We start from the raw sequence: 71,928 nt of genomic DNA, 5'->3' as shown, positions 1-71,928 counted from the left end.
ACCTCTACCTCCCAGGTTTAAGCAATTCTCCTGCCTCAGCCTCCTGAGTAGCTGAGACTGCAGGTGTGCACCACCACACCTGGCTAATTTTTGTATTTTTAGTAGAGACAGGGTTTCACTATGTTGACCAGGCTGGTCTCGAACTCCTGACCTCAGGTGCAGCCCACCTCGGCCTCTCAAAGTGCTGGGATTGCAGGTATGAGCCACTGCACCCAGCAGAGCCATGATCTTTCAATCCAAGTAATGTGGGATCCTGCCATCTGATTCCACCCAACTCACCGCCACTGAAGCTTCCAGCCTCTGCATTGCCCTGACATTTCCTCCACATTCCTCCATTCATTTCTACTTCTGTGCTTTGTTTATGCTATTCCTCTCTGTTTCCTTAAAAAAAAAATCTCCTTTTATGATTGTAAATGTGATGCTTTTTCATTGTAGAAACTTACAAATCCACAGAAAGTTTGAAGAAGAAAGTGAAAAAACTTCCTAACCCCATTCAACTAAAGATATTCACTGTGGGTGTGTTGGTGGACTCCTGGCTGACATCCCAGCTTTTCAATGCCTGGGAGCGCAGGGACAGACCTGTAAGGCATTGTCGTTTGATTTGCTGAGGAGGGAGGGAGCCTGGGGCAGGTGTGCGAGGAGCCCCTTGGCTGAGGCAGGAACTGCTTGCTATTTGGCGTGGGTGCCTTGATGCGGCTCTGCTGGGCTTCACGCCCCTTCCTCTGCGCACTCTCTGGAGGGGAAAGGCTTTCTTTCCTGTGCGAAGTGGCCTCCGAGTGGGAGATCAAACTTTAGAGAGGGCTGAAAAAGCAATTAACTTCACTCAAAGTGAAGGATATTGTTTTGTGCCACTAGATGATTTTCTTTTCCCCAGAAAAATTACACCCTCAAAATCAACATTTGATTTAGTCTTTGTTCATTTTAAGAATGATGTGAGGATATGCCCAGACAACATGGGACTTTATAAAAAAATATGATGCAGTTGAAATGATTTTAAGACTGGATATAATTTTGCATTTCCTTTCTGGAAAGCCGGTACCAATTTACACCCTACCAGCGGTGTACAAAGAAGGCCTAGTTCCTCATAACCTTAGCAGCATTGAGAATTATAATTTAGAAATCATTCATTTGATGGCAAAAATATTGCTTTCTTATATGTTTCTTTGCTTACAGTGAAGCTATTAATAATTATTCTTCCCATCTTTCATTTTCTATCTTGTTTTTCAGAAAAGATTTCTGTTTCTGCCCATTTTTTCCTCATTGCTTTCTATGAGCTCTTTACATATTGTGGATAGCATCCCTTGATTTTATACAGAGGTCCTTGGTTCTCACATTACTACAGTCTGAGTTCCTGAAGTTATAATAATATTGCAACACAAAAATACGGTGCAGTGGCTTACACATATCATCTCAGCACTTTGGGAGGCTGAGGTGGGAGGGTCACTTGAGGTCAGGAGTTTGAGACCAGCCTGGCCAACATGGGGAAACCCCATCTCTAGTAAAAATACAAAAATTAGCCGGGCATGGTGGCAGGCCTGTAATTCCAGCTACTTGGGAGGCTGAGGCAGGAGAATCGCTTGAACCCGGGAGGCAGAGCTTGCAGTGAGCTGACATTGTGCCATTGCACTCCAGCCTGGGTGACAGAGCGAGACTCCGTCTCAAAAAAAAAACACAAAAAACAATTCATTGTTGGGCTGATCTCTTATAAACCTTCCCCTCTTCCTGCATCCCTTAAACTTAACGCCAGCATGTTTCCCCACCCTGTATTATCATATTTATAGGTCTGCCTGTTCCTGTTAGCCATATGTTGCCAACACTCTGAAGGATAATGCAAGACAATTTCAAATTTTGCAAAAGATGCAGAATTTCCTGAGGTTGATCACAGTTATTATGGAGAATCATGTTCATCGCGTGCAAAGCTCCTGGCCAATGAGGATACGGCAGAGTTCTTAGCCGGTTAACAATTACAGAAGAGAAAATCTACAAGGCTGATGAAATGACAGGCACTTCAAAAGAGAGATATTTGAATTTTAGAGGATTAAGACAGGCCGTTGGGAAAATTGATGATGCCTTCCAATATTTTTTTTGCAAAAAATGTCCTTTTTGTAAAAATGTCCTTTTTGGGATTGTGCTGCGAAAGTCAAACGTAAGATCAAGGCTATTGGATGGTATGTGCTATCAGACAATCTCATCAGGAAAAGCATGTCCCCACAAATCAGCATCTTGTTCTTTTTTCATCTGAAGAATTAAAAAGTTGCATTAATAGCCTACTTTGTCAAATGTAAGTCAAAAGAAACTGTTTCATAATTTGTCTTTTTTTCTAAATATAAAATAACAATAAAACATTTATTTCTTTCCCTTTTTTTTTTTTTTTTTAGATGGAGTCTCACTCTGTTGCCAGACTGGAGTGCAGTGGCACGATCTTGGCTCACTGCAACCTCCACCCCCAGGTTCAAATGATTCTCCTGCCACAGCCTCCTGAGTGGCTGGGACTATAGGTGCGTGCCAGCACGCCCAGCTAATTTTTGTAGTTTCAGTAGAGAGGAGATTTCACCATGTTGGCCAGGATGGTCTCGATCTCTTGACCTCATGATCCACCCGCCTCGGCCTACCAAAGTGCTGGGATTACAGGTGTGAGCCACCGCACCTGGCCTCTTTCTATCTTTTAAAGTGGATTCACTTTGTGGTCTTTCTTTACCCGCAGTCCTAATTTTTCTTGACTGATGAGGACCTTCAATATTTTAATTTGGGTCTTTGTAACAAGGATGTGCACTTCCGTCAGTTGCCAGTTTGAGGCACTACAGGGTCTCCTGGCCCATGCCTAAAGTTCTGGTGCAGGTGTCTTCCCTCGGTTGATCCTCCTAGTGCCTGGGGTTCCCCTTAGAGTACACAGGGAACCCAGGACATGAAGCATTTCTCCTGGAAGCCAATTTGTGGTGCACAGGCTCAGAGCCCTGGCTGTGCAAGCTCCCATCGATACTATGGCTGGACCCTGCTGGACTTGGCTCTGCAACAAAAGCCTGTCACAGTTACTACTCAAACACAGGACAGCCGTTGCCAGGCTTGTCGCCCCTGGAAATGCTTCTGTGTCAAACAGCTCCTGGATGGACAAAGGGCATCCTTGCTGTAGTTCTGGGCTGACCACATGCAAGGGTGGCTTCACGTGTCCTAAACTTGGATGAGGACTTCTTTTCCTGGTTCTCTCCTTAGGACTGTATTCCTCTCTCTCCTTGACCCTAGACCTCTAGAAAGAAGCTATTTCTTTTTCCCTGACATCCTTTTAGCATTGTGTATTTCAAAACCTCTTCTCACCCCTCTGCCAAGGGAGGCTACCCTAGATCCTTATACACCTCTCCTCCATGGGTGCTAGCTTTAGTGTCTTAAGGAAATGGGACTAAAACTTTTTAAGCTTAATCTTTGGCACATATTACGTTACGTTTTCAATTGGCTTATAATGCTTTGTGATGCAGAGTCGTTTAATAGTTCTGCAGTTAAATCCATCCGTCTTGTTTCTTCATAAGATTTCATTGCTTTTTAGCTTTGAGAGTCTTTTTCAAACTTATTTACTCTTTTGATTTTTTTCCTTTAGTTTTACATGCATCTGGAATGTGTTTCTGTATGCAGGGTGAGGTGCACTGTGCGAGCGAGTTGTGGCCACGTAGAGTCCTGTAGAACAGCCGTATAATCTTGCTGGCGCACACCAGTGAGCCTCTGTTCTGGTGCTCATTAATTCTCGGCAGGTCGGCTAGGGCTCAGCTCATCCAGCCCAACCCCTGCTGAGCCTGACTCCAGGTTGGGGCTGAAATCAGATCTTGCTCCATGAGTCTCTCATCTTCTTTGGACCAGCAGGCTACCAGAGTACATTCTTTTTGTGGGGGTGGCTCAAATCTGAGGGGGCAAGGCCAGTCCTGGAGCTCACATTGAGCTTTTGTTTCCTTAGCATCTGCTCCTAGGCCACTAGCAGAAGCATTGTGTGCAGCCTGAAGTCAGGGGTGGGGAGGTTCTCTCTGCCCGCCTTGGAGGCCCAGCCAAGGGCCACAGGGAGTGAAGGACCGAGACCCAAATTCTGTCTCCCACACTAGCCAATTTCACCAGTATCCGCTTGAATAAGCCACCCTTTTCCCTTAAATGATGGACCTACAAAAGTGAGAGGAAGGAATAACTCTCCAGTGATCCTCAAACCCTCATATAACATGAAGAGAGGACATATATGTAAAAGACAGGACAGACAGGGGCCACTAAGGCCTGAGATGGCTCAGTTGCTGGAGCTCTGGACCCTGCGGGCAGTTCTCCATCCAAACAAGACCACAGACAGCAGATCTGAGTCCCCACCCCTGGTCCTTTGGGTGGGTAACTGGCCGATCCAGGTCACTAGTTAGCCAGTGTGGATGTATGTGGATGTATGCATGTGTACACACATGTGTGTGCATGCACACATGATTATGTGTATATGTGAGTGAGATTGTACCTTCCAGGTAATGACAAGAATAGTAATAAAGGCAACTGATCTTTTTGCACACTCCCTGAGTTCTAGGCACTGTTTGAGCCTGAACATCAGGAGGCGTGGTGGGAGAGGCTGAGCATTGATTACTTTCCACAAAGAGGCCGTTGTCCTAACCTTTTCCTTCTCGGTGATCAGCTGCTCCTCTCCTCTCCTCTCATTTAATAAAGATGGGGCAGGCAAGAGAGGATGATGTAAAATCCAATTAACTCAGGCTTCAAAAGGCATGATCTCCATGTGGTGCCAGTTCCCACCTCCATAACAGTCAGGCCCGGCTGCCTTGCTGGCTTCCTAGAGGCTGGTGCTGGGGAGCAGGGCTGCTGTGAGCATCCATTCCCCAGACAGAGCAGCAGAGGTGAAGGTCGCTCCCTCCCCCTCAAGGCAGGGGTGGGGGTGGAAAGGATGGGGAGTGCATTGCAGTGCGTGGGCCCTCAGCTTCCTGCTGCTGCCCAGTGCCCCCACTTCTCGGCCCCTCTGTTTTGAGCAAACTCTCTGCTCCCCGAAAGTCACCACATGTTTCTCCTGGCCTGAGAGTGAGCCTCTTCTGAGGTTTGCAGAGACAGTCCCAGGCCCTGTGCAGGCAGCCAAAACCCATCTTGGGCAGAGGTGGGAGAGGGGGCTTTGCTGCAGGCAGATGCTGCTGTTCTCCAGCGGAGACGGGGGAATGCAGAGACTCGGTGTGTGCAGATGGGTGGGAGTGGAGAAGGAGCCTGGGGGACTGTGAGCAGGATCAATGCAGATGGTGTCAGTCGAATGCAATCTTGGTGACAGACGCCGATTTTGACAAAGCGCAGTGTGAGCTGTGCATGGCACATGAGCGCTTCTGATGTTTCCTGATGGCTACCACACCCTCGGTGCTGTCTCTCCTCCCTCTTCCACAGTGGTTTCCTCTGCAACCTACCATCTCCAGTGACTTCAGCACTAGCCCCTCCTGGTCCTCCTCACACACAGAGCTCATGATTCCCAAATCTCCCCCAACCTCCCCAAGCTTCAGCTCCACTCCTGCCAACTTCTCCAACCTCCTTCGTCGTCATCAGAAATTTTCTACCTCCACAGTCTCACCGTGAGCCCCTCCCTCACCGCAAGTTCCTTCCACTTCCTCCAGCTCCACTGGTTGTAAAACAAGCCCACAGGTTCTTTGGCACTCTTGCCGTGGAGAAGGTGCATCTGTTCACCCTTCTTGAATCTGGTGGACTTGTGGCTGCTTCTCCTACCAATAGATCATGGCGGAAGTAACACGATGGGGCTTCTGAGGCTAGGTTGGAAAAGCCAGATGACATTTGCTTGGGTCTGTTGGGACACTCACCTTTGCAGCCCTGAGCCACCAAGAAGTTCAACTACCCAGAGGCTGCCATGATGTAAGGAAGCTCAGGTCACACGAAGAGGCCACGTGCACATGCTCCTGTAGAGAGCCCAGCCGAGGTCCCAGCCCACAGTCAGCACCAACCGCCAGACAGGTGATGACCATGCCTCCAGGAGTTATCTCCAGCAATTGAGTCTTCCCAGCTGAAGCTCCAGACATTGTGGAGCAGAGATAAGTCATTCCTGCAGTGCCCTGTAGGGTAGTTTGTTATGCAGCAATAGTTACTGGGGCCACATCCTTCTTTATATCTCTCCAAGGCTGGCACAGAAACACAGTTCAGGATCTCGAACAATTATCTTTCCTACCCCACCCCCTGCAGTTGTAAGGAACAGGAGAGGGTAGAAAGGATGTGTTATAGAGGGAAATCATCAGAGGATTGCCGGATAAAATGCAGGACAACAAGTTTAAGTGAAAGTTCAGATAAACAATGACTCATTTTTAGTATAAGTGTGTCCTATAGGATAGTTGGGATATATTTATATTAAATAAGCTATTTGCTATTTATCTGAAATGCAAATATTTTCTGGGTGTTCTCAGTTTTATTGGCAAAATCCAGAAACATTAAAAAGTAGAGGCCTAAGGTCCTAAACACCCTTCCCAATGTCATGATGTCCAGGGAGGTCATGTTGCTTTGGAGGTCCAGTCTCTGAGTGGCCACAACCAGTGCCCCTGCAGTGAGGATGACCATAGACATTTTCTGTAGATAAGATGCATTTGTTCTCCCCGGTTCAATCTGGTGGACTTGTGGCTGCTTCTCCTACCAAAGATCATGGTAGAAGTAACATGATGGGGCTTCTGAGGCTAGGTCAGAAAAGCCAGACAACGTCTGCCTGGGTCTCTTGGGACACTCACCTTTGTAGCCCTGAGCTACCAAGTAAGAAGTACTACAGGTCAGGCTGGGTGGTGTTATGATGGGATTGATCCTGGGGTCCTCCTTCCCCAGGCAGGCCATGCCCCCTTGGACTGAGGGAACCTTCATCTGAGGAAATAGGGCTTCTCCTTTTGCATTGGTTTCCACAGAGGGCAGTAGGGGCTCTGCCTGTCCCCAAGACTTGGTTGCTCCTGGTGCAGGTTCCAGAAACTGTCACTCTCTGTGGTTGGCAAGCATTCTGATACTTCAAGAAGTCATCTGCAGGGGCCAGATGATGGCTGCAACCAGAGGCAGAAGCTGGTTCTGCCCACAGGTTGATTTCCCCGTTCCTAGGGTGAGGATGTCTTCATTCTCTCCAGAGCAAAACAGAGAGATGCCCATTCAGATTCTTCTCCTCCTCCCAGCCAGGTGTACCCCTAACTTCCTCGGCTCTTGCCTGACAAAGGAGAATGGGAAAAGGCTCTCATCCCCTTTTTCCAGCCAGCTTGCCCCTTTCTTAGATCATTTGAGTTCATTAGCCAGGAATGAAAACCAGCTTACTCTCAACTTGCCGCTGTGTCTTCCAAATAATAGTGGGCAGAAAACAGTCTAGTCTGCCTTTCAGTCCCATAGTTCTCTCATTTAACTTCTCAGTCCCAGCTCATTAGGCCAAGTGATAATAATGAGTCGTTCTGTCTCTTCCTTCTGCCTCCCACCCTTCGCTGAGCCCTGATTGCAAGGGAGAGGGCTAGTGAGGAGAGCTTGGCTAAGTACCCCCTGAGCAGCATCAGTGGAGGCCTGGGTTGTTGATTCATTCATTCAACAAATATTTATGAAGTTCCTAGTACAGGCCAGGTGCAGTTCCAGAAGCTAGGGCCAAGCAGTACCTTGGAAAGTCAAATGACAAAGAAAGACAAAAGAAAAGTCATCAAAGAAGTGAAGGCTCCTCTCCTCAAACAAAGGGGAGGCACCAGAGGGGAGTTGGAATTGGGTGCAAAGAGCAGCTACTACAAATTAAGGGGTACAGTATCCTTATTACAATACAGGTATTACCAGACACACCACCCATTTTTTTTTTTTTTCCAACAAATGTTTGAAACACAGAATCAGGGTTTGGGGTAAAATGCAGCCTTGTGGATGAGTGCAAAGATACATAATCTAGCACATGCATTTTTCCCCTATCTTCTCACTGTATTATCTCACACTGCATAACAAATTATCCCAAAATGTAGTGGCTTAAAACTTGTTTATTTTCTCCCAGTTTAGTCTGTGAGTCAGGAATCTGGATCAACTCAGCTGGATAGTTGTGGTTTAGGGTCTTTCCAGAGGTTGCAGCCAAAATGCTGGCTGGAGCTGCAGTCATCCGAAGGCTCAAATGGGGCTGGAGCAACCACATCCAAAATGGTGGTTGGTAGGAGGCTTTGGTTTCTTGCTTCTCTCTATGTGGTCCTCTCCATAGGGCTGCTCATGACCTAACAGCTGGCTTCCCCACATCTGCTATATCTCGTATAACCTAATCTAATAAGTAACATGCTATCACTTTTGCTATATTCTCTTGGTCACAGAGACCAACCCTGGCACAGCATGGGAGGGCACTGCACAGAGAGGTGAATACCAGGAGGTAGGGTCACTGGGATCATTCTAGAGGCTGGCCACCACACTTACCTATTCCTACTTCAAATCTCCTCTGATACTGTGTCTTTGGTCTATTCATTTAATAAATATTCATGGAGCACTTGCTATGTTCTGAGCACTGTTCCTCCCTCTGAGGATTCATAAGTGACTGAAAAAGAGCCAAACTGCTGCCTTCACACAGATGATATCCTCCTTGGGCTTGGGCCCATGCTAATCTACAAGGCTGAATAAGTGACTGGTTTAATGGAGGCAGATGACTGGGGCCAATCTCTAAAGCTGTGCCCTAACTTTACGTGTGTGTGTGTGCTCTTTCAAGAGATTATGATCTCTTTCCTCTTTTGTAGTGACCACTCTATAATGCCACAGTCGTGCTCAGATGTCCTGCTATAGCTGAAATCATTTCTGCAGCAACCTCTTGGAATTACCTTGAAGAAGAAGCCCAGTCAGATCCTCTGAACATTCTCAAAGGTAAGAAAGCTGTTTTCTTTGGGGTCAGATTAGTTTTAGGGGTGGTGGTGGTCAGTCAATTACCATTTGGAAACTGCTCCAGCCCAAACAATGTCAGAATTCTAGCACCAGAACCACCCTCACCCCCACCTTCGCCTTCACCCCCTTCCCCTACACACACAGCCAAGGTTACGGCTTTGTGCTATAAAATATTTCTCACGAAGTCACTCTAAAGGGAGTTTCAAAAGGAAAATTTCAAAATAAGGTGTTTTGAGTAATGGCTACATTCCAGAAATAAAGCTACACCTCCCAGAGGGACAATTTGGATTTGAACTCCTCCTCTGATGGAGGAGTTCTTGAATGTTCTTTCCAAAAAGTTTGTTACTTTCTACTTAGACCATATGATTCCCACAATTGGAGATGACAAGAGCATATCTCTGGTCTCCTTTTCTTTTCTTTTCTTCTTTTTTCTCTTTCTCTCTTTCTCTCTCTTTCTCTCTCTCTTTCTTTCTTTCTTCCTTCTCTTGCTTTCTTCTCTTCCTCCTTCCCCTTCTTCCTTCCTCCTGCTCCTCCTGCTGCTGGCCCTGCTTCTTCTTCGTCCTCTCTCTTTCTCTCTCTTTCTCTCTCTTTCTCTTTCTTTCTCTTTCTCTCTCTCTCTCTCTCTCTCTCTCTGTGTCTCCCCCGCTCTCTCTCTTTTTCTTTTTTGTGTTATGTCTGGTTATCCTAGATTTGGTTGGGAGGGCACCTTTTCCTGGCGAAGTTGCAGTGGGTAAGGACTGGCCATTCCTCTTGTCATCACTACCTTTTAGCCCCCTCCTCCTCTTTCTTCCTGGCCTGCCAGCCGGACGCTCAGGCCTGGGGCTCCTTGGGGGCCGGCAGTCCCATCCTACTGGCTCTGCAGTGCAGCTGTCCTCAAGGGCTCCCTTGCCACTTTCTTTTGGGGAGGAAGCAGATGGAAACACACAGACTTGCTCAACTCTGTCTCTGGCACTTTGCCAACATCCTCCCTCACCCCGTTTCTCTGTCATGTCACCTAAGGATGTCCTCATCGCTTGGTAAATAATCACTGCATTTGATCTGTGTTCAGTCTGCCCTCTTTTCCTGCCAGTATGAATAATTTGGCGACATAAATACGGTCATCGGTGACCGTTTGAAAGCTCCTTTCCATCAAGTATGCCTTATTTATTTACTTATTTTTTATTTTTTTTTAAAAGGGAAAGAAACTGGAAAATATCAGAGGAGGTTGTGTTTCTTCTGTCTGTAGAATTTCAGGATATTTGATTAAAAAAATGTTCTGACAGCTGGTAAGCTGAGGCTACTTTTAAGTGAGGGCTAATAAATATCCTGTGGGATTTGGGGTTGGTGTCTAAGGAAGGGGACTGCCCCTTCCCTGGGTTGTGGTTCTTGTGTCACATGCAAAGCCCGGCTCAGCTGAGCAGGCTGGAGTGGTGTTGAAACGAATCCAATACTTCACCATCTGGCCCTGATTGTAAACATGTGTATACAAAGTGAGTGTCACTTCAGCTAATTCACCGGAGCCAGGCTGCTTTTGTGGTGGCTGCAGCTGTCCCTGGGTGGAGGGCAGAATGGTGGCCCCAGAAGACAGCGGGTACAGGTGGCCAGCCTGTCTTCCAGCAGGGCCCGTGGCCGGCAGAGGGAGGCGGCAAAGCTTCGGTCCGCTGGGCCTGGGCATCACGCGTCCACATTTCCTTAGAGCTGATGGCGGCCTCATACCCAGCTGCCTGGTGATCATTGCTTTGAGAGCTAATAATTTTCCTTCCGCACTGTAAACATCTCAAAGGCAGGTGGTATTACTCACCTGTTTCACCATGTCCGGAGACTTGGACTTGAGAAGTTATCATTGAGCTAGCAGCTACTTCTTCAAGTAGCTTTTCTGTTCTCTCTTTATTATTATTTTTTATGTTATTTTCCTTTTTCTTAAGACAGAGTCTTGCTCTGTCACCCATGCTGGAGTGCAATGGCATGATCTCGGCTCACTGCAACTGCTGCCTCCCAGGTTCAAGTGATTCTCCTGCCTCCTCAGCAGAAGCTGGGACTACAGTTGTGCGCCACCGCGCCTGGCTAATTTTTGTATTTTTAGTAGAGACAGGATTTTGCCATGTTGGTCAGGCAGGTCTCAAACTCCCTGACCTCAGGTGATCCACCTGCCTTGGTCTCCCAAAGTGCTGAGATTACAGGCGTGAGCCACTGTGCCCGGTCTTTGTTTTCTTTTGCATTGATTTCTTCTACTTCTGCCTCTGCTGGGCAGAGAGAGGAGTGGAGCCCTTATCCTTCTCGGGGCGGAGAGATCTATTAATTAACAAGTTCTCTTTGTCTCTTGAGCAGGAAGCAGTGAGCTCTTAGTTCTCACTCTCCCCTAGGCCTCGGTGTTATCATCTTTCCAGTGGGTCACCAGCCCCACACCTTCACATGCATCCTCACCGTCCTCCAAACCCTGGTCCTTGTGGGAGGAGAAGGAGGCTGCAGAGTGACCTCGGATGGACAAGTGCTGCAGGGGGCTGGGTCCACTTCACAGTGACAAGTCACCAACTTCCATTTGCTGCAGCCCAGCCTCATTCTTCCTGCACCCCCTGCAGCCTGTCTTGGAAAGTTTGGATGTCACCGGGTAGGCGGGTAGGCGTAGCTGTTGCTTTGTTCTAGGAAACAAAGAGTTGCTCCATAGGTTTGTTGTCTGCATAAATATCTTCTTTTGAGAAGTGTCTGTTCATATCCTTTGCCCAGTTTTTGATGGGATTGTTTGTTTTTTTTTTCTCGTAAATTTTTTCTTGTAAATTACAAGTTCCTTGTAGATTCTGGATATCAGACCTTTTGTCAGATGGGTAGATTACAAAATTTTTCTCTCAGTCTGTAGGTTGCCTGTTCACTCTGATGATAGTTTCTTTTGCTGGGCAGAGCTCTTTAGTTTAATTTGATCCTATTGGTCAATTTTGGCTTTTGTTGCAATTGCTTTTGGTGTTTGGTGAAATCTTTGCCCATGTCTATGTCCTGAATGGTATTGCCTAGGTTTTCTTCCAGAGTTTTTATGGTTTTGGGTTTTACATTTAAATCTTTAGTCCCTCTTAAATTAATTTTTGTATAAGGTGTGAGGAAGGGGTCCAGTTTTAGTTTTCCGCATGTGGCTAGCCAGTTTTCCCAGCACTATTTATTAAATAGGGAATCCTTTCCCCATTGCTTGCTTTTGTCGGGGTTGTTGAAGATCAGATGGTTGTAGATGTGTGGTATTATTTCTGAGGTCTCTGTACTGTTCCATTGGTCTATATATCTGTTTTGGTACCAGTACCATGCTGTTTTGGTTACTGTAGCACACGTATCCCAGAGCTTAAAGTAAAAAAAAAAAAAAAAAAAAGAGTTGCTTCAAGGAGGAGGCTGCTTCAAGAGGACCAAGAGGCCAAGTCTGCAGCCTGGCTCAGCTGGCACCTCCCAGCCTGACCCCCACAAGGTATTCAGAAGACTGGAGCTTCCCCCCTCCTACTCTCCACCCCCGACACCTAGTCTGCTCAAAACAGTGAGTGACATTTCCCCCAACTCGCCCCTCCCATGCTCCTCAAAAACACAACAGATTTAATTTTCTTTTTTTTTTTTTTTTTTTTTTGAGACGGAGTCTCGCTCTGTCGCCCAGGCTGGAGTGCAGTGGCCGGATCTCAGCTCACTGCAAGCTCCGCCTCCCGGGTTCACGCCATTCTCCGGCCTCAGCCTCCCGAGTGGCTGGGACTACAGGCGCCCGCCACCTCGTCCGGCTAGTTTTTTTGTATTTCTTAATAGAGACGGGGTTTCACCCTGTTAGCCAGGATGGTCTCGATCTCCTGACCTCGTGATCCGCCCGTCTCGGCCTCCCAAAGTGCTGGGATTACAGGCTTGAACAGATTTAATTTTCTACACACGTGAAGAAAATGTACTTTTCCAAACAGCCCCAGGGATCTGCGAAGAGGGAGAAAGTGAATCATCTTTCCTATTTTCTTCTATGGGGGAGCACAGCAGTAGGGATGGGAGAGAAGACATTGGCAGGACTGAGAGCAGCTCCCAAGACAGCCTCCTGGGCACCAGAGCTGGGGGGCTGCACTGCTGGCACTCAGGAATGGGGGGTGAGGGGGCCACAGGGAGCCTGTGCTTTCTGTCCCCAGAGCCTGGCATCTGGAGGGTGTGGGCAGGACGCCACTGCCACCAGGCAGTCCCACAGTGGGGCTCTGCCAGGGTCAAGTCCCCTGGTGAGCCGGTACTGTAGGGAGGCCACCAAAATGGGACTGCTTGGGGACAAGCCCCTCCTCCTTCCTCCGGGCCCCAAACAGCAGGCAGGAGGTGAGTGTGGTGGGGAGAAGAGCCCAGGGGAGACGGAGCTGTGATTCTCAGGAAAAAGGGGTAGGTGTGGGGATCTGGCAACCCAACATCCCAAGCCTAAAGAATCAAAATGAGACAATTCCACTGCGTGACGCCCTCCTCGTGACAGACGCCTAATTAAAACTGGACGGAAACAGGCAAGAAAACCACTTCATCTAGACTCTATTTGCCTTGCTAATTTAGGTGCCTGTGAATGTGTGTGTGTGTGTGTTTTCCTGTTGGGTGAGTGTTTATAAAATCTTAATTAGGTTGTGCGTATTGGAACAGAGATGGAAATGCGTCTTTTTTTTTTCCTTCCCTGTAATGGTCTCTTCCCCAGGGGACATTAAAGCTCCATACACAACATTCTCTGAGTAGGGAAAGTAGTAATGGCCTTTGACGATGGGTTTCAGGGAGGAGGGAGAAGAGGCTCTCTGATTCAAACACAGATGGATGGCTGATAGCTTACATTTAAAAAAAATCAAAACCTCAAATTGGACTCAAAGAAGCTATTTATAACCTGTCAGGAGAAGCTCATATTTGAATATCAAACTCATTGAATACATTTTTTAACAACCTCTAATGTGGGAGTTCAGCAGGGGCAGAAGGGACTCACTGTGCTGAGTGATTAGTAGGCGTTCAAGTGTTCCTTGAAGTGAACGGAAGGGAGCCTGTGAGGGAGGAGTCAGGGAAATCCCACAATATCCTCTTCTCTCCCTTCTCTGTCTCTGTCGCCTGGCCTGAGTCCCACTCCCGGAACTGAGGTCCGACGCCGCTCTTCTCGGTGCGTTTGAGGGGAGCATGCTCAGGGAAGGCTGAAAGGGGCAAGATTGCAGGAGAGAGGACGAGGGAGCAGGAGGCTTGGCTTAGATGACAACCTTGGGGCAATTCAGACTGTCACTCCTCAGGGTGGCCCTTATAGAAGAAGCCGAGCTCCCTGGGCAGTTGCAGTGGGTGCTGTTCAGCACTGGCCCATGTTCACGGATGGTGCTAGAATGTGGTCAGCTGGGATGCAATCCCCTCAGAGACACATCTTCCACTTGATCTTAGGCAGCGATAAGGGGCTATGCCGTTTGTTTCTCGGATAACCTTTCTGGAATCTCTCTGTAGGCTCCCAGCACCTGCAGCTTGTGATCAAGGCTGAGATCTCCTAGAACGGAGTGGGGGATGGGGACATGGCCCTTGCGATGGGGGGTGATGATGCCTGCCAGCCCTTCCCTTTTCAGGGAGTCCATTGTGGCATTCCCTGAAGAGGGCAGTGCTTCTCACACCTTCCCCAGCAGGCACACCCCCGTACATCCTGTTAAAATGCAGATTCTGGCTGTTGCGGTGGCTGGTACCTGTAATCCCAGCACTTTGGGAGGCCGAGGCGGGCACATCACTTGAGGCCAGGAGTTCAAGACCAGCCTGGCCAACATGGCAAAACCCTGTTTCTACTAAAAATACAAACATTAGAAGGCGTGGTAGTACACACCTGTAGTCCTAGCTATTCGGGAGGCTGAGGCAGGAGAATCGCTTGAACCTAGGAGGTGGGGGTTGCAGTAAGCCGACATTGTGCCACTGCACTCCAACCTGGGTGACAGAGCAAGACTTCTCAAAAAAAAAAAAATATGAATGAATAAATAGATTCTGATTTGATAGGTCTGGGATGGGGCTTGAGATTCTGCACATCTAACCAGTTCCCAGGTGAGACCGAAACCGCTGGTCCAGGGACCACTCTTTGAGAATCCCGGTCTAGAAACCACCACAGTGACTCTGGAACAGGAACTCTCAGCAGCCTCACCCAGGGGGCTAGTGAAGACCCAGATGGCTGGGCCCCACCCCCAGGGTTTCCAACTGAGTAGGTGTGGGGTAGAGACTGAGAATTTGTCTCTCTAACATTTTTGAGAGTGGTTGGTCTCTAGGAGTGCAGGGCCTGTCAGGGGAATGAGATAGCGAGAGGAAACAGGAGACAATGAATGGGGCACACCCCGTCCTGGGATCAGAGGAAGATGAACTGAAATCGGGCTTTGAAGAGTCAGTCGAATGCAGGTAAGCGAAGAGGAAGGGTGCATTCCAGATGGGGGACCATTTTGTGTAAAGCTGCAGAAATAATAATTTTTAAAAAACACAATTTTCAGCATTGAACTACCTTCTGCCTCCCAGCCCTTCTTTCCTTTTCAGGATCACAAAGGGGAAGGGCCATCCTCCCTCTGCTGGGACCAGAAGCAGATCCACTGTGACTGCACATTCCAACATTCCCAGAGTACCTGGAGAGATTTTGTATTTTTTTTTTGCTCTTGTTGTCCAGGTTGGAGTGCAATGATGCGATCTCAGCTCACTGCAACCTCTGCCTCCCAGGTTTAAGTGATTCTCTTGCCTAAGCCTCCCTAGTCGCTGGGATTACAGGTATGTGCCACCACGCCTGGCTAATTTTTTATGTTTTTGGTAAAGATGGGGTTTCTCCATCTTGGTCAGGCTGGTCTTGAACTCCCAACCTCAGGTGACCCGCCTGCCTTGGCCTCCCAAAGTGCTGGGATTACAGGCATAAGCCACTGTGCCTGACCCCTGGAGAGCTTTTAAATATCATTGATGCTTCAGTCTCTTCCTTCCAGGAGATTTTGAATTAACTGGTTTTCGGTGGGGCTCAGACATTTGTGTTTTAGGATTTTTTTTTTTTTTTTTCCCTCAAATGAAGCTCCTTCCAAAATCAGGGCTAAGAACCGCTGGCCTAGACCCAAGTATACTGACTGCCATGCGCCAGCTGCTGGTTAGTTGGGGAATCAGGCAGAGTATTGCCCCTTCCCTTATTCTCTGCATCCTTACCACGCCCCCTGCCCCCAAAACAGCTGAGTATCTGGTAAACACCTGCCCTGTTCCACCCAGCATGGGGTGACCTACTTTTTTGCCTGTGGCTTCTCTTGCACATGGGGACTCTGGGGACCGAGGGGCAGATGGAAATGTCAGCATGTCTGTTGATGCTGCATTTGGGTGTCACCCAAGCGCTTGTTTCCCTGTCAGATTCCAGATGCGGTGTTTAGAAAGTAAACCACTGCTGCCAGGCACTTGCCAGGGAGATCAGAGCACCCGGCAGCATCCTGAGACATCCTGGGCTCTGGCTGCCAAGCGCTGGCAGCTTGGGGTTCAGGGCAGAAGGAGGCCCATGCGTGGACTGCTGCTTGAATGTGGACTCTTGAGTGGACAGCAGCACGCCTGGGGCAATCTTCGCTCCCTGCAGGGCCTCCGTCACCTCCACACTGGCTTTCCCAGCTACCAGAGAGCACATGGGGGCACACCTGTCCACATCCAAGTTTGTCTGGGACACTGACTGGGGTGCTGTGATGCTGAGGGCTGCTTGCAGGTGTCCCCACTCAGCAGCCTTCATTGTGAGGGGATGCAGGGCCATGCAGGGCAAGACAGCCAGCCCTGAGGGTCCATCTCGAATGGTTCCAGCGTGGGACCAGATCCCTGGAAGTTGGCCCAGAGGCTCAGGACATGACACTTTTCTCCTTCTGCCTCTTCCTTTTAAGGAAAGATAAAGAGAGGCTGGATTCCATCCTTTCTGTGGACCCAGTGAGGGGGTGTGGGCAGGACATTGCACAGCCTTCTGACTTAGAAAGTCTTGCATGTCCGTCTCTGCCCTTGGGTGCCTCAGAGGTGTCTTCTGGGGCTAGCAGACCAGAGGCAGGAGTAGGAGGAGCTGAGCTTGTGAGATGCACCAGCCCTGGGCGTAAACTCAGGCACGAGCTTCCTTCTGGGAAGTGTTTCTGCTCACCGCGAGTCCCCAGCCACTGCCCTGTGTCACACGTGTTTATTAACCTTTGTACACGCAGCAAAGAATATCGTGCCTCTCCACACAGCTCTCAAGAATTTCAATTATTTAGTGTTTACCTCCCCATCCCCACTTTTCAGTAGGATCTGCTGTGAACATCTCCTGGGCTGGGTTTCTGGAAGAATTGTTTGTCTCATTTTGACAAGAGAGTTTGAGAGAAGTGTGTGGACGTGGATGTACCTGGCTCAGGGCGGCTTTGGCCTCTCCTCCCCAGCCTTCCATTTCTCCCACTGATGAGGAGAAAGTGAGGTTCCCCCCATCCTCTCCCTAAACGCTGCTGCCAGTTCCAGAGCCGCCAGCTCTGGCCTCTCATTGGAATCACCGCTCCCCAGAAGTTTGGTCCTGGAAGGTTTGGGACATTTTTCTAGCCCACAGCCACTTCTCTCCCTGCTTAAAGAGGCAGGATGGGAGAGGAGGTGAACAGAAAAAAGGCTGTTCTGGACTCACTGGAGAATACACTGACAGGAAAGGGGGCGGGGAGGGTTCCCCTCCCAGCAAAAGGTGCTGCTCAGGTTCAGCATCTTCTCCCTCCCTCCAGTTGGTCCCCAGAGAGCGTGCAGGTGTGTGTGTGAACAGGAAGTCATCCCTTGCACTGGGCTTGAGAGGGTGGGTGGGTTTGTGGCCATGGAAGGGATGCCCCACCTGCCCCTGCGGGACTGTGCTGCTGGGCTGCAGGGGAGGGAACCACAGGTGCTGGAGCAGGAGGGGCTCCGGCCTTAGGTGGAGGCAACTGTCTTGAACATCCCTTCCAGCCGCAAAAGCCAGGGCTTCTAAGGCTCTCAGAATAAGGAACAATGGAGAGGACCTCCCAGTCCTCACCTTTGAACACTTAAACATATATTGTTTTCCCTTCAGTGCAGAATGAGGGAACAGCAGTGGTGGTGTAAACCTATGGAACCAGACCAGGCTCCAGCCTAACTCAGTCCCCATACCTGCCTTCATCTCAGCCACACCCAGCACCCTCCTCCTCCCCAGCCTGCTCACTCAGGCATGCCACCAGGATGCCTCCAGCCTTGATCTCTTTCAAGGTTCCAGCTCAAACACCTTCATTCGGTGTTGCCTTGATGTCTTCGGCCTCCTCTCCTGCCCCTCCCACCCTCTCAAGCAGGAAGCACTCCTCCTTGAAATTCTCGGAACGCTTTCTCTACACTTTGTCAGGGTGCACATCAATTTCTCCTTTTTATCCTAGTTTCCTACCTGCATATCTTATATCATCTCCGAGTTGGCAAGCTTCTTAACGACAGGAGTCATAGCTCATCCACCTTTATGGCCGCACTGCACCCAGCCCTGCAAATGTTGACTGAATGAACAGAAACTCAACCTCATGACATTCTGGTATGTGTGTCATCGTGAGGTCGTTCATCTCTGCTTTGCTGTTGAAGTCGGGGGCATCTCCTGGTCTAGGGGAGGTGGAGGAGAGAGACTCATTCTTCTGAGTTGTCAATTTATAGCTGTTTCCTGGGCGCTTACAGTGTGGTGGTGTTAGGTGCTGAGGGGCTACAGGCATGGACAGGACTCAGCTGGATGTCACTCTCTACCTCCCAGCCTCCCCCTCATGGATTAACAACTCCCTAGTCTAAGCTGATCCCCCATCTAGTCCAGCCACAGCCAGTGATGGGGATCCTACTGTGAAGGCTTCTTGGTTCTCCTGGTACCTCCGCTAACCTTACCTCTTGACCCTCTTAGATCTGCCTTTCTTCTTTGTTTTGCATGTCTTTAATAAGAATCATTTATTTTCACTCTTAGTCATTCCGTTTGTCCGTCCTCTGCACGTTGTTTCACACATGAGTGTCTGTTGTACTTGTGAACTTTAGAGGTTAAGGCCATACACCCCTCGCAAGCAACCTTTTGAGATTTACCTGGTAAAACATGCTGCTGCTTCCCCCAAGGTGTCCCACATCCATTGGTTTATTTGCCTTGTAGTATAGTTATTGTATTAGGTATTGTGTTAGTATTGATAAAAGACTAAGCTACTATAATACAATTGTTTAAGCAATAACACATAGTGGTTTAAATAACAAAGTGCCTTTCTCTCTTACCCAATACTTGAGGGGTGAGTGGTTTGGATTGCTGGGGCCTCTCTACTCTTCATGGACATGGGAGAACAGTTTGCTCTGCTCTGTTGTTCTGTCTTCCCCTAGGTACTGTTGTCATAGACGTGGCTCAAGCTGGGTTGAAGTAGGATCGATCCAGTAGGAAGGAAAAAGAAAGCTTGGAGAAGCCTCTTACTGAGGCATTACTTCTCAGTGAGGCCTATCTTGGCCATTGTGAGAGCCAGGTTTCTGTAGTGATAGCACCATGTAAAAAACAGTTCCAGGAACCCCACATTGTAGATTGTGGTAGACAGAATCCTAAAAACATCTCCAAGATTCCCATCCCTTTGTTATTCAGTCAAACACTAATGTCTGAGCAAGAGCCTTCTCCAAGGTTCCTTTTTTCTTCCTACTGGTTTGAACCTACTTCAACCCCACTTGAGCCATGTCTATGACAACAGTGCCTGCGGAAGGCAAAGCAATAGAGCAGAGGAAGCTGTTCTCCCATAGCCAAGAAGAGCAGAGAGGCCCCACCAATCCAAACCACTCATCCCTCAAGTATTGGGTAAGAGAGAAAGACTGTTATTTAAACCACTGCACTATTACTTAAACAATTGCTTAAAGTCCCTGCTGTGAAGGGACTTTGCAGATGTAATTAAGGTCACTAATCAGCTGACCTTAAGATAGATTATCTTGGTGATATGGTTTGGCTGTGTCCCCACCCAAATCTTATCTTGAATTGTAGCTCCCCTAGTCCCCATGTGTTGTGGGAGGGACCTGGTGGGAGGTAATTGAATCCCAGGGGTGGGTTTTTCACATGCTGTTCTCATGATAGTGAATAAGCCTCATGAGATACGATGGTTTTATAAAGGGCAGTTCCTCTACACACACTCTGTTGCCTGCTGCCATGTAAGACATGCCTTTACTCCTCCTTCACCTTCTCCCATGATTATGAGACCTCCCTAGCCATGTGGAACTGTGTGTCCATTAAACCTTTTCCCTTCATAAATTACCCAGTCTTGAGTGTGTCCTTATAGCGGCAGGAGAATAGACTTATACAGTAAATTGGCACCAGTAGAGTGGGGTGCTGCTGTAAACATACCTGAAAATGTGGAAGTAACTTTAGAACTGGGTAATGGGTAGAAGTTGGAACAGTTTGGAGGGCTCAGAAGATAGGAAAATGAGACTTGGAAGACTCAGAAGACAGGAAGATGTGGGGAAGTTCAGAACTTCCTAAAGACTTATTGAATGGCTTTACCAAAATGCTAATAGTGATATGAACAGTAAAGTCCAGGCTGAGTTGGTCTCAGATGGACATGAGGAGCTTCTTGGAAACTGGAGCAAAGGTGACTCTTGTTGTGCTTTAGCAAAAAGACTGGCAGCATTTTGCCCCTGCCCTAGAGATCTGTGGAACTTTGAACTTGGGAGAGATGATTTAGGGAATCTGGTAGAAGAAATTTCTAAGCAGCAAAGCATTTGAGAAGTGACACAGCATAAAAGTTTGGAAAATTTGCAACCTGACAACGTGGTGGAAAAGAAATATCCATTTTCTAAGGAGAAATTCAAGCCAGCTGCAGAAATTTGCATAACTAATGAGAAGCCACATGTTAATTGACAAGACAATGGGGAAAATGTCTCCAGGGCATGTCAGAGACCTTTGAGGCAGCCCCCTCCCATCACAGGCCTGGGGGCCTAGAAGGGAAAAATGCTTTGTGGACTGGGTCCAGGGACCCCTGCTCTGTGCAGCCTTGGAAGATGGTGCCCTGCATTCCAGCTGCCTTCAGCTCCAGCCATGACTAAAAGGGGCCAAGGTACAACTCAGGCTATTGCTTCAGAGGGTACCAGCCCCAAGCCTTGGCAACTTCCACATGGTGTTGGCACTGCAGGTGCACAGAAGTCAAGAATTGAGGTTTGGGAATCTCCACCTAGATTTCAGAGGATGTATGGAAACACCTGGATGTTGAGGCAGAGGTGTGCTCCAGGGATGGAGCCCTCATGGAGAACCTCTGCTAGGACAGTGGGGAAGGGAAATGTGGGGCTGGAGCCCCCACACAGAGTCCCCACTGGGGTACTGCCTAGTGGAGCTGTGGGAAGAGGCCACTGTCCTTCAGACCCCATAATGGTAGATCCACTAACGGTTTGTACTGTGCACCTGGAAAAGCCACAGACACTCAATGCCAGCCTGTGAAAGCAGCCAGGAGGGGTCTGTACCCTGCAAAGTCACAGGGATGGAGCTGCCCAAGGCCATGGGAGCCTACCTCTTGCATCAGCATAATCTGGATGCGAGACATGGAGTCAAAGGAGATCATTTTTGAACTTTAAGGTTTAATGACTCCCCTATTGGATTTTGGACTTGATCAGGCCTCTAACCCCTTTGTTTTGGCCAATTTCTCCCATTTGGAATGAGTGTATTTACCCAATGCCTGTACTTCCATTGTATCTAAGAAGTAACTAACTTGCTTTTGATTTTACAGGCTCATAGGTGGAAGGGATTTGCCTTGTCTGAGATGAGACTTTGGACTGTGGACTTTTGAGTTAATGCTGAAATTAGTTAAGACTTTGAGGGACCATTGGGAACACATGATTGGTTGAAATGTAAGGACACGAAATTTGGGAGGGGGCAGGGGCAGAATTACATGGTTTGGCTGTGTCCCCACCCAAATCTCATCTCTAATTGTAGCTTCCATAACCCCCACATGTCGTGGGAGGGACCTGGTGGCAGGTAATTGAATCATTGGGATGGGTTTTTCCCATGCTGTTCTTGTGATGCTGAATGAGTCTCATGAGATCTGATGGTTTTATAAAGGACAGTTCCCCTGCACATGCTCTCTTGCCTGCCACCATGTAAGACAAATCTTTGCTCCTCCTTCACCTTCTGCCATGATTGTGAGGCCTCCCTAGCCATGTGGAACTGTGAGTCCATTAAACCTCTTTCCTTTATAAATTACTCAGTCTCAGGTATGTTCTAATAGCAGATGAGAATGGACTAATACACTTGGGTTATCTAGGTAGACCCTGTGTAATCAAACAAGCCCTTGATAGCAGATGGAAAAGCAGAAGAAACGAGAGATTCCAAGTATGAGAAGGCTTCAGTGTGCCATTGCTGCCTCTGAGATATCAGAACTAGAGAGAGAGGTCTCTGGATGCTGAGAACAGCTCCCAACCAACAGCAAGTAAAAAAAAAAAAAAAAATGGGAATCTTAGCTTTGCATCCACAAGGAACTGAATTTAACCAATGACCTGAATGAGCTTGGAAGAAAATTCTTCCCACAGCCTCCCAATAAAAGCCCAACCAGCAGACACCTTGATTTTGTCCTTCTGAAGCCTGGAGCCAAACTGGACTTCTGATTCACAGAGCTATTGGAATCACAGATTTGTGTTGTTTTAAGTGGCTATGTTTGTGGTAATTTATTATGGTATCAATAGAAAACCAGTACAGACGTCTTAAGTCATATTGTATTTCATGTGAGTGGTTGACAAGTTGGCTGTGATTGGGCTGAGTGGGCTGGGTGTGGCTGAGCCAGGCTGACTGCAGGCTTCATGCACCTGGGTGTGCTCTTCACATAGCAATGACAGAGGCACAGGAGGCCAAACCAAGGCTCACAAGTACACGTGAGGCCTCTGATGCATCACAGCAGCTGACATCCCATTGGCCCAAGCAAGTCACATGGCAAAGCCCAGCATCATGGAGTGGGAAAGGTATTACACCTGCTCTGGGTGGGAAGGGCACTGCTAAGTCACCCACCAAGAGCCAGGATATCAGATTCTGTTACCAGGAGGGTGTGGAAAACTGGGGACAACAATCCACTCTATCCACACTCCCTCCTGAAAATTCAAGCCAGGTTTGGTTCCTCATGCCTGTGCCTGTGGTTCCAGCTACCCAGGAGGCTGAGGTGGGAGGGCTGCTTGAGCCCAGGAGAACAAGGCTGCAGTGAGCTGTGATCATGCCACTGCATGCCAGCCTGGGCAACAGAGAAAGATCCCATTTCTTAAAAATAACAAAAAAGAAAAAGAATATTCAGTGTTCTCCCTCTTTCTGCTCTATTTTATCCTAGTACTCCCACCTTCCAACATGCAATTCACCTACTTCTTGTTCTTGTGCTTGTGTGTGTGTGTGTGTGTGTGTGTGTCTCCACACTAGAACATAGTAAGCCCCATGAAGGTGGGAAGTATTGTCTGTTTTGTTTTCTGATGTATCCTAAGCACTTAGATCAGGCTTGGAACATAAACTGAAGTCAATACATATTTGTTGAACGAATGAATGATCCTAGTTGTGGTACCACGACCAAGGTCCTCATCATGGTCTGTGGTTCATTTTGTGTAGAAAAAGCAGCTCCTACCCCCTATACCCTAGTGAGGTGGACAGAAGCCTCATCACACTGCAGAAACAAACTCAATTCCCGGCCCTGGTTTGGAACTTCCAATGGTCTCAAGGGGTTGTAGGAAATTCTAAAAACAACCCTCCAAAAAATCCACTGTGATAGCAAACCTTTTCCTCCCTCTGACTGGTGACTGGAGGGGCCCCTGTCTATAAATTCAAACAATAGGGCATGCCAAGTCCCCAAAGGCTTCACTCCTGGAGCTAAAATAATAATCTCTTGTTTTTGGCAGGATTTTCTGGACACCACTTAGCTTCTCTTGGGCATGAAAGGATGGGCAGTCCCTGCCAAATGTAACCACCACACCGAGAAGTTGGCCAAGGTTGTTAGCGCCTTTCTTTCCGAGTCAGCTAATTGGTGGATTTAACTGGTGTTGTGTGCCAGGCGTGGGCTTCTGTTAACCCTTTCAGTCCTCAGAAGCACAGATGTTGTTACTCCTTGTATAGATAGGAAATGGACTCATTTTCCAAAGATGAGCAGACAGAAGTGATGGCGCAGAGCTTCGAGGTCAAGCCTGTGACTCCAAGGCCAGTGCTCTTTCTACCACTTCCTTTGGCTGGAAGATTCTGTAATTTCTAAAACTGGACTTGCACGGGGGATGAGCAGAACAGTTCTGGGCCCTGCGGGCTGGTGGTGATGTGTACATATCTATGTGATCTTCCATAACCCATGACTTGACTTTTTGTGTACCCTTAACCTTGTGTGCTCTGAACTTTCCAGGACTCCCAGGCTCTGAATATAAAGGCAGTGCTAAGGCCCTGAAGGTGGTGGTGGGGGTGTGTGCAAGAGCACAGGGGAGGGAGAGGCTGGCTTGATAACACGGCCTTGACTGGGAACCACTGCCCTGTGGACCTGGACCCATCATCGTCATCACCACCTGTGATATTAGAGCATCATCTATGCTATGTTGGCTTTTGTCCATGGTTCCTCGCTCATGACTCCTATAGCCCTTATTATACTGTTGGGGGGCTTTAGGCCTCAAAAGCAGGCTTCAAAAAACAGAATCTCTCTCTCTGAACTTTTCCTGCCCTCCTTTTACCTGGCCAAGGCAGGACTCCAGTCTTCCCCAGCTTTCCGTCTTGGAGCTGGCCATAAAGAAATTCTCTGACCTTCCTTGTCTGATTATAAGTCAGTAGAGGCCCCCATTTCAGAAGAGGTCCTGCCCTGTACCCTGGAGGAAGGAAGGCTACAGAGAGAGGCCAAGAAGAATCTGAACAGACAGGCCTGGCTGGGTTTCCCTGCTCAGCCTATTAGTATTGAGATCAATACTAATTGTTTAGTCACTTTTTGTTTAGTCACATTTCTACATGGTTGTCAATCATGTCTATCCAATGAAGTCTCCATAGAGAGCCCAAGAGGACAGAGTTTGGGAGCTTCTGGATAGCTGAGCATGTGGAGATCTCAGGACGGTGTCTACCCACAGAGGGTGTGGAAGCTCCACGCTCCTTCCCCCATACCTCGACCTGTGCATCTCTTCATCTCTATCCTTCGTCTATCCTTTAGAATATAGCAGTGAATGTAGGAAGTGTTTTCCTGAGTTCTGTGAGCTGCTCTAGCAGATAATTGAACCCTAGAAGAGAGGTATGGGAACCCAAGTTTACATCCAGCAGGTCAGAAGCCCAGGTGAAGCAAACTGGGGCTTGTGATGGGCATTGGAAATGTGGGGGTCACTCTTGTAGGACCAAGCCCCCCAACCTGTGATCTGACACTATTTCCAGGTAGATGGTGTTGGGATTGAATTGGGGTGGGAGGATACCCAGCTGATGTTCCCTGCAGAACTGATGACTTGCTTGGCATGTGGGGAAAAAACCCACAAGTTTGGGCACAGAAGTCTTCTGTGTTGATTGTGATAGGAGGAGAGAGGAAAAGCAGCTTGAGTTTTTTCCACACAGACCATCATGACACGATGACTAATAATATTTATTGAGCATTTGCTGCACACCAGGCATCCAAAGAAAAACCCATAGTGTAGAGAGTAGAATGATCCTCGTTTTGCAGAAAAGGAAACTGAGGCACAGTTCAGGATCCTAACAATAGCCACTCAGTCAGTGTCAGAGCTGGGGTAGGGCTCAGCTGGCAGATTCCAGGGCCCTGAATCCTAATCTCTATGCTACATAATATCTGGAGAAAACAGATATTATGCTTTCATTGAAAATGCTACATTTATTGAGTGCTCCAGACTCACTCACTCAGAGTTAGAGAAGGGAAAAGGAGGGCAGGGTGCCAGATGACCCAGGATCAGAGAGGCCCTGATCTCCCTGGGATGGGGGGTGGGGGGAGTGATACCAGCAGTTGTATTAAAATGCAAATTTCTGCCTTGCTTGCTGGTTTATCATCTGACTCGTTATACAATTTGCCAGTTATAGAAGAAAAATTACCATAATATGGCCCCAGGGAATGGTTGTAAAAAGGAGACCAAACGTTACTTATCGGCCGTTCCACTACCATTATCTTCCGCGTTTGTTCTTTTTCTCCCTAGAAAAATGAAACCATCAATGCCAGCGACAGGGTGCTGACCAGGCGGAGGGAGCACGCGGGAGCACAGAGGCTGTGTGTGTACTTAGCTTCCTCCCTCTGTACTCTCTCCACTCGGCCCCCAGGCCCGCCACTGTTCTCTTCCTGGGGCAGCTCCCTCTGCTGAGCAGGCTGGATGGAGATTTTCCAACCAGAAAGAGGAGTGGAGCCTCGGCAGATTAAGTTCAGCTGTCTCCTTCATTGTACTGGCTCAGGGCTGGCCGGGATCCTCTCTGCTGGGAGCTTGAGGCGGAGGTAGGACGACTCAGGAGGACCCGGGGAGGATCATTCCGCAGTCTCTGCAGGTGCTGATCAGGCTGTCAGCGCTCAGGCTGCAGGTAGCTGGGCTTCCACAAGAGGGCAGGTGCTCTGTGGGGTGCACCCCTGGATCACCCCTGCCCTGGCAATAATTCATGCTCCTGAGATACCTTTCCAGTCGGTATCTTCCAGCGTTCCCCTGCTCCCAGGCTCCGTGTGGGTAGGGGCTGAGTCTTCTTCAACTTGATTCTCTCTGCATCTAGTCCAGTGCTGGGAACAACATAAACAGGAAATAAATATTGGATGAATGAATGAAAGTGTCTGCAAGCACGTGTCTGTGTATTTTCACGTTATTCTAAAGTTGTCCTCCCCATGGGCTGCCTTCTTTTAGCTCCAGCCAAATCTTCGCCAAGCCCTACAGCCTCCGGTGGTTTCTCAGGCTTCTCTACCCAGCATATTAAAACAGGGGATCAGATAATGATGCTCTCCAGGCTGCCCTTGCATACCATTGCGATATGTACGGTTTTCACAAACCTTGGGTTTCCCTATCATTCTTGTGCACTCCACCACGGACTGAGAACTCCTCTGTCTTCATTCCTGGGGTACCTGCTCCCCAATCATTTATGCCACAATATGAAAGGCAAACTTTCTGTGCTCCTCCGAGTTAAATTTACAAAGGACAAATTCTAAGCAGTGCACCAGGCACTCTGTGACTATGTCTAGCAGTGAGGCCTCCAACATCCAGTGTCCTGGACTCTCTGCAAAGAGAGTCGAGGCATGGATTATTTGTTTTCACACTTTTTTTTTTTTTTCTTTTGAGACCGAGTCTTGCTCTATCACCCAGGCTGGAGTTTGGTGGCTTGATCTCAGCTCACTGCAACCTTTGCTTCCCAGGTTCAAGTGATTCCTCTGTCTCAGTCTCCTGAGTAAATGGGATTACAGGTGACCGTCACCACACCTGGCTAATTTTTGTATTTTTAGTAGAGATGGGGTTTTGCCATGTTGACCAGGCTGGTCTCGAACTTCTGAGCTCAGGTGATCCACCCGCCTCAGCCTCCCAAAGTGCTGGGATTACAGGCGTGGCCACCGTGCCTGGCTGCTTTCATGCAACTTCTTAGCTCAAGCTGGAGGAGCCAAGTGCTGGCATCTGGGGGTTAGATGGCTTAGAACACACATTTCTAGTTTGATTTCTGGCTGTCCACCCCCATTAGGAGCTAAAAATGTTGGTATTCACATTCTCGGGTGGCAAGCGGATCTAGAAGCCTCGTAGAGAGAGCAGTGCCTTGTTTGTACCTCTAAGTCTTTTGTCTGAGGGAACAGGCACCTCCCCATGGCCAGAAGTTTCTTTTTCCAAGAGGAAGATGAGAATATGGAGTAAGAGGATGCATGCCATCTGGTGATCATCTCACAAGTGCTTAGAGCCAGGGTCAGCAAACACAGCCCACCAGCCAAAGCCAGCCTGCCATCTTGTTTTTATAGCCTGCATGATAAGAATAATTTTTTTTTTTTTTTTACTTTTTCAAATGGTTGAGAAGCCATCAAAAGATATTATTCTATGACATGCGAAAATGATATCAAATTCATATTTCAGTGTCCATAAATAAAGTTTTATTGGAACACTGCCACGCTCATTCATGTACATATTGTTGAGGGCTGCTTTGGCACTACCACAGCACAGCTGAGAAGCTGTGACAAAGATGGTGGGCCTGCAGAGCCTGTACAATTTACCATCTGGTCCTTTACAGAAAACATTTGCTGACCCCTGCTTTGGAGACCAAGTCATCCCTCTGCCCTCACCCCGTCTCCCGATGTGTCACCTGAACAAGCTGAGCATCATGGGAAATTTTCTTGCCTCTTGGGTGGATTTTTCAAAATAAAGAGAAAGAGCGATATTGAAGGATGAAGCTGGGAACTAGTAATTCTTGGAATATCATATTTCTTGTGACCTGGCTCAAGTCATCTTAATTTCTCTCTAGGCCTCATCCTTCTCCCCCTGAAAAATAGGGCTGCCGGGAGTGAGGGGGCAGCCAGACGCATAGCCTTGTCAGTGTTCATCTTGGAGCCAGACCTCTGAGGACTGGCCTTACTTAAAGTGCTTCATCTGTGCCTGCCTTGGGTGTCCTTGTCCTAGTCAGACATGTCTCGATTTTTGTTTCTGAAGATATATATCATAACAACATGCGTGTGCTTTTAAATATCCCATTAAAAAACATTTATGGCTGGGCGTGGTGGCTCATGCCTGAAATCTCAGCACTTTGGGAGGCGGAGGTGGGTGGATCACGAGGTCAGGAGTTCAAGACCAGCCTGGCCAACATGGTGAAACCTCATCTCTACTAAAAATACAAAAATTAGCCGGGTGTGGTGGTGGGTGCCTGTAATCCCAGCTACTTGGGAGGCTGAGGCGGTTGGATCACGAGGTCAGGGGTTCAAAACCAGCCTGGCCAACATGGTGAAACCTCATCTCTACTAAAAATACCAAAAATTAGGTGAGCATGGTGGTGGGTGCCTGTAGCCCCAGCTACTTGGGAGGCTGATGCAGGAGAATTGCTTGAACCCGAGAGGCGGAGGTTGCAGTAAACCGAGATCGTGCCACTGCACTCCAGCCTGGGCGACAGAGCGAGACTCCGTCTCAAAAACAACAACAACAAAAACCTACCATGGGCAAACACTGTACTATACACTAAGGCGATGCAGGGAAATCAGTAATACAAGGGCCCTGTGCTCGGAAAGCTTTAACACGCATGATGCTATTATGTGCACACTCGTCACAGGACGAAGACTCAGACGGCTGAACACCCATTGCGGTGTGCCCACCACTTTGCGTTCACGATTCTCACACCCACCCCCTGCAGGAAGACAAAATTAGCTCCCTTTACAGAAGAGGTAACCAAGGCTCAGTACCCAAGCTTCCCTCATCTAGTGGGTGGTCTCCAGATCTGTTGGGTCCAAAGCCCAAGCCTGTCCCACTGCCGATAGAGCGCGCAGCTTCTGCCTCAGAGAAAGAAAGATGGCGCTGCTGTTGTTCCCTAGACTCAGCTCCGCGGAAAGGAAAAAGGAAGGGTGAGCTGGTTTATTTTGGGGAAATCTCCCCATTAATTCTTAGGGTTCACTGAAGAAAGAAATTTTCTATACTTAGGTCCCCAGGGAGCTCTGCTTCACTTTCAGATTAGCAGCTGAGACCAAAGAAACACCAGGAAATGTACTTATTTCATTCCGCCTTGAATTACTCCCTGGCACGTCTGACTTCCTTGCTGGATTACAAAATCCTTGGCTGCAGGGATAGTCTCTCAGTCACCCTTAGATCTCCCAAACATGCCAGGTGTGGTGGCTCACGCCTATAATCCTAGCACTTTGGGAGGCTGAGGCAGGCAGATCACCTGAGGTCAGGAGTTCGAGACCAGCCTGGCCAAAATGACGAAACCCCGTCTCTACTAAAAATACAAAAATTAGCTGGGCGTGGTGGCACATGCCTATAATCCCAGGTATTAGGGAGGCTGAGGCAGGAGAATCGCTTGAACCTAGGAGGCAGAGGTTTCAGTGAGCTGAGATCACGCCACTGCACTCCAGTCTGGGCTACAGAGCAAGACTCCATCTCAAAAACAAATCTCCTAAACAGACAAATACTAAATACTTACTGTATGCCAGAACTTATGCTGGCTGTGGGACACGTGCTTTGTATACAGTAAGTGTTCACAGAATGCTTATTATGTAAATGAGTCTCTGCTGATTAAGTTCACACCAATGCCAGACTTTTTCTAGGAGTTTCCAGGAGATACTGGAGTCCTTGAAAAAAGAGGGAGGACACAGATATTCAGGGAATCTGTATTTCTCCCTTCACCGATTCCATCCTGCATCTCTGCTCTGAAAGGGATGTTCTCTCCATCGCTGGGTGGGGCCAGCAGGTTCGTTCTCAGAGTTGCTGCTTCTTCCAAAGGCCAGTTCTGAAAAGCCACAAAGAGGTGAGGTTTCTCCTCCAGTCCCTTTTTCTTGATCTTTTAGCCTGTCCTGGAATCTCGCTTTCACTGTAACCTCATTACCATTTTCAGTCCTCATGGACTCTTCTATTATTATTATTATTATTATTATTATTATTATTATTATTATTATTTGAGTCAGAATCTCGCTCTGTCACCCAGGCTGGAGTGCAGTGGTGCCATCTCGGCTCACTGCAAGCTCCGCCTCCTGGGTTCATGCCATTCTCCTGCTTCAGCCTCCCGAGTAGCTGGGACTACAGGCGCCCGCTGCCACGCCTGGCTAATTTGCTGTATTTTTAGTAGAGATGGGGTTTCACCATGTTAGCCAGGATGGTTTCTATTTCCTGACCTCGTGATACACCCACCTCGGCCTCCCAAAGTGCTGGGATTACAGATATGAGCCACCGTGCCTGGCCCATGGACTCTTATTTTTAAGAGTCAAAAATCAAATGATCCCAAATAACAAAGACTTCAAGTATTACTAGGAGAGGACCCACCATTTCCCTTCATGCGTTGGCAATAGAGGCATGGTGTGTCCAGAGAGAAGTCAGGTTTCCTTCCCCTCCAGCCTCGGAGAGCCTCCTTCCGTGCTGGGTCTATTGTTAAAGTCTCCAGGCTGGCTGTCCCTCCTGAACCTTCTAGGTCATGCATGGACACTTGGACGCTGAACATTTTGTCAAAACAGTACTCAGTGTCAGGGGAACCCAAAGGAAAGAAAAATGGCTGCCAGAGTCAGGTGACCCAGCTTGCAAGTGATGACTTGCTCTCTGAAGCTCTTGGGCCCTCTTCCATCTTCCTCCCAGCATGATCCAGGTAGTGATATCACCTTGGCATCTGCCATCAGGAGTCCAAACCTGCCATCAGGTGTCCAAACCAGGGAATGTCCAAGAGGTGAAGGCCAGAGGCTCATCTCCGTGTTCCAACGTCCAGTCTGAGGTCACACTGCCACTTTGGACAATTGACAATGGGTGGCCTTGGCACTCCATGCAGAGAGGTGGGCTTCATATTTGTAGGTCCACCAGGACAGCATCTCAGAATACTCTCAAGTCAACCCAACATCCATCCAAGAGGTGACCACAAATGCAAAATGGCCATTTTGTAACTATGACTTGTCTCAAGAGTCTGGGGTGGTGGACAGAGCCCCAAAGAGAAAACATCTCCTTAACATTCAAAGACGGTACCCTGCCACCTCTGTCCCTGGGATGTCTCTGTCTCCTCCTCTTTTCAGCTCACACAATTGTCAAAGTGCAACTTGCTCCCCAGACCCTGTCCTACTACTTTGCAGGCAGACCCTGCCTTGCTGAACCTGAGAAAGGGGCAAAGTGTTTGCGGTTCCCAAGGTTACTCCCCAAAGGCTTTTAAGAACTTTAAGAGAGTGTGTGGAATCATGAGCATGAAATTTTCACAGCTGCACCCACACCCTGTGTTCTCATCCCTCCCGGTTTCCATCCACTTATTTTTCTTGACCCCAGTGGGGTAGACTGAGTCACCCCACACTAGTCTTTCGGATTCATGACAGTCTGCATCTGTGGATCTGACTGTGGATCTGCATCCCAGAGCAGCATCCCTGGCCTCTACCCACCAGATACCAGTAGCATCCACCCCCCAGTTGTGATAACCAAAAATGTCTCCAGACGTTGCCAAATGTCATCTGGGGGACAAGATCACCCCTGGCTGAGAACTGATGAAAAGAAGAACAAAAACGCTTAGAGGGCTTCATTTATTTAGAATTAATGACTGTGCCACAGAAGCTTCCTGCTGGCCCCCAGCCCTCGACCTTGGGCTGTTCCATTTTGCATCAATCTTTTAGCCCTGTCCACCTACACCCTACACACATACACACCCCACCCCAGGCAGGCTTCATGTCCCCGTTTCACAAAACTCCCAAAGGAAAGCTCTCTTGGCATAAGCTCCAGAAAGTGCGGTGGGGAATGCTGATGAGGGAATCAACAGGGTGAAGGGTGAAGGGTGAAGGGGCCTGTCGTGGAGGGGCGAGCAGGCTGGCTGGGGGCCGTGACGGCCAAAACTGTAGGATGTCCTAGTTCTGAGAGAGGTGGGATGACTGAATAGGACACAGGAGGTGGCGGCACTTGTTAGAACTTAAAATTGAAGCCACGGCTTTATCTCCTTCGACCCTCTGACAAATCGACTATTTGATTAACTGTGAATCTCTTTGCCTTTTAAATGTTTGACTTTATAAATTGTTGACTCCGGGTTAATGCATGCCGTTATCTTTCTTTCCTTCCTGGGTTGGCTCTCTCCTGGCCAGGGGTGTGGACAGCCGGAACCTTGCCCTCTGAAGGGCCAAAACGCAAGTGGAAAAGGTAAGGCGGCCCTTACAGGCTGTTCTGTTGGGTGAGAAAAGGCTCACAATATCATGTTAATTAAAAAGAGAAGGACTCAAAAGTGTATATAGTATAACCCTTACTGTGCTTTATAATGCAGACACATAGACGTTCGCGTGCGTGCACACACACACACGTGCACACACAGACGTGTGCGCGCACACACACGCGCACGTGCACACACACACGCGAGCGCACATACACACGCACACACACACGCGAGCGCACACACACGCACACACACACGTGCACACACACGCGAGCGCACATACACACACGTGCACACACACGCACGTGCACACACACACACGTGCACACACACACACGCGAGCGCACATACACACACACGCACACAAAAAGTCTCATGGAGAATGCACCAAAATGTTACCAGTATTTACCTCTAGCAGTGGATAAGACAATTTTAGTATGGTTCCTTATACTATTCTGCATGCTTCAGGTATTCTACAATCACTATGTATTAATTTTATAGCTTGAAAATAAAAACCATATTAAATGTTCTTTGTGTGTGTGTGTGTGAGAGATAGGGTCTTGCTTTGTGGACCAGGCTGGACTGGAGTGTAGTGGTTCAGTCATCGTCCATTGCAGCCTTAACCTCCTGGGCTCAAGCAGTACCCCCACCTCAGCCTTCCAAAGTGCTGGGATAATAGGCATGAGCCACCACGCCCAGCCTAAATGCTCTTTATTTTGTGTTATCATTATCATTATTACTATTATGATTATTTAGTGCCTGCAGAGGCACTTTTCTCTCTTTTCTGGAAGGGAATAATGACACTAAGACAGCTGACCTTGGGATGGGGTGAGGCAAAGGCAAGGCACATTGTTTGGGGTTCCTGTTCCTGCGACCCCCCAGAAATGAGAGGATACATGTCTTGGGTGATGTCTGATGTGTGTCCATAGCCTCTGCTCATCTTTGGGGGCATCTGGAAGCCCAGAGCTCAGTGCCCAGGGGCTGGAGTAAAGTTAGCCCCCTGCAAAGCTGCGGTCACTCCACCAGGGTCTCTGCCACTCCTGTGACCAGCTGCAGCGGAGAGACCCAGCTGCTGGGAGGAGGAGCCCCACACCCATTACAGACAAATAGCGCAAGATCAAGGGAAGGTAATGGCCCAATTTCACTGTGGAAAATGCAGTCCTGACGGCAGGGCATGGCCTGGTAAACACTCCACAGTTGATTTGCAAGTCAGATTCCTAGGGCACCTCTGAGTCCTTTGGGTTCTAAAGTGAGTCCCCTACTTCCTGCCAGGAGTGTTGGAAGAAGGTCACTGCCAGGTGGTCTCAGAGGGGTCAGCGAAGAGACTTGGGCACTTGTCCACCCAAGTCCCTTGTGGTTGGCACTGGGCCCACCTGTGGGGGGAATAAGGTCAGAATGTTGTTCCCTGATCACTATGCAACATCTCAATGAGTCAGATGTGGGATGGGGTGGGCTCCCACCTCCCACCCATTTCCCCCCTGGTCCCAGGGCCCCCACTGGAAACTATTACTATTAAGAGATGCCAGAATAGAGTCCGTATCTTCATACCCTGCTTAGGCCACTAACTTTAGATCTGTGTAATTTGGGGTCCTTCCCAGGCCTTGGGCAGCCTCTTCTGGGGTCTCTGAGAACCTTCCAGAGCAGCAGGTTGACCTCCCTCAAGGGATGGTTCCTGGGGCCTTGCCATCCTGCTGGTGGCTAATTCTGAAGCACGTGTGGTAGTGACCAGGCTATAGGAGGTGCCCAGGGGGCAGGTGGGGAGGTCAGGAGGAGGCCCAGCCAAGGGCTCTGTGCCCTCTGTGCTGTATCCCCTAACAAGCATTCTTGCTGCTCACATATTTTCTAATTCTACTTAGATTGTTTATATACATATATATATATATACATATTTTTTTTTTCTTAAAATAACTGAAAAAATACCTATCCAGAATATGTCTCAGTTCAAATCAACAAACATTTCTGGAGAAGCCACCACCTACTATAAACATGCTGAGCACTGGGTGGGAATATGGGGAAGGTCTGAGACAGCAGAAGACAAAGGTCTCTGGCCTCTAGGAGCTTCCGGTTTTCAGGCTTAAGGAGCCACACAAGTGTCCAGATGAAGAGGGAGCAACTCAACTGGGAAAATCTGGGAGGGCTTCCTGATGGAAGTGTCATCTCAAAGCACAAGTAAGGTTTTCATAGTCCTGGAAGCAAGTGAAGGGAGGGGTGGTTGCATTCCATGCACAATCCTGGCAGCATGGAAGCTCAGCCTGTTCACCCACGGCGCTGGAAGGGGAGCGCTCAGAGGATTCTCTTGGGTTGGTCCCAGCTCCTCCCAGCGGGCTTGGGGCCCCATAGCCAGTATCCCTCCCACCCAGATATCCCAGCCCTATCCGCAGCATTCCCATTTCGCTCCCCTCCTGGGAAACGGTTCCTGACCCTGAGCTCACCAGCCTTCCCCAGTCAGGTGTTCCATGTACAGTCAACTCCATTAATTTGGAAATTGTGATGATTTCATCTGAGCGAGGACGATGTTTGGCTTTGCATTAAAAATCTGGCTTATAAGCAAATTATTTCAGTAAATAAAATTTCAAGGCTAGCTGCTTGTCCTGCTCCAGCAAGCCCTTGATTCAGGCAAGGGCATTCCAGAGGGAGGACAGTGACTGACAAGAAGGAAGGTGCTGGGCTGGGCGTCTTCTTGCAGCTGGCCTGCCCTGGGGAAGCTGGGACCTTATGGAGCAAACCTTGCCTCATCTGGAAAGTGTCAGCGGGTCCCAGAAGCAGGATCCCTGCCTGGGCTTCCTGGGAGCGTGTGTGGGTTGCTGGGGTAGGCTAAGCCACACCTCACTGACCCCCTCCCACGCTTACACGTGGACATGAGAGAGGCCCCGTCTGCGTGCCTGTCCATCCCCACTTGCAGTCAAGAGCTTTAGCGTCTATACCTGCTTTGGAATCCCGACTCCACTACTTACTAGCTGGTTGACCTCGGGCAGGAAATTTTCCTTTTCACCCCTTTCTAATTCTGAGCATTTATTAACTTTCAGCCACTGGGCTTCTCCAGTGTAAGGTATTAGTATTTCCACTTTGCAGATGAGGAAAACTGAGGTAGGGAGAAAGCGAGCAAGGGAGAGACAGACACACACACAGAGAGAGGGAGAGACAGACACACAGAGAGAGAGAGAGACAGAGAGACACAGAGAGACAGAGAGAGAGGGAGAGAGAGAGAGCAAGCGCCAAGTGGTTTGCCTAAGATCACACAGCTGGTAAGGTGCCCGAAGGCCCTTTATCTTACAAGGGTGCTGTGTGAGTCAAGTGAATAGCAGAGGTAAAGCTCCCACATCTGGCACACAGTGAGTGCTAGATAAATGGTTGTTATCATTGATATTCTATCGTCTCTACTCCCTGCCCGATCCCAGCAGAGCCTCCGTGGAGGGTGGGAGCGCAGGGCCATCTGTCTGTCCTGGGAGGCTGCGCAGGTGAGGCTGGAGCCCAAGGACCAGGGCGGTGGAGAGGAAGGTTTTCTCCCTCCCAGCAGTGCTCTGATTGGAGCCCATTTACATCTTAAAACCCAACTTAGAAAACCACAATCCATCAGCCAGTGATGGTGTAAATTGCTTTGCTAAATATATTTCTGGGTACATGGTAAGTAAAAATATCATGAATTTAATAAGCCTTGGAATTCACATTTTTCCAATCCTAATTAAGTTTCTCCTCTGCTTTGGACGTACTCCTCTCTTTGGTAAGATTGGGAAGGGAAGGCGTCTGTGCACTGGGCTGGGTCCAGCTAGGTGCTTTATATCCGCTGACGCATTGCATCCTTTCAGTGGCTCCGTGCAGCTGCGGTCACTATACTCATTTCATGGAGGCAGGACTGAGTCTCAGGGAGGTTCGCTGATCTCTCCACGGTCATGGCCAAGAGCCAGGATTTAAACCCAGTTCTGTCTACCTTCTTCTACAGTCCCCACCCCCAACACTGGGTCAGTGAAGTAGCCCTTCTGGCCCCAGGATCTGGGCACAGCTTGGCTCACCCACTGGGGATATCCAGTTTCATTGGTCCCCTTTAGAGCTGTGTGCATGCCACATTTTCACTCATGAGTTCCCACATCCTCAGGGATGAACCATGAATAGATAAACACTAGCTGTGGGTGCTGTTGGCAGTGGCAGCATCTCTGCCCAGAACGGGCGCCTCAGGGGTATGTTCACCGTTGTGATGGCTAATTTGCTGTCAACTTGGCCGGGCCACGGTGCCCAAAAGTTGGTCAAACGTTACCCTGGATGTTGCTGTGCAGGTGTTTTTTGGATGAGATGACCTTGACAGTAGTGGACTCTGAGTAAAGCAGATGGACCTCCATGGTGTGGTGGGCCTCGCCCAATCAGTGGAAGGTCTGCATAGAGCGAAGCCTGACCTCCCCCCGAGAAAGAGGGAGTTCTGCCAGCAACGGCCTTTGGACTCAACTGCATCTCTTCCTCCCGCTTCCTTCCTGCCAGCCCACCCTGCAGAGTTTGGACTTGCTGCCCTTATCAATCAAGTGAGCCAATCCCTTGAACTAAATCTCTCTCTAGACCTAGAAATGCACATCCCGTTGGCTCTGTTTCCCTGGAGAACCCCAATCGAATGTAGCCACGTTGCAGCCCTGTGCCAGGCCTTCTGCCAGCACGGACTCCTCGCAAGCTCTGGAAAGTGGGAGCTGTCGTCGGTCTTTTACGAATGAGTAACAGGAGCTCAGAGAGCATGAGTGGTTTGCTTTCCGTCCTGGCCGAGGAGCTGAGAGCTTTGAATTAATCAGAGCAGAGTTTGAATTCCCAGTCCTGATGTGTGACCACCGTGGTGGGCCTCTGTTTCCTCAATCACAGAGTGGGGAAAACACCTTCCCCACGGGGCTGTTCCAAAGGTTTAACTGGGCGAAGTTGGCAAAGCGCTCGGCAAGTGGAAGCTGTTAGCCGGGGAAGAGTCAGGTTTTAACACAGGTGCACCAGCTACTATAGTCATCTAGCTGGGTTTGTGGCCTCTGAGGGTCCCCATCTGAGCGCCATAGGGTTTTCTGGCCTCTGTCCTTGTGTTCAGGCCAGGACAGGCTCCTCCAGGCTGCCCCAGGGCTGGTGCCCCGGTTCCTTTCTCATTTCCTGGGAGGCCCCAACACAGAGCAACTGGGTGGCAGGGCAGGCCCCGTCTGCAGGAGGGGTGGCCTTCCATCCTCTGGTGCTGAGTCTGCCGTGGCGCTGCTGTGTAACTGTCCACAGAACATTAGTTGCACATTACAGGGTTATGATCCATAGCTCGATATATTCCCCAGATGGGTGGGATTCCGGAGAGCTGCGTGCAAGCCCCCGAGGGAAGGAGCAGGGCAGGAAGCCTCAGCAGTCCCTTCCTTTGCTGGGCCTTAGGCTGCTGCACAGATGTTCTGAGTCACCTTAGGGAGGGTCCCCAAAGCACTGGGTAAGACCCACCCATCTCAGTCCTCCCCTAAGTCTCCCCACTTCTGTTAGGTCGGATGGTGTGCAGGAAACCAGGCCAGGGCTCAAAGACAGTCCTGTTTGCTTTCCAGCAGCCGAGGGCCCTGTGCTAACTACTTTTCCTCTTGGGTCCAGTCTTTGGGATCTGACCTAGCTCTGCTTAAATCCCTCCAGCTTTCCATTGCTTCTAGGACAAACCTCACGTCTTCAGCACAGCCTCCAAGCTATGCACAAGCTGTCACCTGCCCAGGACTCCACCCCTCTCTCCTCCCACTCCAGGTTCCATCCCTTCCTCCCTTCCTCCAGCAACCCAAATGCCTCCTGCGACAGGCCCTGCCTGGTCTTTTCCACGAGGTGCCATCAGCCCCATTTCTGGAAGAGGTGAGTGTCCCTGTCACACGCTCCTGCTGCCCCGCTCTGCATTCCGGCCCTGACAGCAAGGCTGCAGATACCTGTCCCAGAAGGAGAGGGAAAGGGCTCAGCACACCCATCTTACATTTGGAGAACTGCCACCTACTTCCACCCCACAGGGCTCAGCGAGCTGCTTCAGAGCCAGGCAAGGGCGTGAGCTGCGGAGCCAGCTCCTGGCACTTCCTGTATGATCTTGAACAAGCTGCATTGCCTCCCTTTGCCTCAGTTTACTCATCTCTAAAATGAAGATATTGGGCCAGGTACGGTGGCTCACATCTGTAATCCCAGCACCTTGGGAGGCCTAGGTGGGCAGAGGTGGCCATGGCTGTTCAGGGTTTTGGGGTGGGGGTCCTGCTCTTTGTACCTTGAGCTTAGGAGTTGGAGACCAGCCTGGACAACATGGTAAAACCCCGTCTCTATCTTAAAAAAAAAAAAAATTAGCTGGGTGTGGTGGCAGACACCTGTAGTCCCAGCTATTTGGGAGGCTAAGGCAGAAGAATTGCTTGAACCTGGGAAGTGGAGGTTGCAGTGAGCTGAGATCACGCCCACTACCCTCCAGTCTGGGTGACAGTGAGACCCTGTCTCAAAATAAAATAAAATAAATTGAAGAGATCAATAGTACTGGTATCAGAGGTTGTGGTGAGGATAAATGAGTCAGTGAGCGAGCCTGGAAAATGGATACGGAACCCATTATTATTATTATTATTATTATTATTATTATTATCTCCCTTGCCGCAAGTCAACCAAAGGCTGGAGGAAGCTGGCGTTGCTGAAGTGTGGTTTCTGAAAGAAGGCTGTTCTCTCCTTTCCTATGGAAGAAGGAAAGGGGGACTTTCTCTCCCATATTGTGGCAGCTCCCCGCTAGGCCAGCAGCGTAGCCAACAGACTGCCTCGCCATGCAGGCTGAGGATGGGGATAACTAGGTCTGCTGGGTCCAGGGAAGGGTGGCGAGGGTGTTGCCTGCTCTCCCACCTGGCGGGCAGAGTTCTGCGCCCCTGCCTTGCATGGAGTGAACCCCACAGGAGGGAGCTGAGATGCAGCCGTCGTGCAGGTGCCCCAACCAGGAAGGTCCCTGGCTGGGTGAGGGGCAAGGGGCTGGAAGTGGTGGGGGCGGGGATGAAGTTGGCAGGAGCTGGACCTCCCAGATCAAGGAATGGCGCTGTGGGGGCCCTGCAGGGTCCATGTGACCCCCATCCTCACAGTGGGGCCAGGGATGGTCGTTCAGACTTAGAAAGGCCACCAGCCAGAGCCTCCTGAGGTCTCCCCAGCCCCTCATGGCTGGGGGAGCCAGACAGGCGGGGAGGCAGTGGCTGGAGAGTACAAAGAGCAAGACCCCCACCCCACTCCCAAACCCTGAACAGCCATGGCCAGGACTGGCCTGCTGAGGATGGTGATGGGAAGGGAGGAGTGGAGTTTTGAACTCTGCAAAGACAGAAGTTTTAAAACAAACCGAACCAAATACAGGGGTGAGATGGCGCTAATAGCTGGGCACAGCTGAAATGTATATAATTTGACCAGCTATCTTTAAGGGAGTGGGCAGGGGAGGTTTGACGGAATGTAGTTAGGGGGAGTTACAGGGACACATAAAACCACTTCCTATTTGCTCTAACAAGCCAGAACTACTCAGTGCATGGGTTCAATGGATTTATTTGTCTAATATCCCTGTCTTCCTATGTGAGTCAATCTGGGCTTTCCCTGGTGGAGGTGCTCACATCCCATTGGGCACACAGTAGGCCTTTAATAAATGTGAGGTGGATGGATTGGGAGTGGGTGGGTTTTGCTTTTCTAACGGTGGAGCCCAGGGAAGAGGAATTCTTTGCAATTGCCAGTCACCCTGAGAGCGGTTCTCTCTGCCTCCTATCTGCCCATGGCTAAACCTGGCCCTGTGTTTCATTCCTGGTTCCAGGTTGGAGCAGAGGGTGAGGAGGGTGAAAGGTGGAAGAGAATCCTGGCATGTGTTTCTGACACTCAAATATCTGCTCCGGGTGTTCTTTATTACTTATTTATTTTTGAGACAGGGTTTTGCTCTGTTGCCCAGGCTGGAGTGCAGTAGTGTGATCTTGACTGCACCTCCTGGGTTCAAGTGATTCTCTTGCATTAGCCTTCTGAGTAGCTAGGATTATAGGTGCCCACCACCATGCCTGGCTAATTTGTGTATTTTTAGTAGACACAAGGTTTCACCATATTGGCCAGGCTGGTCTCGAACTCCTGACCTCAAGTGATCCATCTGCCTCAGCCTCCCTAAGTGCTGGGATTACAGGTGCGAGCCACAACTCCCGGCCTCCTGGTGTTCTTTAAACAGGAGAAACAAGCATGCCATTAACAATGGCAAGACAGAGTGAGATGCATCCACCTCTTTCTGCCTGATGGGAGCTGCACTGCAGGGGACATGGAGGGGGATCACTGGCTGCACTGGAGGAAGGGCGCTGGCCTCAGCCCCATGTAGATCCAGGGCCCTGCGAGGAGCCAGCTCTGGATAGAACGTGCCATATATGTCTCTGGGTGGGGGACAGAGCACATGACACTTTCCCCCCACTTCTACTTTCTTCATTTTCCTGCAAAGCCTGGACTGTAAAGAAGGGGATCTCTGCATCTCATAAGCCCAGAGGCCAACAGCCAGCTTGTTTGGGAGTCCAGGGTCTGAGGCCACAGCCGGGAGAGTGCCCTGTCCGTGGCAGCTTCAAACCCACGTCCTGGTTCCTGGCAACTGGAGATCCTGGAGGAGACGGCTCCCGGTGGCTTTGTCGCTGACCTCCTCAGATCATTTTTTCAGACACGTGGAACCTTCCTCTCTCCTCCTTAATAGCTCCCACAGCTGCCAGCCCTGAGGGCTTTTCTTCTTTTAAATCAAATGCCTCTCTGGGTTTAATACACACGTGCGTGCACGTGCTCAGGAGCCCACGAGGCTGAAGCGGACCACGCCTTCTCAATTTCCCCAATTCATCCCTTTCTTGCTGTGATGGCTTCTGGTCACTTGGTGAGCTGCTGCAATCACCTGGGGTGGGGCGAGGCGAGGCGGGGCGGGGCTGGAGCGGGGGATAGTTACTGTCCAATTTGCTTCCCCTGGAGGAAAACTGTCTCCTCCACCACACTGAGCACCCCGCTCGCTGACTGTCCCACGGCTGCCCTTGTGGGCAGGGCTAGGCGAGGGAGCATGTGTGGCTCAGGGAAAACCCATCCCCATGCCTGGTTGCACTTGAGATTTTACTCAAAGTAAAATCTTTATGTTCCCATAATGGAGGGATGTAAAGAGCAGTGGACTTGCCTCACTTTCTCTGCCTCCTGTTTTCTTCTCTCTGTCAATCTGGCAGCCTCAGGACAGGTGCACCTTTGTAACCACCTGGGGATGTAGGCGCCGGTCCTCTGAGTCCAGAGCCGTTTCTCCCTCCCGAAGCCGGCTTCGTGTTCCAAAGAGGCTGGAGCCACCGAAGCTGGGACTCAGGCATGTGATCATACTAGAGGTATTTTTAGCTTTCTCATTAACCGAGTGCTTTCAAATTAGCCTTGTATTAACCTCAAAGGAAAATGAAAGTGTTTTTTTTTCTCTTCCCAGAGTAAGTCTCTCTCCTGCAGAATATCAAGGTTTCCATGATTAACGTTTCATGCGCCTTGAAGCTCTGATAAAGTTGGATTCGCTAATATCTAACTTGATGGAATAATTGGCTCATGATCTTTGCAATGGTGAGAGGGAAGCTGCCATGCATGGGAAGTGGTCTTTCCCTTCTCATCTCACACATCTTTTGTTTCTGCCTCCCCGTCCCCTCCACACCCTCATTTCAGAAGAGTCTAAGGGACCAACGCTCGGTGCCTGGTCTTCTCTGGAAAGCATCGTCTGTTCTGAGTGGGTGATTCCAGACTGATACTCAGCCACCTCCCCTCTTGGAAGCCAGGAGACCAGGGTCACAGAGGAGGCCTCTTGACTTTGGCAATGTCCCTTAAAGTGGGCTGATTTCTCTGCATTCAGGGTTCAGGCTGGAGAGGGGAGTAAATAGCCTTGCAATTTCCGAGCAGTCCCAGGTATCAAGTCTGACGAGGCGAATCCAATTTCCACTCACCACTGGAGAGGCAGGCGTGATCTGTCCAGCCAGGATTACCTGTGAGCAGTGTCTTTGTCTCAGGAACAGCAAAGATGGGCTTTTTTGAGAGGTAGTGGTAGACCAGACCCTCAGAGAAGATTGTATCTGGGAGTAGGTACCTGTCCCAGACAGAGTGAGCTGCTGACACCATCTGTTCCCCAGGTCACTGGAGGAAATCGGAGGGTTGCTTCCGAAGGACTCAAGTCACGGGTTTGATCCTTTGCTGACTGGTCTCACCTGTCTCTGGGCCCCAGGGTGACTCCTCTAGGGTGACTCCTCTCTGCCCTCCCCTTTCTCCCTCTCTTCTCCTTAATCCTCACCATTGCTTGCCTCTCTCTATCCCTACTTTGTCTCCTCCATCTCACCCTTCATTTGCGGGTCCGTGCTTCTAGAGTTATAGCAAAGAAGAGCTCTAGGCTTCTCAACTGGAGGCCTCCTAGGGAGACAGTTTGCTTCTGATCAGCATTTTGCTCCCTATGTGAGCAACTCTGATGAAGTTTTTGTCTTGTGTTTGGGTGTGCTGCTTGTTCCCAGAGCTCCATCTCGCAAGTGGGACAGCGGGGGCTGCCGGGAGGGAGGTTTCCTCCCCGGGGATTCCCGCTCAACCTCCCTTGCCATCCCAGCAGCCTGTGCCCTCCCCAAGTGGCTCACTTACTCTGCTCTAGATGTGACCAGGTTCCTGGAGGCCTAAGAAAAGACAGCAGGCCTGCGATTTAAATGACTAAAGCGAAGATCCCAGAGCCAAATATGCATGGATGACCTACATAAGCCTACACTCCTGTACCATGTATCCAATGGCCTCCTACCTGTTTCCACCTGAAGCCCCCTGCCACTCCAAAATCGACATGCTGAAAAACAAACTCAGGTTGGGCTCAGTGGCTCACACCTGTAATTCCAGCACTTTGGGAGGCTTAGGCAGGTGGATCACCTGAGGTTAAGAGTTCAAGACCACCCTGGCCAAGATGGCAAACCCTGTCTCTACTAAAAGTACAAAAAATAAGCAGGGCGTGGTGGTTCATGCCCATAGTCTTAGCTACTTGGGAGGCTGAGACAGGAGAATCTCTTGAACCCAAAAGGCAGAGGTTGCAGGGAGCCAAGATTGTGCCACTGCACTCCAACCTGGGTGACAGAGAGACTCCATCTCAAAAAAAAAAAGCAAACCCATCACTCCCTGTTCAATTCCTTCCCCGTTCTGTGTTTCTTACCCAGCTCAGCTCATAGTGTCACCCTCGACCCTGTCCCCAAGTCAAATCTGGGAGTCATCCGAGGTCCCTCCACATGCCTCCAAGTCATGTCAGCACCCCTGGGATAGGCCCTGTTGTCCTCTCTCCCCACCATTCCTGCAGTAACTCCAGACCTTGCTACCTCTTCCCAGTGCATTGCAATAGTCCCTCAGTTTGTCTTTCTGCTGAAAATCTCTTTTCTGCAGTAGAGTGCTTGTTCTAAAATGTGCTTCCCCCTTGCTAATACCTCTCAGAGGCTCCCAGTTAACTTTGGCCAAAGCCCACACCCCCTAGGCCACTTGGGAGAGGGACCCACTGGTTTCTCCTACCTTCTCCCCAGTTGCTCTCCCTCCCTACAAACCTTTATTCATCCAGACCCAATCAGCTGTGCATCCCTTGACGTTTCACACTCTTGTGCTTTGTACACAATGCTGCCTCTGACTGGAAGGCTCTTTCCTCCTGGTCCATTCAGTGAACTCCTATTCATCCTGCAAAACTTCCTCAAACGTATCCCTCTCTGAGACGCTATTGCAGCTGAGAGGTTCTCTTTGATGCTTAATGGAATCCCTGCATGTCACCATCTCATTTCCCGTAGATCTCACAGATGTCTACACTACAGCTCTATAGAAATGTGAGCTCAGGAGAAATGTTCCCTGGGTCTTTTGCATTCTGAGGGGCAGTTACGAGGGTACATCATTCTTCCAGGCTTTGCAGACATAGCTAGAGTTGTAGCTGCCCAAAGTCAGATCAGTGTCTTCATTCTCCTTCTTTCTCCTCATTGTCCTTCCCTCCTGTCTTTTGAGATGGAGTCTTGCTCTGTTGCCCGGAGCTGGAGTGCAGTGGCGCGATCTTGGCTCACTGCAGCCTCTGCTTGCCGGGTTCCAGTGATTCTCCTACCTCAGTCTCCTGGGAAGCTGGGATTACAGGTGCATGCCACCACACCTGGCTAATTTTTGTACTTTTAGTAGAGATGTGGTTTTGCCATGTTTGCCAGGCTGATTCCCCCCGTCTTCTATTGTTTATTCCAACTTTCCTTTGAGGAGAATGAAGCCCTCACTAGGGTGCTGCTCTTGGAGGCTGGGTTTGCTTTTCTAAACCAGAGCCTCCTACGGTCCTTTCCCCTCTGCTGCTTCGTATTCCTTGACCTCATCCTCTTCCTCCTTCTCCCCAGGGGCAGAGGCATTGCCTTCTCATCTCCATGGCCTGCAGACTCTCGTGTCTGGGAGAAGGAGCATCAACCTGTAGCTACAGAACTGCCGTCACGGTCCACATCGGTACCACGTGGCTGCTCCCAGCCCTGGGTCCCTCCAGCACTCATTAGTAGCTGCACCAGAGCTGGATGGGGAAGGAAGAGGGATGGGATTCACTGGAGTCCTCGTTAGGAGGAATTCAGGCCAAAGATTTGGAGAAGAGGAAGCTGGTCCTACTGGGCATGGCAAGGTGGGTGGATTTTCTGTTTCTCATCTGCCCATTGTCCCCCGTCTCCGCCCCCCTTCCTGCCAGCTGTTCTCTATCATTAGCCTGCTTGGGAAAGGCAGCAGCACAGGTGAGCCTCATTTTGAAAAAGCCTCATCCATTAAAGAAACTAGTCTTAAAGTCAGGTGGGGGGTAATTAGTCATATTTCAGAAGAATTCTTATGTATCAAAGGGCTTCGTGGCAGGGAGCCTGTAATCGCCCACACCCCGGAGTATGGACATCCGTGGGGACAGCCAGGCCACATTGCACCCGCTGTGTTTCCCAGGTCTTACCAGCTTATTTTCCCTCCTGTGAGTTAAAGAATTGTCTTTTTGTTTTAATTAACGTTTTTGTTATCATGCCTTTTCTTTGACGGAGGGGAGGAGCCTGGGTTGATTTTCCTCATTTCACTGATGTAGAAAACTGAGGTGAGAGTTGCGCAGCCAGAAGCACATAGAAACAGCATCCAAGGAGGGGCAGAAATGCTCATTCCACCCAAGAACTCTCAACCTTTTCCTCCTTCGTGAGAGAATCCCTGTTATATTTGGGGAGGTGATGGAACCAGCTATAAAAGACCATATTTTCTGGCTTTCTAAGTAGCGAAGCATGGCTGTGGGAATAAATTCCAGGCTTGGGATGAGAAAGGGGCTTTGGGGCAGGCGGCTTAGCTAGGAGGGAACACCCCTCAGATGCTCTTCCCACTCCCTCCCTCCCTGCTGCCTGGAAGGTGATGGTTGGAGCTCCCGCAGACATTTTGGACCAAGTCAGGGCCTTGGAAATGGAAGCTCAGTCCCAGGATGGCAGAAGCAGAAAGACAGAGGGAGACTGAGTTCTGATAACCCCAGAATTGCCTTACTGGCCTGAGACCACTTACCTCTGCACTTGTTTTATATAAGAGAAGAAAGAAGTTGCCATCTTGGTTAAGCCACTGTTAGTTTGGATTACGTGTTGCATGTGGCTGACCCTAATTCTTGGTAATAAATTAAGTTTCCTGACTCTTATCTTCAAGCTACATCATGCCCACAGCTTGGAGGCAGATGGGACACAGCTGGTTTTCCCAGTCTGTGTTTACAACCCGGTTACAACTTTCCCCAAATCTAGTGTTTTTCGCCTTCTACTCCAGCTTTTCCTGTGGGCCTGTGGAAGTAAGTGATCTGATAGTATCAAGGGGGTGTTACAGGAATGGAGTCCAGATCCAGACCCCAAGAGAGGATTCTTGATCTCATGCAAGAAAGAATTCAGGGAGAGTCCCATAGAGTAAAGTAAAGGCAAGTTTATTAAGTAGAGGAATAGAAGATTGGCTACTCCATAGAGCAGCCCCGAGGGCTGCTGGTTTCCCATTTTTATGGTTATTTCTTGAGGATATGCTAAAAAAAAAAGGGGGGGATGGATTATTTAGGCCTCCCATTTTTAGACCATATAGGGTAACTTCTTGATGTTGCCAGGGCATTGGTAAAGTGTCATGGTGCTGGAGGGAGTGTAGCACAGAGGATGACCAGAGGTCACTCTCATCGCCGTTTTGGTGGATTTTGACTGGCTTCTTTGCTGTAACCTGTTTTATCAGCAAGGTCTTTATGACGTGTATCTTGTGCCAACCTCGTGTCTCATCCTGTGACTTAGAATGCCTTAACCTCCTGGGAATGCAGCCCAGGAGGTCTCAGCCTCATTTTACCCAGCTCCCATTCAAGATGGAGTTGCTCTGGTTCAAACACCTCTGAGAGGAGGACTCCTGAAAAGGGAGATAAAAGACCCTCCTTGGGCCACATCACTTAGCTGGAAGCACTGAGGGACCTCAACCCTCATGTCAGCATATGCAGTGCCACAGAGATGAAGCCCACTGCCCTTTTGTAATCAGCTCTCTCTTTGTGGCCATGCCCACTCATTCAGGCTCCTTCCTCCTCTCCCCCTTGGCTGGGATCCCCCTTTCCTCCCACTACTTTTCAGCTAGCGCCCTTCCCTTAGCACGTGAATACCTAGAAGTTGGGCACAAGAATTCCCACTGTGTCTGGTGTCTTACATAGGCATGTCTGACATGCATCACTTTGGCGCTCATGAGGTCCACTTAGTCTATGTAGCTTGGTGTGGGTTTTAGCCTATGCCAGATCTCCACTTCTCTTTCCTGTTCTCATCCCCACGATGTACCTTTGGGCAACTCTCTTTGCATTTTTGGACCTCGCTATTTGCCCACCATAAAATAAATGAGTTGGATTGATCTCTAAGACCTTTCCCAGCTTTTAATCCCCAAGATGGCCAAGGTGGAATGAGCTCAGACAGAGAAAGTCACCAGCACATAGTCTCCAGCCAGGACTCTGACCAGCCCAGCTGCTTCCTGGCTCCCATATCAGTGCTGGCAGGAGGCAGGCAGGTGGCGGTTTCTTTCCCACTCTAAAGCCTTCCTTGGGTCCCTGCCTGGTGACCCCTCTCACGGGAGCTCAAGGGGAGAGGAGAAGGGGCTGTGCCGGCTGACTTTCCTCCTCATCTCCCATTACTCAGGTCCTCCAGGGCAGGAAAGCCATGGAAGTGGTGCTTTTAAAACTGAAGGATCTTCCTGAGCTCTTGAACTGGTAAATGGTGTTAACAGTCCTCCCAGGGCCCTGGAGAGAGAGATTTGAAGGCCGCATTCATTAGCAGAAGCCGCATCAACGGAGGTGGCCGCCGCGGCTGTGGCTCTGAGCAGGTCTTTGCGAGCATCCTGATTTCCTGGCCTTCCTGGACAGACTTCTCAACACATTTCATTGTCGATATTTGCGGGCTTAACTTGCCATGTGGGTCCTGATGAAGTAGCTTGCGGTTTTTAATCTATTCATTCTTTTCATATTAGCCGGGAGTTCCATCTCTTGTTCCGCCGCCTCTTCCCTTCAGCGCGTGGTTATCTCAGCTTCCAGGGATGGGTGGATGGGACTCCTCCCACTGCAAGGGCAGTGAAGCATCCATTGGGTAGCTGTCCTGGTGTCCCCATCGTGGGACATTAGTAAAAGCAGCGACCCAGTTTCTCAGAGTCCTGGATGCCGGCCAGGGGTCTGTTTTGTAGAAAATGACTGATCTTAGTTCAAAGATTCAGTGGGTAGTATTTGAGTGAGATACAAGTTCCACCCCCAACCCCAGGTCCTGTTGTTCCCGCCCCATCTCCCTAGATACAGTCTATAGGCTCCTTTCGATACTGACTGATGCTTTCCCTAATCCTGAAAAATTCCTAGAGGAGACTCCACTGTATTTCTTAGAAATGCTTTTTTGTCAGGTCTCAGGACTCTTCAAAGAGAAGAACTTTTTTTTTTTTCTTTATAAAATTGTACAGCTAGAAGAGCCCCCGGGGATTATCTGGTGTAACCCCCTCCTTTTACAGATGAAAAAACTGAGGCTCAGAGAGGTGATGAGTCAGAGGCCCAAATTTGCACAGTTTTCTCAGAGGCTAAGGCTTCTGACTCCCAGGTCACCACCACTCTTTGACTCCTGATTAGCTCCAGGCAGCTCAACGCCTGGCTGGAGGCGCCAGGAGGGGTGGGCAGCACCCTCCCTCCCTGTTGCATGCTCTAGGCCTCTGATAAGACCAACTCTTTTGAAATTGTTAGTACTGTTGGGGCTCTAAGAATTCTCGGAGATTTCAACTGAGAGTTTTCCTTTCCAGACTTGACCTTTAAGGATTCATCCTGCTAAGAAATTCTTCCATGCGGATCCTGGGCGGGGCTTGGGTATGTGCAAGCAAAGGGCCTGGGCTTCTGTGAATGCCTGGTGATCTATGCTTGTGCTTTGTGAGACAGCTGACCTCAGGGTGGGAGTGAAACCATCACTTCGTTGGGTTGGTTCACAGAAGACCTCTTGGGAAGGACAGGGACAGAGGAGAGTTTGGCGGAGGATTGGAAGGCTGCTCTCCCAGGCTGCTGCCCGCTGGTATCATACCTCAGTCCTGGGCAGAGGTGTTCCTGGACCAAACTGAGGGTCGGGCTGCTATTTCTCATGGCCCAATAACGAGATGCAGATGAACTGGGGAGGAAGAGAGATTTTATTTCTGCAACGCGTGACGGGGAAAAGGCCTGGAAATTATTGCCAGGCCAACTCAAAATTACAAAGTTTTCCAGAGCTTACATACCTTTGAAGCTATATATCTAAATATAAGTGTACATGCATCTAACGACATAAGTTGGGTGGGGGCAGTGGCTCACGCCTGCAATCCCAGCATTTTGGGAGGTCGAGGCAGGCAGATCACCTGAGGCCATGAGTTCAAGACCAGCCTGGCCAACCTGGTGAAACCCGGTATCTACTAAAAATACAAAAATTAGCCAGGCACGATAGTGGGCACTTGTAATCTCAGCTACTTGGGAGGCTGAGGCAGGAGAATCGCTTGAACCCGGGAAGCGGAGGTTGCAATGAGCCGAGATCACACCATTGCACTCCAGCCTGGGTGACAAGAGCAAAACTTCGTCTTAGGAAACAAACAAACAAACAAAAGACATAAGCGATTAACTTATTTTAATCTATAACTAAGGCTTGAGTCCTGAAGACCTTCTTCTGAAGTCTCAGTAAATTTACTTAATCTAAATGGGTCCAGGTGCTGGGGTGATTACCCTTATCTTGTTTCGGGCTAAATCACAGAGGTTTGGCGAGTTTCTTCAGACCCCCGATAAAACTTGTTTCATCCTAAATGTGTCCTGTTAAGAATTCCTTTGTTGTTTTGTCATGCTTTAAAGCCCAGGAAAAACTCCTAAGGCCTAGGCAAAACTTCTGGTGGGCCTTTGTTACATTCCAGCCTTTGTATAAGGTGCTGGCTTTTAATATTTAGCTTAGCCACTCAGTCAGTACTGAGACAGCTGTTATGGAAGCCTGCCTCCGTGAGATCTGCCTGCAACAGAGGGACTAGAGCAGAGAGGAAGAGTGTTTGTCGCATAAGACCTCCCGCCTGGTGCTGGGGATGCAATGGGATGCTTCCTGCACTCACCAGAACCGTCTGTGGGCCAAAGGGACGTGGGATGGATGGGAAAGGGGATTTCCCCCTTGTCCCACCTGACCCCATTAGCAAAGGGGCTTCAGCCAGGTGGCATCGGCAGTGTGAAACAGGGGTACGGGTGGCCCTAGGTGGCAGTGGCAGTGGCAGCTGGTTTGTCTCAGCCAGGTGGCCCCAGAAGCAGTTGTCTGGGGAGGTGATCCCAGGAAGCACTGATAAGAGACTGGGAAATGAGCCTGGAATGGGATCAGCTGGTTCTGGACATGTTTCAGGCCCACACCCTGCACCTGGATCCCTTCACGGGCCTCAGGGCCAGGTGCACCACATCATTCCAAATCGTCCCTCCTGAGGGCTGAGGAGCTGGGATGTTTTAACATCCATGGGGGTTAATTCTCTGGCAGATCCGGCTTCCCCAGAAGTGGACTGTAAACATGCTCCTGGCTCCTGTGAAAGCTCCCAGACTGAGTTGTGTGTGTTTGCAGTCCGAAGCCATGGGCATTGGAGCCGTCAGCGCCAAGACAGAGTGGCCGGGACACCGACAGTGTCTACTACAGGAGTGGTCCCCTGCCCGAACTCCGTAAGAGATGAAGGCGGCCCAAGTCGAGATGAGAGGAAGAGCAAATAGCGCAGGGCAGCCCCAGAGGCCTGGGGGGCAGGGCCCAGGCCAGGGTGGGGAGAGCAAGGCACTTGCCTGCAGCCACATTTAAGAGGAGCAGCCAAGTACTCAGGAGTCAAGACCATCACACGTAGTCAAAGCAGAGAAAGTCGGTGATGAACAAACTGTCAGCTGTCCACATGTGAAATAAAGACAGGATCTGGCTGGGCTGGGATTAGGGTGTGGGTTGTATGAGTACAGGGACAAGGCCTGTCTTTATTCCACATTTGGATATTTTGTTCACTGTGGATAGTTTTTATTTCATGTTGGTTTCCTAAGAATGCCGCAATAAATGTTGTTTAGTGAGTTTCTGGGGTCCCCCTAAATTTTCTGCCTGGGCTGAGTGCCTGACTTGCTTCACCCTAGTCCGGGCCGAGTCTCACCCCGAGGACTTCCCCCAAAGCCGGGGAGGCTGTGTCGGGGACAGAGCTGGGGTAACTGGAGCCAGGGCGCTGGGTGTATGCACTCATCTCTCTGTGCTCCAAAACCTACTGGCTCCTAAGGGGGAAGCAAGTACAGTCAGTCCCTGCTGGGAGGAACGTGGCTGAATCTCAGGGCTGGAAGTTGGCCCGACTTTTCTCCTAATGCAGGAGGCCCCTCTGCAGCCCTCCGGAGGGGAGAAGTGTCTGTTTCAGCCCACTGTGCACAGAAAGGCTCTACTGTGTGGGGAAGGTGTCTTCTCCAGTGATTGCAGCAGTGAGCAATGTCTTCCTTGTCACTGCAGCGGACACCTTGTAGCTTCTCTGACATTGCTCGTGGGCATGCTGGGGGCTGTTTAAGACCCTAACCTCTGTCTGCCCTGGGATTCAGGACAGGTCCAGCCAGGAGGAGACTTGCAGGAGGACCACAGGAGCCTCATGGGCAAAATAAACAGACCGACCCATCCTGAGAAAAGGAGTCAGAGTGTAGAGTTGGGTCTTGGGCACAGGTGCAGGGCCCAAGGGAAGGGGGTCACTTAGTATGGTGGGGAGTGGTTTTTACATTGTTGCCATCTCTCTGTCCTGGGGTGTGGGGAAGGTAGTGGCAGACACAGGAACACACCAGCTGCTCTGGGAACTTCTGTCAGGCAAGGATATAAATACAAAAGCTCATATGGCTCTGTGGCCCACGTACCAGCATGTAATGCAAGGGTGATGAGGTACAGCTGATGTCTGAGGACCACAGGGCAAAGTTCCAGAGCAGGCAGAGCACCTGGATGGCAACATAGAGCAGCTGCAGCCAGAGCAGGAGCCACAGGCGAGTAATGTGAGACTAGTGTACAGCGGACACTTCCCTTGTACCTGCATGAGCTTGAGGTCTCCCCTCCCCTCCCCTCCCCTGTCCTGCCCTTCCTTCCCCTCCTCTTCCCTTCTCAACAGATGAAACTCCATTTTCACCCCTATGTTGGTGTGACCTGGAGAAATATATGAGAAGTTTTCTGAACTGCTGTTGGGGAATGAAATGGAACCCATGAACCCAAAGAGCAGAAAGGGTGTGGTCACGGGCTATGCCGACTGTCACAGATGTAGGAGCAGCCCCAGAGCTTCAGAAGAGTGCAAGATGCAGTGATCATCAGCGCAGTGGCCCCCACTGTGGGCATGTGGCAGGGCACACCCCCCAGCCCTGGCAGTAGAGGTGGCTGTGTCTACTCTGTGAGCCAATGTGAGTCACTGCATCCCCTTACCCTGGCTGAGACAGGTCTCTCGTAGCCATTGAAGTCACTACAATGAATAGAGTATCCGTGAGCAAGATAATCATGGCATTTACTTAGCTTTTGGAGTTTCCTGTGGTCTGTTTTCACAGCACAGGGTGGCCTGTCCTGAGGAGCACAGAAGGACAGCATCCACTTCTACTCGGCACTCATCGGTGCATCATTGTCCAGACGGGGACCCCATGCTATAGATTAGGGTCTTGGTTGCCACTCAGGCATCCATGCTGGGGGTGATGCTCACAGTTTTCCAAAAACAAATGCAAAGGCACAGTGGGTTCAGCTATCACCTCCAGGCTAACACATAAAACTGCCACCCAGATGTAGATCGCCCAGGTTTACACCTTGTATCCAGCTTTAGGTTTAGCTAAAAAAGAAAGTAATTAGTCTTTCTTGATTTCTTTTAACTCACTGGCCAAAAAAAAAAAAAAAAATTCTAATAAATTTCTGGAACTGGAGAGGCAAAAGAACAAGTTGCATTGTTTACCCCTTCCTTGCACTACAACTAATAATAACAAAGAACTCCACTGGCTTATAAATTCTTTGTGTTCCTTTAATACCACAGAAAAATAAGCCTGAGACAAGGATGGGGAGGTCACAGGCACCCACGTGTGCTGGAACATGGCTGAATGCCTATGGTGTACTCTTGAGAGCTCTGTGGTATCTTCGCAATAGCAAAGACAATATGCAGACTCACTTGAAGCCAGCTTGATGGACATTGCAGGAGGAGTGGGGAATGACAGGCCACTATCTGGTCACCCAGGCTGCACCTGCTGTTTCTTGCAAAGCGGAAATGTGATACTAATGGAAAGCAGAAGCACAATTTGAAACTTCTTTTTCATTTGCAAGACCCTAGATTCATGGTGGAGTTACCTGTCTGTAAATACCCATGAATCTGGGGTTCAAAGACCACCTGTCTGAGAGTCTGGGGCTGCCATGGAAGGAAATGTGGACTTGGGTGTGAAAATACTTGTTCTTAGAATTGTTTGGTAGACTTTTGGATGGGCAGTGGCGAGGAGGGTAGCAAGATTTATGAATGGACAGACGGCTGAGAACTGAGTGTTCAAGAGGGAAGGAAAGCCGGGTGCAGTGGCTCATACCTGTAGTCCCAGCACTGTGGGAGGCTGAAGCAGGCAGATCACTTGGAGTTTGAGACCAGCCTGGCCAACATGGTGAAACCCCATCTCTACTAAAAATACATAAAGTAGCCGGGACTGGTGGCATGCCTGTAGTCCCAGTTACTCAGTAGGCTGAGGCAGAAGAATCACTTGAAGCTGGGAGGTGGAAGTTGCAGTGAGCCGAGATTATGCTACTGCACTCCAACCTAGGCACCAGAGTGAGACTCCATCTCCCCCCACAAAAAAAAAAAAAAAAAAAAAGGAAACTCGGAGTTACAGAAATATCCAACCGATGGGGGTGGGAGTGGTGACAGGGAATGCTTAAAAAACAAAAGGAGATTATGAAGCAGGACATGTTGATGGTAGCTGAAGGGCATCAGGGACATGAAGACCCAAGAGGGTGATGGCTCGAGGCAGATCAGCTAAAGTAGGCATGAGACGAGGGAGCAGACCTCTTTGGGGGTGATCTCCAGGCTGAGTGCATGAGCGCAGACTGCTGGAGAGACAGAAGAGGCTGCATCAGGAGGGAGAGGACGTCTCCCACCCAGGCAAAAGAGACACCCTACAGGAGCTGGAGCCAGAGAGGAGCCCAAGCAGGTGACGTGGGATGAGAGGACGGAACAGAGGGGTACTAGGAGAGGACTATCTCATACTCGGGCGAAACATCTCACACCCGCTCTGAAGAGATAGCTCCCACTCAGGGATGACAATGAAGCGAGTCTGCAGTGATGCTGGGGGTGCATGGTGGAGGCAGACTGCTCAGTAGGCATCTATATGACCCACACAGTAGGCACTAAATAAATGCCTGTGGAAATTGATGAATACATTGCAGTAGACACAGTCGTACCAGTTTTGCGCTAGGAGCTGTAGTGTAATGGCAGCTATTCAAGAGAGTTATGGCTGTGATGAAATCAGCTGGGCTGCCGAACGGCTCGAGAGAGCAAGGGCTCTTAGGTTTGAGACTTGGAGTTTGCAGTGAAGAGGAAGTAAACTAAACTAGCAGTGACCGCTGTGGCCATCTCTGAACATGAAAATGGGCGGCAGGAAAGGAGTGGGGCAGGGATAAGCCTTTTCACAAAGACACACTTTAGGGTTGCACGAAGTGGTGGGCTGACTCCCCAGAAAACACCTCTTCAGGCCAATGCAGAATAAAGGCAAATTCTGGTAAATATTGACCCCGTGCTCTCTGAAATTCAGGCCGCTTCTCGCCACTGCTGTGCTAGTGATCTCGGACCAGCAAGGTGGACTGGAAGAGGACTTTTGTGTGACTTTGCCATGTCTTGCTAGTGTAGCTAATATTAATTGAGCACTTAAGATGCACCAGACACTGTGTAAGTGCTCTACAGGAATTAACTCTTCTAATCCTCTGTGCCTGTAATAATTGCCTCTTTTTTACAGGTGAGTCAACTGAGGCACAGAGAGGCCATGAGCTAACCCATGTAGACCCAGGAAATGAGCACAGGCAGGTGGTACCAAGACTTGTTCTCAGTCCTTTCCCTGTAACTGCCTCTTCAAGTGCAGGCATGTGTGTGGGTGGCTCCAATTCCATGGAGGGAACGGCCACTGGACCCTTCAGTCTTTTATGCTGCAGTCACCTCCTTACCCGGCTCTGGAAGGCATGAGAGTATGGACTGTGGAATCGCATTTGCTGGGGTTTGGGTCCCAGCTCCGCTTCTTAGGATTTGGGCAACTTTAGTTATCTCATCTGTATAATTTGTGTTGTGAGGATTAGAGAAAACACATACATAGAGTGTTTTGTATGTCTTGTGATGTGTAGTGTGTCTTCTATGAGAAGCCTTCACTCAGTCAACACTTGTTGTTCCTGTCCTAAGAAATGTCCCCTGATGGAATTAACCAGTTCCTTCAGTGTGAGCATCTGCCTCTTCTTACCTTGGTTTTGGATCCTGACAGCATCCTCAGAGCCAATTCTTGGTTATGTCTATTATCAGGGCATGGGATAGATTTCTCCTTGTTCACCCAGTAACTGACCTTGAATGGCCACTATGGTCCTGACTTTTTTTTTTTTTTTTTTTTTTTGAGACGGAGTCTTGCTCTGTCGCCCAGGCTGAAGTACAGTGGTGTGATCTCGGCTCACTGCAAGCTCCGCCTCCCAGGTTCACCCCATTCTCCTGCCTCAGCCTCCCGAGTAGCTGGGACTATAGGCGCCCGGCACCATGCCTGGCTAATTTTTTTTTGTATTTTTAGTAGAGACAAGGTTTCACCGTGTTAACCAGGATGGTCTCAATCTCCTGACCTCGCGATCTGCCTGCCTCAGCCTCCCAAAGTGCTGGGATTACAGGCGTGAGCCACTGTGCCCAGCTGGTCCTGACTCTTGAGTCACTGGCTGAATCAATTTGGTGTGTGCCTTCCAGACAGAGGAGGCCCCTGAGTGATGGCTGGAAAAGGAAGGAGCTCCATGCAGCAGGGCAAGTTCAAGCAGCTTGGATGTGCTGGGGCATAAATTACAAAGAAGGGAGGCTAGAGAGGGGCGCCAGTTTCAAGGAAGCTCTTGTGGTGCACCTTAAGGAGCTTGAGCTTGATCCTGCATTCAGTGGAATGAAGCCTTTGAGGGTGTTACATAGGAAGGCAACCTGGTGACATCAGGGAGCTCATTCCAGTACCTGTGTGGAAAATGGGTTGGAGGCAAGCAAGACTGAAAGCCAGGATGCCTGTTAGGAAGTTGCTGCTATTGCCTCAGCATCAGCCACAGGAGGGACCCTACAGGATCTGGCCTTATTCAACTTCTTGGGCTCACTTCCTGCCTCCCTACCTCCTGCTCTCTTTGCTCCTGCCTCATATTCCCCTTGTCATTCCTCAAATTCAACAAGGATGCTCCTGCTACAGACATTTGCCATTACCGCGGCCTCTACAAGACACACTTCCCTAAGGTATGTGCATGGCCTTCAGGTCTCTGCTCAAACACTATTTTACTGGGAAGCGTTTCTTAAGCACTCTGCAATAAATAACTCCTTGACTTCCTCACTTTCTAGCCTCTCATCCTACTCTATTATTTTCTTTACTTTCTCTTTTTATTTTTAGAGGCAGGGTCTCACTCTGTTGCCCAGGCTGGAGTGCAGTGGTGCAATCCTAGCTCACCTGCAGCCTTGAGCTCCTGGGCTCAAGGGATTACTTCCTGCCTCAGCCTCCGGAGTAGCGAGGACTATAGGCTTGAGGCACTGCACCTGTCTTCGGCTTCTCTGTAATTTTCTTCCTTAGCACTTATCACTACATGATATTATATTGATCCATTTGTTTATTATCTGTCTCACTGCACTGTAATATAAGCTACTCCAGGCAGGGCCAGTGGCTATTTTGTTCACTGCTGTCTTCCTAGAGGTAGACCCTCAATAAGCATTGAATGAGTAAATGAATCCAAGTGATAACTTAATATGAGGGTGGCTCAACCTAATCTGCAATGAGCAGGGAGGCATTTCAGGGCAAGATTCAGTACTGCCTGTCTACACTCACTGGCAAACATTTGATTTTTAGTTCAAAGCACTAAATACAGGTCTCCTTCGTGGGTCCCAGGGACTGGTTCATCATTAGAAGTAAATCCCCCTTCGTCTTGTGCAGGTAGTTTGTAGGGACAGGCTTGCACAGATAGTTGTGGAGCAGCTGGACTCCTGTGCAGACAGTTTGTGGGTTATTTCTCCTGCGATGACATTGTTCTTGAGTGGTAAGTAATTAGAGCCTCAGGGTCATCTCTCATTTTGTGGATAAGCACAGCTCCAACACTTTAGGCGAAGTGCCCGTGATAAGAAACAGAACATTGCAATGTGCTCGCACAAACCAAAAAGTCAATAACTGCTTGACATTCTGAGAAGCAGATGTTCACTGGTAGAACCAACACCTTGGAAGGTCTTTTCTCAGTGGGCACTAAAGTGGTTCAACAATGGTTGCCTTTTATGGATGATATACTTAAAATGAACGAAAAGCCCTGGGCAGGCTGGAAGCTTTTGTCCAGTTTTGAGGGCAATGCAATCAGGTTTGCATGAATTTCATCTTAGGACAGGTGAATGCAAACAGCATTAATTCAATAAGCCTAAGAAGGTGACGATGGAAGTTATGACATCACAGGTTTCCTTTCTCATCTGGATACGAGATGATTCAAAGGGACTTATTTCTTGGATGATCCTGTAAATTGGAGGACTTCGTTGAAAAGTGGTCTTACACCAGGAATCATACGCAGTATAGTTTCCATGAAACTGTAGGAAATTGAAACAGTCCTCAGAAATTCTGAAGATGCCATGTTCAGGGTCACTCTGGATGAGTGACAAGTATCTAGACAACTATTACCCATGTGGATACACTTGGGGAATTTCTTCTTGCTGGTAAGACTTTTCCTCCAACTGGAATTTCAAGTGGTTAATGGTAGAGACCTCAAGTGCATTGTATACAGATCTTAAGGAAGCAGGGCAGGACACAGAATTCTTGAGAGTCTTCTGTTATCAACAGTATGATAGGTACTTTCTATACTTTAAAAATTTAACTTTCTTAACAACCCTACAAAATAGATGCTATTATCCCAAACTTACAGATGAGAAAACTGTGGCTTAGAGTGGTTAAAAAAAGTCCGAAGGCCACACAGCTAAAAAAATGGCAAGACTGGATTTCCCACCCCCTGCCATATGCAATATGACTTCTGAGCACCCGCATGCACATCTATCATCCAATTATTACTGAACTGTTAGGCTTCTCTATGAGTGTGATCTATACATATGTGGTTTAATGAGGTGGTTTAAGGAGAATTTTTGCGGGGGTGGGTATGATAACAATGCTGATTAGATGCTCAAGCTCTAACATTTCTTTCCTTGGAGGAGAAAACAAAAGCTGTTTCTAGGGATTGAAGGGAATTGAAGGAAAGTTTAGGTCAAGTTAGGGCTGTGGTATTTTCCTCTTACATAGTCTATGTTCCTTACTAATCACTGATAACTATAACCCAGAGGTACCGATGACTTTGGACTCTGACGGCTAATGGTATGAGGCCAGGCTTTGTGTTTCCTCTGTGCAATCAAGAATAGAAGCTTCTCCCCCTAAGGTCGTATGCCCTAATGTTAACAGTCTTCAGCAACACAAACTGAGTGACTATCTCAGTTTACTATAAAAATAAAATAAAAACATAAGGTGGGAGCTACTGGCTTCTGGTAGCAGTGTAGTAATTTGGTCACAGTGAGTCTTCCACAGATGACAATTATAAACTCTGAGCAAAACACAAAAGAGCACAGAGGAACACCAAAGGCAGGCAGAAACTGGAGGTGAGTCTGCCCTTGTGAGACTGCATGAATATTTGTGAGTTTGAAGTGTTTTGCCTGGAACTCCCAAATCTGTGCATAAATTGAGGTGATAGAAAGCTACAGCTGTACTGACTTGAGATGTCAGAGGACAACATTCAGGGCTGGAAGAAAGAAAGTTAGCCGGGCACAGTGGCTTACGCCTGTAATCCTAGCACTTTAGAAGACCGAGGTGGGTGGATCACCTGAGGTCAGGAGTTCAAGACCAGCCTGGCCAACATGGTGAAACCCTATCTCTACTAAAAATACAAAAATTAGCCAGGCATGGTGGCAGGCACCTGTAATTCCAGCTACTTGGGAGGATGAGACACAGAATCGCTTGAACCTGGGAGGCAGAAGGTTGCAGTGAGCCGAGATCATGCCGCTGCACTCCAGCCTGGGTGACAGAGCAAGACTCTGTCTCAAAAAAAAAAAAAAAAAAAAAAAAAAAGAAATACTTGAAGGAAGTGTGCCTCAAAGGAGGAGAGCCCTAAAACACGTATGAGATTTGCCCAAACTCCAAATTCTTGGCACATCTAAGATATGTACATTGAGAAGAGACTACAATTTTTTGGGTGGATTTGATAATGATATTGGTCTAATAATAGTGATAACGACCCAGGGAAAAAGACCAGCAACTGGAAGTGGAAGAAACTGGTGGAGATTTTAGTTGCAACTGGTCAAGCGGGAGATGACATTTGGAGACTGAGATAGTCAATTGGCTTGCATGATTGAATAAATTGATAGAAAAATAAAACAGACTTCAGAGTTTTTGCAATGTATTTTTTAAAAAATGTTTAATATCCAATCAGAAACCACTAGACACGTAAAGAAATAGGAAAATGTTGCTTCTACCAAAAAAAAAAATTCCCATCAGTAGAAATCAACCCTAGATGATCCAGATATTGCAGTTAGTAGATAAGGAATTTAAAGTAGCTATTATAAATATGCTCAAAGACTTAAAATATATACATATGGAAAATACATACAAAATGAGAAATCACAGTAAAGAAATAGAAATTATTATAGAGAGCCAAATGGAAATTCTAGAGTAATGCTGTTCAAAGAACTTTTCCAGCAATGAAAATGTTCTATATCAGCACTGTCTAACACAGTAGTCACTAGCCACATGTAACTCTTGAGCACCTGAAATGTAGCTGCTGTAAACAAACCACAAATTCATTAGAATTTTAACAGGCACACAGTGATTACATTATTGGGCAGTGCAGTTCTACACTTAAAATGTATATAACTGAATTGAAAGAATCCCTTTAATCATTCAGTAGTAGATTGGAAATGGAAGAACAAAGAGTCAGTGACCTTAAAGATAGATCAATAGAAAGTATCCAGTGGAAAAAATACAGAGAAAGAAAGTAATAGAAACAAAGAGAACCTCATAAATATGTGGAACATATCAAGCTAAAATATGTGTAATTGGAGTACTAGAAGGAGAGGGGACAGAAAATCAGGCAGAAAAATATTTGTAGAAATAATGACTGAAAATCCCCAAAATCTAGTGGTGAATTTATAGATCCAAAAAGCTCAATGAATCCCAAGTAGAATAAATACAAAGTGGACCACACCTAGACCCCTCATAATCAAATAGCTAAAATCCAAAGACAAAGGAACAACTCTTGAAAATAGTCAGAGAGAAACACCACCACATTCTGTTACAAGATACTAGTGTTGCCTGACATCTCATCAAAGACAAAGGAGGTTGAAGATAGGGGAACAATAACTTTAAAGTGCTGAAAGGAAAAGAAAAGAAACTTCTACCCAGAATTCTATACCCAGCTAAATTATCTCTCAAAAAATTAAAAACAAAATAATCTGCTCAGGCTGCCATAACAAAATGCTACAGACTGGGTAACTTAACAGAAATTTATTTTCTCACAGTTCTGGAGGGTAGAAGTCTGAGGTTAGGGTGCCAGCATAGTGGGATTCTGGTGAGGGCTCTCCTCCTGGCTTTCAGGTGGCCATCTTCTCATTGTGTCCTCATGTGGCCTTGTCTAGGTTGGTGCTCATGAGAGAGAGAATGAACTCTCTTCCTCTTCTTTTAAGCCACAAATCCTATCAGATTAGGACCCTACTCTTATGACCTCATTTAACCTTAATTACCTTCTATATCTCAGCCCTATGTCAAAATACAATCACACTGGGAGTTAAGGTTTCAACATGAGAAGCTTGAGGGAACACAATTCAGTCCATAGCAGAAATACATTTTTTTTTTTTTTTTTAGCTGGAGTCTCACTCTGTTGCTCAGATTGAAGTGCAGTGGCATAATCTTGGCTCACTGGAACCTCTGCCTCCCAGGATAAAGTGATCCTCCCACTTCAGCCTCCCAAGTAGCTGGGACTACAGATGTGCATCACCATGCCTGGCTAACTTTTGTATTTTTAGTAGAGATGCGGTTTCATCATGTTGGCCAGACTGGTCTCAAACTCTTGACCTCAGATGATCTGCCTGCCTCAGTCTCCCAAAGTGCTGAGATTACAGGCATGAGCCACCGCTCTTAGCCTCATAGCAGGAATGAATTTATCGAAAGATCTGCAAGGTCTATACATAAAACTACAAAATACTATTGAGAGAAATGACAGGATCTGTAATAATTTCCATAATGTATTTTTGTATTTCTGTAATAATTTCTGTAATGAGAGACATACCATGTTCAAGAATTAGATGACTCAATATTGTTAAGATGTAAATTCTCCCCTAATTGTATTTCAATTCAATCCCAATCAAATCTCCTCCAGACTTTTATAAAATAGAAATTGATAGTATGCTTCTAAAATTCATAAGGAAAAACGGAAGACCTAGAATAACCAACCAGTCTTGACAAAGAAGATCAAAGCTAGAAAACTTATACTTTCTAAACTTAAGACTCACTATAAAGTAATTAAAACAGTGTAATAATAGACAAACTGGTCAATAAAAAAGAATAGTGAGCCCAGAAAGAGATTTACATGATCAATTGATTTTTGACAGTGGGACTAAAACATTTACGTGGATAAAGAAAAACCTTTTTAACAAGCACTGTTAGAACAACTTGGTGTCTACATGGGAGAATGAAAGAGAATTTTAACTTTTATCTCACACAACATACAATAATTAATATGAGATGAATGATAGACCCAAACATAAAAGCTAACATTTACAAGCTTTTAGGAAAAAAATAGTATCTCTGTAATCTAGGGTAAGAAAAGTTTTTTTTTCCTTTCTTTCTTTTCTTTTTTTTTTTTTTTTTTTACAGGACACAGAAAATAGTAACTGTAAGAGAAAAAGATTGATCAATTCATCAATTCTTAAAAACTTCTGTATTGTGAATAGTGCTGCAATAAACATATGTGTGCATGTGTCTTTATAGCAGCATGATTTATAATCCTTTGGGTATATACCCAGTAATGGGATGGCTGGGTCATATGGTACTTCTAGTTCTAGATCCTTGAGGAATCGCCATACTGTTTTCCATAATGGTTGAACTAGTTTACAATCCCACCAACAGTGTAAAAGTGTTCCTATTTCTCCACATCCTCTCCAGCACCTGTTGTTTCCTGACTTTTTAATGATCGCCATTCTAACTGGTGTGAGATGGTATCTCATTGTGGTTTTGATTTGCATTTCTCTGATGGCCAGTGATGATGAGCATTTTTTCATGTGTCTGTTGGCTGTATGAATGTCTTCTTTTGAGAACTGTCTGTTCATATCCTTTGCCCACTTTTTGATGGGGTTGTTTTTTTCTTGTAAATTTGTTTGAGTTCTTTGTAGGTTTTGGATATTAGCCCTTTGTCAGATGAGTAGATTGCAAAAATGTTCTCCCATTCTGTAGGTTGCCTGTTCACTCTGATGGTAGTTTCTTTTGCTGTGCAGAAGCTCTTTAGTTTAATTAGATCCCATTTGTCAATTTTGGCTTTTGTTGCCGTTGCTTTTGGTGTTTTAGACATGAAGTCCTTGCCCATGCCTATGTCCTGAATGGTATTACCTAGGTTTTCTTCTAGGGTTTTTATGGTATTAGGTCTAACATTTAAGTCTCTAATCCATCTTGAATTAATTTTCGTATAAGGAGTAAGGAAAGGATCCAGTTTCAGCTTTCTACTTATGGCTAGCCAATTTGTTAAATAGGGAATCCTTTCCCCATTTCTTGTTTTTCTCAGGTTTGTCAAAGATCAGATGGCTGTAGATGTGTGGTATTATTTCTGAGGACTCTGTTCTGTTCCATTGGTCTATATCTCTGTTTTAGTACCAGTACCATGCTGTTTTGGTTACTGTAGCCTTGTAGTATAATTTGAAGTCAGGTAGCGTGATGCCTCCAGCTTTGTTCCTTTGACTTAGGATTGTCTTGGCAATGCGGGCTCTTTTTTGGTTCCATATGAACTTTAAAGCAGTTTTTTCCAATTCTGTGAAGAAACTCATTGGTAGCTTGATGGGGATGGCATTGAATCTATAAATTACTTTGGACAGTATGGCCATTTTCACGATATTGATTCTTCCTATCCATGAGCATGGTATGTTCTTCCATTTGTTTGTGTCCTCTTTTATTTCACTGAGCAGTGGTTTGTAGTTCTCCTTGAAGAGGTCCTTTACATCCCTTGTCAGTTGGATTCCTAGGTATTTCATTCTCTTTGAAGCAATTGTGAATGGAAGTTCATTCCTGATTTGGCTCTCTGTTTGTCTGTTACTGGTGTATAAGAATGCTTGTGATTTTTGCACATTAATTTTGTATCCTGAGACTTTGCTGAAGTTTCTTATCAGCTTAAGGAGATTTTGGGCTGAGACAATGGGGTTTTCTAAATATACAATCATGTCATCTGCAAACAGGGACAATTTGGCTTCTTCTTTTCCTAACTGAATACCCTTGATTTCTTTCTCTTGCCTGATTGCCCTAGCCAGAACTTCCAACACTATGTTGAATAGGAGTGGTGAGAGAGGGCATCCCTGTCTTGTGCCAGTTTTCAAAGGGAATTTTTCCAGTTTTTGCCCATTCAGTATGATATTGGCTGTGGGTTTGTCATAAATAGCTCTTATTATTTTGAGATATGTTCCATCAATACCGAATTTATTGAGTGTTTTTAGCATAGGTAACAAACCTGCACATTATGCACATGTACCCTAGAACTTAAAGTATAATTAAAAAAAAAAAAAAAAAACTTCTCATCAGGCCGGGTGCGGTGGCTCAAGCCTGTAATCCCAGCACTTTGGGAGGCCGAGATGGGCGGATCACGAGGTCAGGAGATCGAGACCATCCTGGCTAACCTGGTGAAACCCCGTCTCTACTAAAAAATACAAAAAACTAGCCGGGCGAGGTGGCGGGCACCTGTAGTCCCAGCTACTTGAGAGGCTGAGGCAGGAGAATGGCATAAGCCCAGGAGGCGGAGCTTGCAGTGAGCTGAGATCCGGCCACTGCACTCTGGCCTGGGCGACACAGTGAGACTCCGTCTCAAAAAAAAAACCTTCTCATCAAAAGACACAATTAAGAAAATAAAATAGCAAGCCACAAACTGGAAGAAAACATTCACAAAATATGTATCTGATAAAGGATTTGTGTTTAGAATACATAATCAACATCTAAAAGTCTATAATGAAAAGAAAATCAACTTGCTAGAAAATGGTCAAAGGATTTTAAGAGATACCTTACCAAAGAAGATTTATGAATGGACAATAAGCACATATAAAAGAGCTCAACATTGTATTCATTATCAAGTACATGCAAATTAAAGCCATAAAAAGATATGCTAGATAGTCACACCTACTAGAAAGGCTAAAGTGGAAAGACTTGGCAACAAGAAATGTTGACAAAGATGTGAAGCAACTAGAAGTCTTATGTGGTCTGTGGGAGTGCAAAATGTTATAGCCACTTTCAAGAAAGTTTTGGCAATTTTTCATAAAGTTAATCATGTACCTATCTTTTGACCCAGTAAATCAACTTCTAGGTGTTTATCCAAGAGCAATGAAAACATACATCCAAAAAGTCCTACATATGATTATTCATTATGATCCTATTAACCTGAATTGGGAAGAATGCAAATGTGGCTTCAACAGAGGAGTAGATACACAAGTGTGGAATAAACCTACAAGGGAAAACCGCTGAGCAACAAAAAAGGGACTAGTGGTGCATGCAACAACATGGAATAATCTCGCTGTAGTTATGTGGATATAATTAATCCAGACATAAAGCCGTATATGCCATGTGGTTTTATTTATATAAATTTCTGGAACCAGTACAACAAATCTATGGTGAAAAAAAATTAGAGTAGTGGTTGCCTGACAAAGGTGGGGGGTATTGACAGGAAAGAGACACTATGGAGTATTCTAATAAGATGAAAATGTATATATTAGGCCATTTTTGCATTGCCATAAAGAACTACCTGAGACTGGGTAATTTATAAAGAAAAGAGGTTTAATTGGTTCACAGTTCTGCAGGCTGTACATGAAGCATGGCCCCAGCTTCTGCTTCTGGTGAGGGCTTCAGGAAGTTTACAATCATGGTAGAAGGTAAAGGTAGAGCTGGCATATCATATGGTGTGAGAGAGAGTAACAGGGAGCAAGAGGGAAGGTACTATATGCTTTTAAACAACCAGATCTCTTGCAAATTCAGAGTGAGAACTCACTTATCACCAAAGGGATGGTGCTAAGACATTCATGAGGGATCTACCACCATGATCCCATCACCTCCCAATAGGCCCCACATCCAATATTGGGAATCACGTTTCAACATGAGATTTGGAGGGGACAAACACCCAAACCTTATTATTCTGCCTCTGAACCCCCAAATCTCATGTTCTTCTCACATTTCAAAATACAGTCATGCCTTTGCAAAAATTCTTCAAAATCTTAACTCATTCCAGCATTAACTCAACAGTCCCAAGTCAAAAGTCTAAAGTCCAAAGTCTCATCTTTCTGCCTATGAAATATGAGATCAAAAACAAGTTATTTACTCCCAAGACACAATGGTGATATAGGCATTGGGCATACATTCCCATTCCAAAAGGGATAAATCTGCCAAAAGAAAGGGGCAACAGGCCCCATATCAGTCTGAAACCCAGCAGGGCAGTCATTAAAGCTCTAAAATAATTCTTGACTTGATGTTCCACATTCAGGGCACAGTGGTGCAAAGGGTGGGCTCCCAAGACCTTGGGCATCTCTGGCCCTGGGGCTTTCCAGGGTGCAGTCCCCATGGCTGCTGTCATGGATTGGAGTTGAGCTGTGGCTTTTCTAAGCTGAGGGTGCAAGCTTCTAGTGGCTCTACCATTCTGGGATCTAGAGGGTGGTGGCCCCCTTCCCACAGCTTCATTAGGTAGTGAACTGTGTGGGAGTTCTAACCCCACATTTCCCCTTTGCATTTCCCTAGTAGAGTTTCTCTGTGGGGGCTTTGCTCCTGTGGCAGGCTTCTGCTAGGCACCCAGGCTTTTCCATACATGCTCTGAAATCTAAGTAGAAGCCACCAAGCCTTCTTTATGCTTGCATTCTGAGCACCTGCAGGCTCAACACCATGTGGAACCTACCAAAGCTTATGGCTTGCACCCTCTAGAGTGGTGGCCAGAGCTGTACCTGGGGCCCTTTGAGCTGAGGCTGGAGCAGCTGTGATGCAGGGAGCAGTGTTCTGAGTCTGAGCAGTGCAATGGGGCCCCGGCCTTGCTCCTGCAAACATTGTTTCCTCTTAGGCCTCTGGGCCTGTGATGGCAGGGGGGTGCCTAGAGGATCTCTGGAATGCCTTCAAGGCCTTTTCCTCATTGTCTTGGATATTAGCACTTGGTTCCCTTTTATTCATGAGAATCTCTCTAGCAAGTGGTTGCTCTGCAGCTCTTGTTTTATCTCCTGAAAAACCTTCCCCTCTCCCCCATCACATGGCCAGGCCACAAGTTTTCCAATCTTTTACACTCTGCTTCCCTTTTAAGTTGGAACTTAAAGTTCCAACTTTAAGTCATTCCTTTGTCCTGAATCTGATAAGCTTTGCTGCTTAGAAATTTTTTCCACCAGATACCCTAAATCACTCTTAAGTTCAACCTTTCACAGATCCCCATGACTTGGATCCTGGATACCATGCAGCCAAGCTCTTTGCTAGGACTTAACACAGGTTACCCTCACTCCAGTTCCCAATATGTTCCTCATTTCCATCTGAGACTTTGTCAGCCTGGTCTTCACTGTCCATATTCCCATCAGTATTTTGGTCATAGTCACTTAACCAGTCTCTTAAGAAGTTCCAAGCTTTCCCTCGTCTTTCTGTCTTCTTCTGGGCCCTCCAAACTTTTCCAGCCTTGCCTGTTACCCAGTTCCAAAGCTTTGTCCACATTTTCAGGTATCTGGATAGCAACACTCCACTCCTAGGCACCAATTTTCTGTATTAGGCTGCTTTCGCATTGCTATAAAGAAATATCTGAGACTGAGTAATTTATAAAGAAAGAAGTTTCATTGGCTCATGGTTCTGCAGGCTGCATACAAAGCATTGCACCAGCATCTGCTTCTTGCAAGACTTCAGGAAGATTTCAATTATGGTAGAAGGTGAAGGTAGAGCCAGTGTACCACATGGTGAGAACGGGAACAAGAGAGAGCAATGTGGGGAGGTACCACACACTTTTAAACAACCAGATCTCTTGTGAACTCAAAGTAAAAGCTCACTTATCACCAAGGGGATGGTGCTAAGCCATTCGTGAGGGATCTACCCTATGATCCAATACCTACCACAAGGCCCCACGTCCAACATTGGAAATCATATTTCAACATGAGATTTGGAGGGGACAAACACCCAAACCCCATCAATGTCCCATATCGTAGTGGGGGGTTGGGTTACATGACCATATCCATTTGTCAAAATTGTAGAGGGAAGATATTTGTGCATTTCAATGCATATAAATCTTATCTTAAAAACTGCAAAACAAAACCCAATAATCTAGTGGCGAGGTGGCGAGTAGGAGGAATAGATGAAACCAGAGTGACAAAACAATGTTGGTAATTGTTGAAGCTTCGTGATGAGTTCCTGGGGATTCATCACACTCTTCTGTTTATTTGTACATATTTGTCCTTTCTTAAAAAAGTGAAAGAAAAAATGTGGGGGATTTCACATACTTTGGCTCAGGGCCTTGTTGGAAATGATCAGGGAAATGTCCTTCGAGTGAAGCCGGAAGCTGCCAGCATTGGTGTCTTCTGACCCTCCTGGCCGTTTGTATACACCTGCAAGGACTGTAATATCCGGAGGCATCTTGCCAAGAATTGTCTGAAAATGCCTCACTCCTGGGCTTTGCTGTCATGTGAGGAGTCAAGATTCACTGGTGTTAGGGATGTGAGATTCTTTGACAGTTTTGCAGGCTTCTTCTGACAAAGTTTTGAACCGACACTTTCTCAAGGTGACCTATCTTCAGCAGAGCTGGATCTTTTCTTCCTCATCTCTGTCAGGAGCAGGGGTGGGAGCTGGTCGCCTGGACCAGGCTGCAGAGCTGAGACACCCAGCACTTTCTCTGCTCTGTGGTTCTCACTCTCAAGAGCCGAGAGGAGTCAGTTATGTTAGAAGCAACTTTCTCCAATTCTGGGGTTATGCCTTTTCCTTGCTCAGGACGGAGTCTTGCATCATTTGTTATCCATGGCAATTTTGGTTCACTCAAGAGCCACTGTCAGAAAGTTTTCTTTCCCCACCCCCAGCAGCAGAGCAGCCCCCAAGTCATCTTAGGAATTCCTCAATTCCTGCAGAAGGGAAGGAGACAGCCACAGCGCAGCTCGCAATGGAAGCAGCACTGCCTTCCCCAGGCTACGGCCTCCATTTGTGAAATTCAAAGCCATGCACAGAGACTGGGGTTGTGGAGGCTGTAAACCCTTTCAAGAAACAAACAAACAAACAAACAAAAAACAAGCATCATAAGTAAACATGAAAACTAAGAGAGATTTAGGATGCTGGTAAGAAATGTTTTCTATTTAATCCCACCAAGTTATCTAATATCAAGTCTTAAGTGATGCTGGGAGCTTCCAGGCGTTTGTCCTTCCTCTCCATCCCCGACTCCTGCCCCCAGCAAACCCCATGCCTGTCAGGGGCTTAGCTGCATCCTTGCTTACCCACCTTCACCTGAGCTTGCATCGAGATGCAATGCAGGCATTTCAACACATGCATTTACCATCTCCCGGGGAAGGTATGTGGTTTTGTTCATTTGAAAAATACAAAAACTTTAAAAATTATTCAAAACTTTATACGTACAAATTAATAATTGAAAATTCACATCCCTAACCCCACTCAACTCTTCTCTCATGCCCTCTCCCACAAATAACCACTGAAAAAAAAAAAAAAAAAAACTAGCGCATCATTAGCACCTGGGTTTTTTTCTTCTTGTGTACGTTTTGGATCAGAGTGGGGCAAATAAAGAGATAAACCCTAGGAAAGAAGTTGGTCAACATAAACTCTTCAGTACAGCTCCCTTCCTGCACCCCCAGCTGTGCTTTTAATCCTGAGGTGTGTCCCCAGGGAGGTGGTGGAGGCAGCTGTATTCAATGGCTTCTCTGTAGTGCTGGAGAGGGAATTAATCCTGCCTGCTGTTGCAAGCGGATTCTTATCCACATTATCAGAAAAGATAGCAGGAGGAAGCCGACAAGGGTGAGCAGGCCACCGAGCAGACGGTCCTTTATTGTGGCAAACTGCTCCTTTAATTTCTGTGACAGAGTAATACAGAGTCCCAGGCTACGACCTTTTCTCAGGCCATTATGGAAGTCAGATTTGGCTCCGTCAGGAGGCATCATTGGAAGGCTTCATCACACACTCCACACATAAGGTGACCCTGCAAAGTGCTGGATAAAAATGGATGGGTGGATCCCACTCTTCCCCCAAGCAGCACACACAGCAGGAGAGCCCAGACAGGTGGCAGTGTGTGCTGGTACATGGGCCTGCGGCTACCCTGGACCACACCACCCTAGACAGGTGGTGGAGGGAAAGCAGAGGTGGAGGGCCCAGCACTGAGCTGGGCTGGCAGGAACGAGAGAGCAGGAAATGAACTTGATGTTGGACCCTCTGAATAAGCTGCCGGGGTGCCCAAATCACCCCACACTGCAGCAAGGTATGTCCTGAACTCCTGCTGGCTAGAGCTTAGAGGAGCTCAGGGTATCCTTGGACTTGGCGGTTGTCTGGGACATTGGAAGGCCTCTAAGAAAGAGACCTAGGACTCTCAGGGGAATTGTCTGAAGCCACAGAGGCAGCCAGTGGCTGAACCGCCCTGGAACCCAGGTCTCGTGTTCCCTACTCCCATGTTTGTGCTTAATCCTGGATGCTAAGAAGATTGGCAAGAGGAGAGAGGTGGGAAAAAAGCAACTGTTCCTTCTGGGGGAACCATCTTCGGAGGCAAAACCCTAGCGTCCCAGCAGTACTCCGTGGAACCTGTTTTGTAGGCAAACATTCCCACTGCTCCCAGAGGCCGTCAGCCCTGAATTGAACAGTCCCAGGAGGCCAAGGCCTGCAGGGGGCACTGTTGGTTCTGATGAGGCCCTGATGGTGCTCAGCTGGGCCTGGGTGGAGGCATGAAGATACAAAAGCACCAGGAACTGGCAGCAAGGCAATCCAGCCTGGCCTAACTTGGAGAGACCCCTGTTCTAACTGCAGCTCTGTCACTGAGTCGCCCAGGTGACCTTGGACAAGGAGTAGTTTCTTCTTTGCCTTCATCATCGGCCTCATTACCATCAGCCATTATGCAGCACTTGCTAGGTGGAAGGCACCATGTCAAGCATTTTATATGGTCTGAGTCTTTGAGTCCTCACAGCAATCTATGATGTGGGTGCTATTACCACCCCATTGTACAGATGAGAAAATCACGAAATGAAAGCGTTGCACTCTCTGGGGTTTTTCAGCTCCAGCACTGGAGGACTCTGTGCGGCTTCTTTGTTGATTCAGTCTAATCTAACCAGAATCAAGGGCACACCCAGGTAGTTAGAGCAAATTACTACACTGCGCCACTGCATTAATATACAAACCTGGAGACTTCTGGCAATTTGGGGGAGTTTCTGGATCTTTCTGGAAAATTCCTGCATTTTCCTCCCTTCCTTTTCTTCTAGAAGCAGCAGTAAGGGGAGTCGGGGCATGGCAGCCAAGGTTGTAGCATGGGAAAAGGTGTGTCTGTCTGGCAGTTCCAATTCTGTACTTGCTGAGGGCCCGCCTGGGGCCTGCCTTTCCTCCTTTTTTGGGAAATGTGGCATTGGATTCTCTGACAGCCTTGTCTTCTTCTCTATAAGTGGGGGTTCTCCAGGAGGCAATTAGACACTTCCCTAGGGTCTGAAAATGACCAGCACTCAGACATGTTCCCATAAAGGGGAAGACATGCGTGGCAGTGACTAAGGAAGTCCCTCTCCCTTTCCATCCCCATGGACACCAGCCAGAACATCTACTCGAGGAAGCATCCGAAGTGGAGCTGCCCATGCCAGAGCTTGCCCCAGCACCCTCCAACTAGGGGGTGACCCAGGTGTCTGGCTGGACACTTGCTGCGGGCAGAGTTGTGTCATCGTTGCCAAAGAAATCTTGATGGAAACAGCCCGATCTGCTCAGGTGGAATTACAGACTAATGGGAGAAGAGGTGATGGCGATAGGTTCACACATACTCACACATCCAGGATAGTGAAATGGTTAATCCCACACAGGAATGGAGCTCAGGGTGAATTCATTACTTACCAAAATGATGCCCACTAAAGAGGGAGATCCGAGTGGAGTGGAACGATTCCAGAAAGTGCCTTAGAAGTGAGGTTTTTGGTTTTTGCTTTTTGGGTCTTTCTTTCTTTCTTTCTTTCTTTCTTTCTTTCTTTCTTTCTTTCTTTCTTTCTTTCCTTCTTTCCTTCTTTCCTTCTTTCCTTCTTTCCTTCTTTCTTTCTTTCTTTCTTTCTTTCATCTCGTTCTATCATGGCTCACTGCAACCTCCACCCGAGGGTCCCAATGATCCTCCCACCTCAGCCTCCCCAAGTGCTCGGATTACAGGCATGAGCCACTGTGCCCGACCAAGTAGTGAGCTGAGGCAGAACTCCCATCTTTTAAAGGCCACTCCCACCCACCACCCTCCCATCTTGACGGATGCCTTCATTGTACTCAGACCTGTGCTAAGGTGCAGGGAAAGCTGCTTGCTGATTTAGTCATTTATTTATTCATGCCACAACCCAAAGTCGAAAGTCTACTTGCCAAATACACAGTGCCTACAGTGATGCAGGGAGATTTTCTTGGAACGGGGATTTTGTCAATCAAGGCTCTGAGTCAGGAAGTACATAGAATACAGGCAGAC

The sequence above is a fragment of the Theropithecus gelada genome, chromosome 16 (genome assembly GCF_003255815.1).
Source record: "Theropithecus gelada isolate Dixy chromosome 16, Tgel_1.0, whole genome shotgun sequence".
Taxonomy (NCBI): domain Eukaryota; kingdom Metazoa; phylum Chordata; class Mammalia; order Primates; family Cercopithecidae; genus Theropithecus; species Theropithecus gelada.
Note: the sequence above shows the minus strand (reverse complement) of the source record.